This window comes from Cibotium barometz, chromosome 57 (assembly GCF_041138505.1).
Source record: "Cibotium barometz isolate CiBa-2024 chromosome 57, ASM4113850v1, whole genome shotgun sequence".
Classification (NCBI taxonomy): domain Eukaryota; kingdom Viridiplantae; phylum Streptophyta; class Polypodiopsida; order Cyatheales; family Cibotiaceae; genus Cibotium; species Cibotium barometz.
In genome coordinates, this window is record NC_141102.1 from 37,331,972 (window position 1) to 37,404,060 (window position 72,089).

Sequence of the window (72,089 nt, forward strand, 5' to 3'; positions counted from 1 at the left end):
GAATGAAAATGACACTTTTAGAATACTCTAACGATGGGGAGTACTCTTTTTGACTAATAAAAGATGAAATTTATTTCACAAATTTTAAAAAAATTTCGCCATAACCTCCTTTGTATGGCTGACCATTTTTCAATTTTTAACTCACTGAAATTAATTCGAAATTCACCAAGAGTATTTAAATCATTCTAGTGTAAACATTTTCTACTTATTTAAGAGAGCATTATGAAAAACTTGATTTTATCCAATAATCAATCATCTAGGATAAAGATTGGTTGGATTTACTAAAGAAGAGAGGGGAATGCCTTTTTTTTAATGAGGCATAACATCATTATCATTATAGAGAAGACAAAAATCATAAAAACCATAAAAAACCATAAAAATAAATAGAAAAGAGAAGAATCTCGTGTGGCCACCAATCTTTTAGAAGAGGGAAGGTCAAAAACTAATGAATTATGAGTAAAATTCACAGTTTTTGGCACTTGGGAGAGGCAGGGTAACAATGCAAAACACTATTGAGTTTCAACAAAGAGGAAGGTTTCTATTTATAGGAAAAAGTGAGCTTCTAACCAAGCCAACTGATTCTAGAATTTTCCATATCAATTTGGTCAATTTTTGACCATTTTTGGGTCATTTTTGCTTACTTTTTGGATCTAGTTAAAACAGGAGAGAGGAGAGATAAAAATATCTCATTATTTGGGATTTTAAAACTCATTCAAGCATGTGAAATAGGTGCCTCCTTCATGAGGGGAATCCCCCCATACTTTTACTCTTCTAGCTTTGACTTTCTGGCATGTTAGACATTGACGTACATGATTCGGTACATCCTTTTTCAGACTAGGCCAAAAGAAGCTTTTCTTTACAGACATGTAGGTTTTGATGAAACCTGGATGCCCTGCTATATAAGGTTGTCATGTGTGAGATCCCTGTCTTCACCGCGCAACGGATTCGGGGTACTAGCAACGGAAGTAGCACATCATGCGCGGGGCAGGGGTCCCACACTCTTCGGGGCCTCGCCCCCCACGGATATCCGGACAAGAGACTAATCCGTCGGTTTATCCAAAACCAAAACCGAAAAAACTTCCTTTACCCGGAAAGCACAGGCGATTCCACCAGGATAACTCTTTACTCTAACGTAGTCAAGATCATTACTGATCAAACTGATCCGACTGCACCTCTAACGGTACTTGATCAGATCAAGGAAGAAACTTGCACTTGGATCATTGGGATCAACGCTTTTTTCCCCATCAAGAGGCACAGCCGTTGATTCCTATCCATAGAACAATTACTATCCGGGATTTACTTCATCTATCGTAATAATAGAAATTAAATCTTGATTTACGGATCCATCAGTCCACCATCCAATCCCATGGGTTAGCCAACCATTGTAGTGATGGGATCCAATTAGGAATTTGGTTAGGTTTTGTCCCGGGTACCAAGGAAAAGAGTTCCAAGGCCCCCTAGCCGGAAGTTCATGCAAACATAAAACTAGTCACACCACTTACACACCCAATATGAAATTGCCTTTTTCTCAGTATCACAGCTAACTTTAAAACAATCCTTTAATGAAACCATTATGTCACTGATGATAATCCTCAAAGTCTCTGGTTGAATCCTTATTTCCAGTCATTCATTCATCGGTGTACTTATGGCATCATTGGCAACCAGAACGCTCACCACATGTTCATTCAGGGGGCATTTCCATAGTTCCTAGCTCATAGTAACCGACAATATATTCATATAACAGAATGGAATCTCCGTGGAAGATCAGCAAGATCAACCCACAGATCCATATAAAAGAGCCATGGACTCATCCGTTTGAGGACGAGCAAGGTCAATCAACCAGATCCATGCCCGATTTCAGAAAACAACTCTTACTCCTTGTTCCAATATCTTCCACGACACACGTGTGGGTATCTTCGCGACGACCCAGAGCCCGAGCACCGTATGGTCAGCACCCTCTAGGATCCTTCAGACGTAACCTAGCGCTTCACTCATAGGCCGCTTCCTTGGTCCCTCATCCACCGTACCGGAAGCTCACCATTTAAATCGAACCAAGGCTGGTCAAAACCTCGATCGACCTTGCTACGCGAGACGTCCTCCATTGACTCTCCGTCAGCAGTTGCAACTTTATCAGTTAGGACTCCATGACCTTAATCCATAAGACGGTCAAAATGCTTCCCCAGCATTCTTGACATAAAACAGTCATTTACAAATAGTTCACAAAATAGAGTTTCTATATCGAATTCTCGTCTTTCTACATTATCCCTCCTCAGTCCACATTACTTATTCCACTTTCCATTCATATGTGTACTCATTCTCATCCATTCACTCATGTCGACGACACATTATTTCACATACACATTCACATTCACATTCATTATTCTACATACACATCCATGTACGTACATCCACATCATACATCCAATCCATATCTGCATTCATATATACACATCCACATCCACATCCACATCCACATCCACATTCACATCCATACATCCACATCTACATGCATACATCATTTTTCACATCCTCATTTGTGAGATCCCTGTTCCCACCGAGCAACGGATTCGGGGTGCTGGCAGCGGAAGTAGCACATCTCGTGCGGGGCAGAGGTCTCACACTCGGGGCCTCGCCCATGAATATCCGGACAAGAACTAATCTGTCGGTTTATCCAAAACCAAACCCGGAAAACTTCCTTTACCCGGAAAGCACGGGCGATTCCACCAGGATAAATTTTACTCTAACGTAGTCAAACCATTTCTGATCAAGCTGATCCGACTGCATCTATAAAGATACTTGGTCAGATCAGGGAAGAAACTTGCACTTGGATCATTGGGATCAACGCTTTTCCCCATCAAGAGGCACAGCCGTTGATTCCTATCCATAGAACAATTACTATCCGGGATTTACTTTATCTATCGTAGTAACAGAATTTGAGTCTCGATTTACAGATCCATCAGTCCAGCCTAACCCCATCCGATCCCATGGGTTAGCCAACCGCCCAACCACTGTAGTGATGGGATCCAATTAAGAATTTGGTTGGGTTTTGTCCCGGGTACCAAGGAAAAGAGTTCCAAGGCCCCCTAGCCGGAAGTTCATGCAATTATAAAACTAGTCACACCACTTACACACCCAATATGAAATTGCCTTTTTACAGATTCAACCAAAAACAATCCTTTAATAAAACCATAGTATCACTGATCACAATCTTCCAATTTATCCGGTTGATTCAATTTTCCATCATTCCTTCATCAGAGTATCTATGGCATCATTGGCAACTAGAACGCTCACCACCTGTCCACACAGGGGCCGTTTCAATAGTTCCTAGCCCATAATACTCGGTAATATAATCACTTATCAAGATGGACTCTCGTTGAAGATCAGCAAGATCAACCAACAGATCCATATAAAGAGCCATGGACTCATCCGTTGAGGACCAGCAAGGTCACTCAACCAGATCCATGCCCGGTTTCAGAAAACAACTCTTACTCCTTGTTCCAATATCTTCCTCGACGCACGCGTGGGTATCTTGGGTGACCTAGAGCCCGAGCACCGTATGGTCAGCACCCTCTAGGATCCTTCGCAGGTGACCTAGCGCTTCACTCATAGGCCGCTTCCTTGGCCCCTCATCCACCGTACTACCGGAAGCTCACCATTTTAATCGCACCGAGGCTGGTCAAGACCTCGGCCGACCTTGCTGCGCGAGACGTCCTCCATTGACTCTCCGTCTCAGCAGTTGCAACTTTATCAGTTAGGTCTCCACGACCTTGATCACAAGACGGTCAAAATGCTTTCCCAGCATTCTTGACATAAAACAGTCATTTACAAACAGTCACAAAATACAGTTTCTATATCGAACTCCATCTTTCCACATTATCCCTCCTCAATCCACATTACTTATTCCACATTCCCTTCATATGTACTCATTCTCATTCATTCATTCATATCAACGACACATTATTTCCCATACACATTCACCTTCATTATTCTTCATACACATCCATGCATACATCCATTTTCATATCCTTACTCATACATCCACATCCACATACATACATCCACATGCATACATTCACATCTACATGCATACATCCATACATACACATCCATATGCATACATCCACATCCTCATTCGTACATCTACATCTACATGCACATTCACATCCATACTCCACATACATACATCTATATCTTTTTTTTCCTTCCCATTCATATAGCCCCATACGCCTTCACATCTATTCTTTTACATCACATCCATTTTCACCTTATGACAACCCATATACATCTTATCTCATCACATACACTTCTTATCTCATTCCATACACATCTTATCACATCTTAACTCGTCTTATCACATCTTAACTCATCTCATATACATCTTATCTCATCACATACACTTCTTATCTCATTCCATACACATCTTATCACATCTTAACTCATCTTATCACATCTTAACTCATCTCATATACATCTTATCTCATCTCATACACCTCTTATCACATCTCATACACCTCTTATCACATCCTAACACCTCTTATCACATCCTAACTCCTCTTATCACATCCTAACTCATCTCATATGCATCTTATCTCATCTTATCACATCTCATACACCTCTTATCACATCTCATACACCTCTTATCACATCCTAACTCCTCTTATCACATCCTAACTCATTTTTTTTATGCATACCTCTATGCAAGAATTTCAATTGTGATAAAAGTAACACTTTTACAATAAAATAATCATTTTTTTGGTAATATTTTTATAATAAAATAATAATTTATTTATTTTTTTCATTTCTATGCACGAAATTCAATATGATGAAAATAACTTTTTATAATAAAATAATCATTCTTTTTCTTTACAGTTTTATAATAAAATAATAAAATATTCATCTTTTATGCATACCTCTATGCATGAAATTCAATTATGTTAAAAGTAACACTTTTATAATAAAATATTTATCTTTTATGCATACCTCTATGCATGAAATTCAATTATGTTAAAAGTAACACTTTTATAATAAAATATTTATCTTTTATGCATATTTATCTTTTATGCATACCTCTATGCATGAAATTCAATTATGTTAAAAGTAACACTTTTATAATAAAATATTTATCTTTTATGCATACCTCTATGCATGAAATTTAATTATGTTAAAAGTAACACTTTTATAATAAAATATTTATCTTTTATGCATACCTCTATGTATAAAATAAAAATGATAAAAGTAATACTTTTGATATAAAATTTATCCTTTATGCATAATATAAAAATTTAATTTTTCCATGATTACTATGAAATTCTTTCAATTAATCTAGGATGATAATTCCTAGAATATGGTAGGAAATCCTCTTTTCATGCTTTGAATGAATTTATTTTATGTGTAAATTTTTATAAAATTTTGCTATAGCTCCGCTACTATAACTAATAAATCTCAATTATTTTAAAAGATAGGTTATCTTTAAGGGAATGATTAGAATGATCCCTAATTGGATCATTAACCCTTAATCTGAAAGAAAGTAACAGGGGTGGGTTAGTCCCTCACCAAGGGAGTGGCTCATGAAGGAGTCACCACTTAGCATCTCACGGGAGAAGCTCACCATTGATTCTTGGAACAGATAACATTATCATGAATGACCCATAATCCCATTTACATTGGTATTTATACTCCACCCAAGAGTTCACACCTACTTACTAGTTGTCCATGGCCTTGGGCCCATAATGCTTTCTTACAAACCATCCCTTCCCCAATGGTTTCGTCCTCGAAACCTCAAATGAATACCCCAAATTCGGAGAAGAATGTTCCATGTGGCTGAATTCACACCAACCCATATTGCTCTATCAATGCTTCATATCCCTCCAATGCTGAAATAGGTTGCCATGAAGCTTCTTCCTTAGGTAAACCTTTCCATTGAACAAGATACTCCACCAAGGTACGAGTGCGAAGTACCTTTTTCCTTGTACCCAAGATAGCTTCTGGAATGTATTCAATCATTCCCTCTTCATTCATTGGAGGTAACTCATCAACCATTTGATCGATCATACCCACATATCCTTTCAAGTGAGAGACATGAAACACATCATGAATCTTTGTTGTAGATGGAAGTAAGAGTTGATATGCAACCTCCCCAACTCTTCGTATCACTTGATAAGGACCATAATAGCGATGAGCTAGTTTGGTGTTGGTGCTTCCCTTCAAAGACGCATATCTTGACTTTGGTATTCTCAAAAGAACCCAATCTCCCACTTTGAATTCCAATGGTCTTCGATGAACATTGGCATATTGTCTCATTTTCTCTTGTGCAACCTTCAAATTACTTTTGCATTGTTGCAACAAAGCTTGCATCCTTTCAGCTTCCTCCTTGGCATTATGGTTAGAAGTCTCATATGTACCCACCAACATAGGCAAATTGACCTTGTAACCATATAAAGCCTCAAAGGGTGACATGCCAATGCTCACATGATATGTTGAGTTGTAAGCAAACTCAGCCAAAGGTAACCAATCATCCCATGTGCTTTGAGTATCATGACAATAGTGGCGTAGATATGTTTCCACCCATTTGTTTACTCTTTCTGTTTGACCATCGGTTTCGGGATGATAGGCGGTGCTTGGAGTAAGCTTGGTTCCCATATATTCAAACAATGTTCTCCAAAAAGTGCTCATGAATTTGACATCGCGACGATCACTCACAATTTGTGACGGCATACCATGCAACTTGAAAACCCCATCAACAAATTGCTTGGCAACATTTTGGGCTGAATATGTGACCTTGGAAGGAATGAAATGGGCCACTTTGGTCAATCTATCCACCACAACATACAAGCTGTCCCACCCTTTCTTTGTGCGCGGAAGGTTAGTAATGAAATCCATTGATATATGACTCCATTTGCCTTCGGGAATGGGCAATGGCTGAAGCAAACCTCCCAGTTTATGTGTAGGATCCTTGTTCAATTGACATGACCGGCACCCACTTACATAAGCATGAATGCTCTTCCACATCCCCTTCCAAAAGAAACTTTTCCTTATTGCATCAAAGGTTTTCTAGACACCCAAATGACCAGCCATAGGAGTACAATGCATCTCTTCCATGATCTTCTTGATAAATGATGAAGTAGGAACCAAGTAGACTTTTCCTTTGTAGTAGAGGAGACCATTTTTCAGCTCATAATGGGGTAACTCTTCACATACACCTTGCTGTAATTTCTGCACTATTTGTGAGGTTTCTTCATCAAACAAGTACTCTTCTTGTATCTCCATGATCCAATCTTTATGCACCTCAGAAATAGCATACAATGAGCAGGCCCACATACAAGACAAGGAATCGGCAACCACATTTTCTTTGCCCTTTGTGTATGTGATTTCAAAATCATAGTTTTGTAGTGTTGCTACCCACCTTCTTTGCTTAGGAGACAAATTGGGTTGTGTGAGGAAATACTTCAGCACCCTATGATCACTTCTCACATAAAAATGACTCCCATATAAGTAATGGTGCCATTTCTTGATAGCATGGAGTATAGCAATCATTTCTTGCTCATACACATGGAGTTCTCTTTCTTTGTCATTCAGCTTTCTACTTTCATAAGCAATGACTCCATGGTCTTGGTAAAGTACCGCACCAATCCCTCTTCCACTTGCATCCGCCCTTATTGTGAAAGGTTTGGTGAAGTCTGGACATACCAAAATAGGTGCTGATGTGAGCATCTTCTTCATATCTTCAAAGCTTTTGTTGGCAATGGCATCCCAAAAGAAGGTTTCCTTCTTCAATTTGTCCGTCACATTGGGGCTGCAATTTCTGCATAGTGGGCAATAAAGCGCCTATAGAATGAAGATAACCCCAAAAATCCCCTCAATTGAGTAGTGTTTGAAGGAACCGGCCAATTCCTAATACATTCCACTTTCTTTGGATCCACACAAATGCCATCCTTGCTCACAATGTGACCCAAAGGTACATTTTGTCTCCTTAACATACAACTTGTTTTGCCTCAAGACCTCCAAAACCTCTTTCACGTGCTTCAAATGCACTTCCTCATGTTTGCTATAGATAAGTATGTCGTCGAAAAAGACCAATACAAACTTGTAGAGGAAAGGTTGAAGCACTTTGTTCATCAATGCTTGAAAAGTTGCCGGTGCATTGCATAATCCAAACGGCATAACCATGAATTGGTAAAGACCCCTTTCTGTACGAAATGCTGTTTTGAACTCATCACCACTTTTCATCCTTATTTGATGGTATCCGGAATGCAAATCAATCTTTGAAAAGCATGTGGCACCCTTCAACTCATCCAAAAGATCATCCACCCTTGGTATTGGAAAACGATTTTTGATAGTGATCTTATTCAAATCACGGTAATCAATGCACATGCGGAAAGTACCATCCTTTTTCTTCACAAGTAGCACCGGAGAAGCAAAAGGAGATTGACTTGGTTCAACCCATCCCATGTCAATGAGTTCTTTGACTTGCTTTGCCACCTCTTCCTTTTCAACCTTTGACAAACGATAGGGAGGCTTGTTGATTGGTTTGGCATTTGGTTCCAAATCAATAGCGTGATCAACACTCCTCTTTGGCGGCATTGATTTTGGCATGGTAAACACATCTTCATAATCCTTGAGTAGCTTAACCATGTCCACATTTTCGATGCAATCCTTTTTGCTATTATCTTCCTCTTTGCAAAGCTATAGTACATAAACATAGCCCTCTTTCTTGAACTCTTTCTTCATTTGAGTAGCATTGATCATGAAGATCTTGGACCCTTGCATTCCATTCAATGTAATAACCCCTCCATGATGCACAAAACTCATGAAACTTTTCTATAAGTTCATGGTAAAAGAGTTCAAAGTGGACAGCCAATCACATCCAAGTACTATGTCAATTGATCCCAACTCAATCACCAAAAGATCAACTTTGCAAGAGTAGCTCTTGGACAACTCCAATTCTGTACTTTGACACTTCATATTGCAACCCATTGAATCACCATTGGCCACTTGCACCATGTGCTTGTTTGGTAAAGAAGTTGGTTGCATTTTGAGAGTGTTCAAAGACCTTTTATTGACAAAACTATGCGTGCTTCCAGTATCAATGAGTGCATATGCTGTTCTCCCATTCACCTTGATCTTCAATCTCAATGTGTTGGCACCCTTACTTCCCGCATAAGCATCATGAGAGATTGTACACAAGGTAGTATGTGCACTATTGTTTTCACATTCCACACGCATAGAGGCATCCCATCATCCATTTTGTCATGAGCAAACTTTAGTTTCCCACCCGGATCAAAAGGAAACTCGGGATTTTCTTCATCAAAACCATCATCATGAGAACCTCCACCCTCATGAGGATCTCCCCATCCTAAGGCATCATTGCATTCAAGGAATTCCTCCTCCTCATGATTAGCATTGTCCTCAGTGATAATGTAGCTTATGGAAATATCTTTGGATTTGCATACTTTGAAGTGATCCTTGTTCCATTTTTCTCCACATTTGAAACATAGACCTTTAAGCCTCATTTCATGCAAACGGTCCTCCTTGATAACCTTGCTTTTTGAACCCCCATTTGCTGGCTTGGACTCATTGTATGTAGCTTTGTTGGACATAAATGGTGGTTTAAATGGAAGTCTATTAGACCCTCTACCATACACGGTAGGAAATCTTGGAAGATTAGGTCTTGTGTTTGCATGAGAACCCATGTCAGTCCTTGTGATCACTTCCCCTTTGATATTCCCTTTGCTAGCCCACTTTGTCAAGTACTTCTCTTCATGAATTTCTGCAAGCATCATTGCCTTCTTCAAAGTGGCGGGTTCATGAGACTTGACATCACCACCAATAGGAGCTTTCAAGCCCCTTATATACTTGACAACAAGATAATGCTCATCAAAGTCGTCCAAGTATAATAGAAGCTTTAGAAACTTATGAGAATATTCCTTCACGGTAGTGATTTGCTCTAGCTTGTCCCATTCCACAATGTGATTGTCCCTTTGCATGCGAGAAGTAAACTCTTCTGCCATGTCATTCTTGAATTCTTCCCAAGTAGTGATGACATAACCATGAGATTGCTTCCTCCTCCACCAAGTGTGAGCAAAACCTTCAAGATGAAGTGAGGCGAAGTAGACTTTGGCAATCTCGCTCCTTGGGCTGATTTCGAAGTAGAGATCCATCTTGTTTGCCCACTCTTCAAAGTCTTCGATAGAATTTGATTCTCCTTTAAACTTATTAAATATGATTTTGTCCTTCACAGCATTGTCAAAATCACCATGCATTCTTGAACCCCTCTACCGTGCTCTTGGATCATCAAATCCTCTTCCTTCACCCAAGTGTCTATGCATTTGCTCATCTTCCAATTGCCAATCACCTGCATCTTTAAATCCCTTCTGTTCATACCCTCTTCTTGCATCTTGCATAAAGGATGAAGTTCTTGGAATACTGGCATTGGATCTCTCATAAGAAGAATCACCCATAGGTCTCTTGCCCTTGTCCATGTAAGAAGAATGTGGCATCATTTGAGGTGGCATCATTTGTCTTACTTTGTTCTCTTCTGGCATAGAAGGCTTTCCATCATGTTTGGCATCATAATGTACACCATCCATTGCATTCATATCGGCTTCTTGGTTGAGCTTGAGAGGAGCCAATGCACTAATGGCTTTCTCCAAGTCTTTTAACCCTCTTTGCATCACGTCATCCAGGTAGTGGTGTCGCTTGTCGAACCGTTCCATGAGGTGTTCACCAAATTGTTGTTGCCGATTTGTTTGGTTATTTTCAATCCTTTGAAACATACTCTCCATAGCCATTAACATCATGTCCACTGTTAGCGGAGTAGTTCCCAAAGATTGAGGCATTTCCACTGGCTGAGATTCATCTGGAGATGGTGCTTTTATGGTTGAACTTTCTTCATTCCTCGTTGATGAACTCATTATTGCTTTCGGTTGTCTTTGATCATTTTCATTCCGAGCTCCCTTGTTTTGACCTCCTCTAGTCATTTCCATGCGCGTAATTGATCCCTCCTTGCAAAGACCACTTACTTGATTTTTTTTTTCTCTATTCAAACGGTATCCGATTTGGGTGATCTTTATATCGATGCGAAGCTCTTGACGAGACGAATAAGAATCCCCAAAAACAGATCTAAAAAAGTCAACAGCCTTTGACCAGTCAACTATACCGACTGAAAGTCAACTCTTGATGTTAACCGCTCAATTCTTATCCGATTTGGGTGATCTTTATATCGATGCGAAGCTCTTGACGAGACGAGTAAGGATCCCCAAAAACAGATTTGAAAAAGTCAACAGCCTTTGACCAGTCAACTATTCTAGCTGAAAGTCAATTCTTAACTTTGACCGCTCAATACTACTCCGATTTGAGTGATCTTTAGCTTGTTTGAAAGAGGTTTTCGGGTAGATTGAAGAGCTTTCAGGACAGATTTGAAAAGCTTTTGAAAAACCCTAGAAATTCAAGGATTTGTCCTGGCTGCAAGTAGGCAAATTTTGTAAAAATTTTGCCATGGTCTCCCCTCTTTTTGCACCAAATCTCAATCAAATCAAAGCATCTCAATCAAGTATTAAAATCCTTATGCATTTGACCACTGTAAGCAAATCAATCCTCAATCATTTTTCCATCTGAGCATGTGACCTTATGGCATCAATTTTGTCCTTTTGCATAAGAAGTCGATGTAGAGGATTTGCTTGTTTGCTCAAGTCGAATGAAGTGGTCGATGAAGCGCGTCGATGCTTACCGATCTCTCGGCCAAGCACTTCTCACCCCTTCACCAAGTTTACATCCAAGGTGAAGGTTGAGGCCATTTCTTTACCACCAAGTACCTAATCCTCTTCCTTACCGCGTTACCCGGCACTAACGGCAAGGAAGATTCAAGACATTCTCCCCTTGGCCTCTCCTCCAAATGCCAAGGTACCCTTACTTCATTCTAGATTCTAGGAATAAAATCGTGAGTTACAAGCTCAAATGAATGAGTAGAGTTGACTTACAATTGATTTATAGCATAACTCATGCTCATTCATATCATAATACATGGTTCATAGTGCTTCCTACATCACATCCACTCATGGCAATGTCAATACATTTCCACATACATCAACAACATCCAAGTGTCACGGAGCGGTGATCTCGGGTCGTGTTCTGGGCGTGAGTTCCTGCTCGGGACTAGAAAATCCAGTACAAAAGGGAAAACAGAGAGCACTTGCTGAATCCTCCACCTCAAGACCTATAGCTCGTCTCGAAGAGGACGACGAGCCGGTCGTTTTGAGTACTAGAACTCCAAAAACGGAGTTTGTATGAGAGAGTTATGACCAAAAACGTGCAACTGGCAATGGAAAACGGTATCACCAAAAAGTGGGCTTCCAACCCAAAACATTTTATTCAATCCCCCAAATGTGCCAAAAGCTATGCTCACTTATGCCAATATGCAAGGCATAGCATTGAATGGCTATGTGTAGCATTCAAGCATTCATAATGCATAAAGAGCAGCATGAATGGCCATGATTAAAGTCCAATTTCTGAAAATTAGGGTTTTATGTGTAATAAAACCCTAATTCACTCCATAGCTTGAAAGAATGCTTCAAAATTGTAAGGAAGTGATGGAGCAACTCACCAATGTCACCCGGGAAGCCTTAATGCTTGAATTTGTTGAAGGAGATGAAGATTAGGGTCACTTTGGTGAAAAACGTGGGCAGCTTTGGTAGTGATTTTCAGCCACATTGGGAGCCCCATTGCTCATGGAAAATAGGTGAAATACTTCATAAAACATTGCTAGATACATGAGAGACTCAATGCCCTTTGCTCATGTTGAGATTCCATGGCTAGGGTTTGCAAGAAAGCTCCCAAACAAAAAAACGTTTTTGATTAACAACTGCTAATCAAGATTAGAAATTTTCCCCAATTTGGTCCACTCATTCAAAAAAAATAGGTCCATGTTCTCAGATTTGAACCACAAACTCTACCTTAGCCATATCCCCTTCCCCCATGAATCAAATGAAGCAGAAATTTCACGAAATGAGAAGAAGAAAAGAAAAATTAAAAATCATGGATCAAAAGCCAGGCTCTGATACCAATGAAAGAAAGTAACAGGGGTGGGTTAGTCCCTCACCAAGGGAGTGGCTCATGAAGGAGTCACCACTTAGCATCTCACGGGAGAAGCTCACCATTGATTCTTGGAACAGATAACATTATCATGAATGACCCATAATCCCATTTACATTGGTATTTATACTCCACCCAAGAGTTCACACCTACTTACTAGTTGTCCATGGCCTTGGGTCCATAATGCTTTCTTATATAATCAAATATCATAAACTAAAAGCATAGATTTAAAAAAAACTATTAATTTATTCTCAAGCATAGATTAATCTTGGATTAAGAAAAAGCTTTATGAAAAGCTTCATTTGGATTGAGAATGGGTCATGAGTATGACCATTTCTTAAGTGAGAGAGAAAAAACCATTAGAATTCAACATAAATGGAGATTTATGTAATTCTTTACTATCATTAATTAATTAACTTCAATAGCATTTCAAAAACCATACCAATTAAGCTTCTCAAGCTTGAGAGGGGTTGAGAAGAGAGAAACATTGAGAAATTATAGAAAAAATCAAAATTCACCATACTTACCTTACAAATTGCTTGCTTCTTTGTTCACGGTAGAGGCCCCCAACCAATCAATTGGTTTAGTATGTTGATGGAGCCACCAATGGAGATTAAAGAAAGAGAGAAGTGTCAAAAACTAGTGAATTATTAAAGAATTCACAGTTCTTGGCTTAGGTGGAGTAGAGTAACAATGCATAAGACACTATATTTTTTTCAACAAGGGGAGGCTTCTATTTATAGGAAAATTTGAGCTCCTAACCAAACAAACTGATTCTAGAATTTTCCAAACCAGTTTGTTCACTTTTTGACCATTTTTAGGTCAGTTAAGCTAACTTTTTGGAACTAGACTTGAATATCTCAATTTTTATGAGTTTAAAACTCATTCAAGCATGTGAAATATGCACCTCCTTTAAAGAATTCCCCTTCCTTACATATGTGTCAAAATGGAATCATTATATCCAAAATATCTCATATTTTTAATATTGTTCATAGTTTTTTACTAATAAACCTTGTACATTTTCAACTCTTCATCTTGTGTGAGCATTTACTCATTTTTGGATACCCAAAATATCTCATATTTTTAATATTGCTCATAGTTTTTTTACTAATAAACCTTGTACATTTTCAACTCTTCATCTTGTGTGAGCATTTACTCATTTTTGGATACCCAAAATATCTCATATTTTTAATATTGCTCATAGTTTTTTTACTAATAAACCTTGTACATTTTCAACTCTTCATCTTATGTGAGCATTTACTCCTTTTTGGATACCCAAAATATCTCATATTTTTAATATTGCTCATAGTTTTTTACTAATAAACCTTGTACATTTTCAACTCTTCATCTTATGTGAGCATTTATTCATTTTTGGATACCCAAAATATCTCATATTTTTAATATTGCTCATAGTTTTTTACTAATAAACCTTGTACATTTTCAACTCTTCATCTTATGTGAGCATTTACTCATTTTTGGGTATGTTCTTTTACAAATTGGATTTATCTCCTCCCTACACATGGATTGATGCTATTGGCCCATAGGAACCTTAATTGGACCATAATCCAAAGATTTCTGAAAATCTAGACCCTTAGACTAAGGTTCTTTATACCTATTTTCAATTAATTCCAATTGCACATTGGAAAATTCTTTTTGAATTTCTGGTTCAGGGAAACTTATTTTAATAAGATGAGATAATTTTCTATCCAAAAATATTCAAAATCTGAATATTCTCTCTCTAGGTTAAACGTTGATTCCTATCCATAGAACAATTACTATCCGGGATTTACTTTATCTATCGTAGTAACAGAATTTGAGTCTCGATTTACGAATCCATCAGTCCAGCCTAACCCCATCCGATCCCATGGGTTAGCCAACCGCCCAACCACTGTAGTGATGGGATCCAATTAAGAATTTGGTTAGGTTTTGTCCTGGGTACCAAGGAAAAGAGTTCCAAGGCCCCCTAGCCGGAAGTTCATGCAATTATAAAACTAGTCACACCACTTACACACCCAATATGAAATTGCCTTTCTATAGATTCAACCAAAAACAATCCTTTAATAAAACCATAGTATCACTGATCACAATCTTTCAATTTATCCGGTTGATTCAATTTCCCATCATTCCTTCATCAGAGTATCTATGGCATCATTGGCAACTAGAACGCTCACCACCTGTCCACATAGGGGCCGTTTCAATAGTTCCTAGCCCATAATACTCGGTAATATAATCACTTATCAAGATGGACTCTCGTTGAAGATCAGCAAGATCAACCAACAGATCCATATAAAGAGCCATGGACTCATCCGTTGTTGAGGACCAGCAAGGTCACTCAACCAGATCCATGCCCGGTTTCAGAAAACAACTCTTACTCCTTGTTCCAATATCTTCCTCGACGCACGCGTGGGTATCCTGGGTGACCCAGAGCCCGAGCACCGTATGGTCAGCACCCTCTAGGATCCTTCTCGCAGGTGACCTAGCGCTTCACTCATAGGCCGCTTCCTTGGCCCCTCATCCACCGTACCGGAAGCTCACCATTTTAATTGCACCGAGGCTGGTCAAGACCTCGGCCGACCTTGCTGCGCGAGACGTCCTCCATTGACTCTCCGTCAGTAGTTTCAACTTTATCAGTTAGGTCTCCACGACCTTGATCACAAGACGGTCAAAATGCTTTCCCAGCATTCTTGACATAAAACAGTTATTTACAAACAGTCACAAAATACAGTTTCTATATCGAACTCCATCTTTCCACATTATCCCTCCTCAATCCACATTACTTATATTCCACATTCCCTTCATATGTACTCATTCTCATCCATTCATTCTCATCCATTCATTCATATCAACGACACATTATTTCCCATACACATTCACCTTCATTATTCTTCATACACATCCATGCATACATCCATTTTCATATCCTTACTCATACATCCACATCCACATACATACATCCATACATACACATCCACATGCATACATTCACATCTACATGCATACATCCATACATACACATCCACATGCATACATTCACATCTACATGCATACATCCATACATACACATCCATATGCATACATCCACATCCTCATTCGTACATCTACATCTACATGCACATTCACATCCATACTCCACATACATACATCTATATCTTTTTTTTCCTTCCCATTCATATAGCCCCATACGCCTTCACATCTATTCTTTTACATCACATCCATTTTCACCTTATGACAACCCATATACATCTTATCTCATCACATACACTTCTTATCTCATTCCATACACATCTTATCACATCTTAACTCGTCTTATCACATCTTAACTCATCTCATATACATCTTATCTCATCACATACACTTCTTATTTCATTCCATACACATCTTATCACATCTTAACTCATCTTATCACATCTTAACTCATCTCATATACATCTTATCTCATCTCATACACCTCTTATCACATCTCATACACCTCTTATCACATCATAACACCTCTTATCACATCCTAACTCCTCTTATCATATCCTAACTCATCTCATATGCATCTTATCTCATCTTATTACATCTCATACACCTCTTATCACATCTCATACACCTCTTATCACATCCTAACTCATTTTTTTTATGCATACCTCTATGCAAGAATTTCAATTGTGAGTGATAAAAGTAACACTTTTACAATAAAATAATCATTTTTTTGGTAATATTTTTATAATAAAATAATAATTTATTTATTTTTTTCATTTCTATGCACGAAATTCAATATGATGAAAATAACTTTTTATAATAAAATAATCATTCTTTTTCTTTACAGTTTTATAATAAAATAATAAAATATTCATCTTTTATGCATACCTCTATGCATGACATTCAATTATGTTAAAAGTAACACTTTTATAATAAAATATTTATCTTTTATGCATACCTCTATGCATGAAATTTAGTTATGTTAAAAGTAACACTTTTATAATAAAATATTTATCTTTTATGCATACCTCTATGCATGAAATTCAATTATGTTAAAAGTAACACTTTTATAATAAAATATTTATCTTTTATGCATACCTCTATGTATAAAATAAAAATGATAAAAGTAATACTTTTGATATAAAATTTATCCTTTATGCATAATATAAAAATTCAATTTTCCCATGATTACTATGAAATTCTTTCAATTAATCTAGGATGATAATTCCTAGAATATGGTAGGAAATCCTCTTTTCATGCTTTGAATGAATTTATTTTATGTGTAAATTTTTATAAAATTTTGCTATAGCTCCGCTACTATAACTAATAAATCTCAATTATTTTAAAAAATAGGTTATCTTTAAGGGAATGATTAGAATGATCCCTAATTGGATCATTAACCATTAATCAAATATCATAAACTAAAAGCATAGATTTAAAAAAAAACTATTAATTTATTCTCAAGCATAGATTAATCTTGGATTAAGAAAAAGCTTCATTTGGATTGAGAATGGGTCATGAGTATGACCATTTCTTAAGTGAGAGAGAAAAAACCATTAGAATTAAACATAAATAGAGATTTATGTAATTCTTTACTATCATTAATTAATTAACTTCAATAGCATTTCAAAAACCATACCAATTAAGCTTCTCAAGCTTGAGAGGGATTGAGAAGAGAGAAACATTGAGAAATTATAGAAAAAATCAAAATTCACCATACTTACCTTACAAATTGCTTGCTTCTTTGTTCACGATAGAGGCCCCCAACCAATCAATTGGTTTAGTATGTTGATGGAGCCACCAATGGAGATTAAAGAAAGAGAGAAGTGTCAAAAACTAGTGAATTATTAAAGAATTCACAGTTCTTGGCTTAGGTGGAGTAGAGTAACAATGCATAAGACACTATATTTTTTTCAACAAGGGGAGGCTTCTATTTATAGGAAAATTTGAGCTTCTAACCAAACAAACTGATTCTAGAATTTTTCAAACCAGTTTGTTCACTTTTTGACCATTTTTAGGTCAGTTAAGCTAACTTTTTGGAACTAGACTTGAATATCTCAATTTTTATGAGTTTAAAACTCATTCAAGCATGTGAAATATGCACCTCCTTTAAAGAATTCCCCTTCCTTACATATGTGTCAAAATGGAATCATTATACCCAAAATATCTCATATTTTTAATATTGTTCATAGTTTTTTACTAATAAACCTTGTACATTTTCAACTCTTCATCTTGTGTGAGCATTTACTCATTTTTGGATACCCAAAATATCTCATATTTTTAATATTGCTCATAGTTTTTTACTAATAAACCTTGTACATTTTCAACTCTTCATCTTATGTGAGCATTTACTCCTTTTTGGATACCCAAAATATCTCATATTTTTAATATTTCTCATATTTTTAATATTTCTCATAGTTTTTTACTAATAAACCTTGTACATTTTCGACTCTTCATCTTATGTGAGCATTTACTCATTTTTGGGTATGTTCTTTTACAAATTGGATTTATCTCCTCCCTACACATGGATTGATGCTATTGGCCCATAGGAACCTTAATTGGACCATAATCCAAAGATTTCTGAAAATCTAGACCCTTAGACTAAGGTTCTTTATACCTATTTCCAATTAATTCCAATTGCACATTGGAAAATTCTTTTTGAATTTCTGGTTCAGGGGAACTTATTTTAATAAGATGAGATAATTTTCTATCCAAAAATATTCAAAATCTGAATATTCTCTCTCTAGAATATTTTCTCTCTCTAGGTTAAAACAGTTAGAAACAAGGTCTTTATATTTCAGAAGAGGGATAGATTACAGGGGAATATGCTGGACATTTTGAGAGGCTGGGGAGGAATCTTACATTCTCTCCCACTTGAAAAACGCGAGATGTCCTCATCTCGCAAACTGGGGTAATTTCGCAAGATGCGCGAATATGAGACTTAGAGAAAAAATTTTAATCAAGATTAACCACCAAGAAAAGTTTCAAAGAGAGCAAGATTCAAGATAAGAACAAGTTTTAAACTTTATTCATTCTCGGAACATATACAGTAAAGATAGAAGAACTCTTTACACTTCCATAAGCCCGTCCATCATATGGTCACAAAAGCAGCACTCACAAGCTGCACAAGTATAAGGTAACTCATCTATGGGAATAATTCTATTGGTTATTGCCGCACCTTTCTCAGTGGTATGAGGTGATCTAACAAAAGGACCTCTTAGAGGCAAGCTAAAAACGGGGTAAAGGCATATCTTCTCATGAGGAAGAAAACACGCCAGTAAGAAGACCCGCTCAGAAAACCCAAGATGCCTTGATCTCATGACGCAGTAGTATCAGGGACCCAAACCCAAGGCTTCAATAACCATGGCCAAGCGGACATTGTTACGAAAGTACTGCTGACCCCAGGGTGTTACCCTAGTTATGTCTTGATAGGTCCGCCATTTGGTCTGAGCTACAGAAGTTCCTAGGTGAGGAAAAGTGAGCGCTCATACTGTTCTATAAAATCCTTCTTCACAGACTCACTTGCGTCTTGAAGGTGAGGAATCATTATGGATAAAACTAGTTCTTGTTGCCAATCCATGAAGGAGATTAAGAAAGAAGGAGATCGATGGGAGTAAGATTACTGTGAGCGACAAGTAAAAGTTACGACTTATATAAAGGAAGGAGCTAGCGTAACTTAGAAGCCAACGGTAACTTGCCACTAAAGTTTTCCGTCTTTCCATGATTTGGGTTTGGCATAATTTTCTATAGAAGGCATTAAGAACTTTGAGATGAGGAGATAAAAGAAGCTCGTAAGCTAAGTCACTTACTTTCTTTGAATTCAGATAAGGCTCACAATATCTGGGGGATAACTTCTTAAACTCCCCAATAGATAAAGAACTTCTTTTGGGCCATACTCGAATGAAGACCAAAACCTTGGTATCCAAAACACCGATTTTTACTTCTGAACTCATTGTTCTGAATCCTTAAAACAGGTGGAACTCCTGAGAAGTATTCTAGGGAGAGGGTCTTCCTTTTTTAAACAGAATCTTTCTTTTATTTTAGAGAGGGAATAATTATAAGATCAGAAAGAGAGGTTCTTACTCCTGTATACCTCGAAGGCTGGGGGGGAAGAATCTTACATCATTCATACATCCACATCCACATATATACATCCATATCCGTATCTACACCCATACATCTACATCCACTTCCACTTTCACATGCATACATCCACATCTACATGCATACATCCATTTTCACATCCTCATTCATACAAACATCCACATACATACATCCACATCCGTATCTACACCCATACATCCACATCCACATCCACATTCACATTCATACATACACATCTACATGCATATATCCTTTTCACATCCTCATTCATACATCCACATCCACATTCACATTCATACATCCATTTCCACATTCCCTTTCATATAACCACATATGCCTTCACATCTATTCTTTTACATCACATTCATTCTTGCCCTATCACAACCCATATACATCTTATCCCATCACATACACTTCTTACCTCATCCCATACACATCTTATCACATCCTAACTCATTCTTATATGCATCTTATCACATCTCATACACCTCTTATCACATCCTATCACATCTCATACACATCTTATCACATCCTATCACATCTCATATGCATCTTATCACATCTTATCACATCCTATCACTTCCCTATCTATTTATAGAATACAAGAGAATTCTTATATTTGATATAAGATTTCTCTACACATCCTATCACTTCCCTATCTATTCTATCTATTTATAGAATACAAGAGAATTCTTATATTTGATATAAGATTTCTCTACACATTTATTTATGCATAAATTTCATTTAAGGAGACTAACACTTTCGAATTAAAAATGAATCTTTTATGCATCTTCCTATGCATAAATTCATTTTAAATGAAAATGACACTTATGAATTAAAATTCAATCTTTTATGCATCTTCCTATTATGCATAAACTCAATTTAGATGAGAATTGACACTTTTGAATTAAAAATCCATCTTTTATGCATCTTCCTATGCATAAATTCAATTTGGATGAGAATAACACTCTTGAATTGAATTTTCATTCTTTTATGCATCTTCCTATGCATAAATTCAATTTAGATGAGAATGACACTTTGAATTAAAAATCAATCTTTTATGCATAAATTCAATTTGGTAGGAATTACACCTTTAGAATAAAAGAATTTCTCTTATGCATCTAAGTTATGCATAAAATCCATTTATGATGAACATCACACTTTTAGTATAAAAAATATATATTTTATGCATACCTCTATGCATAAAATCCAATATGATAAAAGTAACACTTTTACAATGAAATAATCAATTTTTATGCATACCTCTATGCATGAAATCCAAATATGATAAAAGTAACCCTTTTACATTAAAATAATCAACTTTTATGCATACCTCTATGCATGAAATCCAATTATGATAAAAGTAACACTTTTATAATAAAATAATCAACTTTTATGCATACCTCTATGCATGAAATCCAAATATGATAAAAGTAACCCTTTTACATTAAAATAATCAACTTTTATGCATACCTCTATGCATGAAATCCAATTATGATAAAAGTAACACTTTTATAATAAAATAATCAACTTTTATGCATACCTCTATGCATGAAATCCAAATATGATAAAAGTAACACTTTTATAATAAAATAATCAACTTTTATGCATACCTCTATGCATGAAATCCAAATATGATAAAAGTAACACTTTTATAATAAAATAATCAACTTTTATGCATACCTATATGCATGAAATCCAAATATGATAAAAGTAACCCTTTTATAATAAAATAATCAACTTTTATGCATACCTCTATGCATGAAATCCAAATATGATAAAAGTAACACTTTTATAATAAAATAATCAACTTTTATGCATACCTCTATGCATGAAATCCAAATATAATAAAAGTAACTCTTTTACATAAAAATAATCAACTTTTATGCATACCTCTATGCATGAAATCCAATTATGATAAAAGTAACACTTTTATAATAAAATAATCAACTTTTATGCATACCTCTATGCATGAAATCCAAATATGATAAAAGTAACCTTTTTACATTAAAATAATCAACTTTTATGCATACCTCTATGCATGAAATCCAATTATGATAAAAGTAACACTTTTATAATAAAATAATCAACTTTTATGCATACCTATATGCATGAAATCCAAATATGATAAAAGTAACCCTTTTATAATAAAATAATCAACTTTTATGCATACCTCTATGCATGAAATCCAAATATGATAAAAGTAACACTTTTACATTAAAATAATAATCTTTTATGCATACCTCTATGCATGAAATCCAAATATGATAAAAGTAACACTTTTATTAAAATAATAATCTTTTATGCATACCTCTATGCATGAAATCCAAATATGATAAAAGTAACACTTTTACATTAAAATAATAATCTTTTATGCATACCTCTATGCATGAAATCCAAATATGATAAAAGTAACACTTTTACAATAAAATAATCATCAATTATGCATAACATAAAAATCAAATTCTCCATGATTACAATAAAATGGTAGTAAGTTCTCTTTTCATGCTTTGAATGAATTTATTCTATGTGTAATTTTTACAAAAATTTTGCCATAGCTCCGCTGCTATGAGACTGATAAATCTCAATTATTTTTAAAAAATAAAGCTTATCATAAAGAGAATGATTAGAATGATCCCTAATTGGATCATTAACCCAATAATGGATTGAATCATCAATATTCATGAATTACATAGACTAAAAGCATAGAAAAAAGCCATTAATTTGACCTCAAGCATAGATTAATCTTGGATTAAGGAAAAGCTTTATGAAAAGCTTCATTTGGATTGAGAATGGGTCATGAGTATGACCATTTCTTGAGTGAGAGAAAGAAATTACATAAAAACCATTAGAATTAAGCATAAATGGAAATTTATGTAATTCTTTACTATCATTAATCAATTAACTTCAATAGCATTCATCAAATTATGTAATTCTTCACTACCATTCATCAATTAACTTCAATAGCATTCAAAAACCATTCCAATTAAGCTTCTCAAGCTTGAGAGGGTTGAGAAGAGAGAAACATTGAGAAATTATAGAAAAGATCAAAATTCACCAATTACCTTACAAATTGCTTGATTCTTTATTCATGGTAGAGGCCCCCAACCAATCAATTGGTTTAGTATGTTGATGGAGCCACCAATGGGGTTTGAAGAAAGAGGGAAGCTCCAATTTCTTCAATTTGGAGAGAATTTTAGAGAATAGTAGAAATTAGCATTATTTCAGCATAACTCTAGTATAGTAAAATTCTCCTATTTTTTTCAAAGGATTCATGATCTATTTATAGGAGAGGGAAGATCTAACCAAAGCTAACTGATTTCTAGAATTTTCCAGATTTTAATTTGGTTGAATTTGGACCTAGTTTGGTTACTTTTTGATTCGGTTTGGTTCCATTTTGATTTGGTTTGGTTCAAGAGAGAGGAGAGATAAAAAAATCTCATTATTTTTTAGTTTAAAACTCATTCAAGCATGTGAAGTATGCACCTCCTTTAAGAGACTCCCCTTCCTTACATATGTGTCAAAATGGAATCATTATACCCAAAATATCTCATATTTTTGATATTATTCATAGTTTCTTACTGATATACCTTGTACATAGTCAACTCTTCATCTTATGTGAGCATTTACTCATTTTTGGATATTTTCTTTTACAAATTGGATTTATCTCCTCCCCACACATGGATTGATCCTATTGGCCCACAGGAACCTTAATTGGACCATAATCTAAAAATTTCTGAAAATCTAGACCCTTAGGCTAAGGTCCTTTATACCCATTTCCAATTAATTCCAATTGCACATTGGAAAGTTCTTTTTGAATTTCTGTTTCAGGGGAACTTATTTTAATAATATGAGAATTTTTTCTATCTAAAAATATTCAAAATCTGAATATTCTCTGTCTAGAATATTTTCTCTCTCTATGTCAAAATAGGCAGAGACAAGATCTTTTATATTTCTGAAGAGGGGATTGATTACAGGGGAAGATGCTGGACATCTTGAGAGGCTGGGGAGGAATCTTACATTCTCTCCCACTTGAAAAACGCGAGATGTCCTCATCTCGCAAACTGGGGGTAATTTCGCAAGATGCACGAATATGAGACTGAGAGAAAATTTAATTAAGATTAACCACCAAGAAAAGTCTCAAGAGAGTAAGACTCAAGACAAGAACAAGATTTCAACTTTATTCATTCTTGGAACATATACAGTAAAGATAGAAGAACTCTTTACACTTCCATAAGCCCGTCCATCATATGGTCACAAAAGCAGCACTCACAAGCTGCGCACGTATAAGGTAACTCATCTATGGGAATAATTCGGCTGGTTATTGTCGCACCTATCTCACTGGTATGAGCTGACCTATTAAAAGGACCTCTGAGAGGTAAGCCAAAAACGGGATAAAGGCATATCTTCTGATGAGGAAGAAAACACGCTAGTAAGAAGACCCGCTCAGAAAACCCAACATGCCTTGATCTCATCACATAGTAGTATCGGGGACCCAAACCCAAAGCTTCAGTAACCATAGCCAAGCGGACATTGTTACGAAAGTGCTGCTGACCCCACGGTGTTACCCTAGTTATGTCTTGATAGGTCCGCCATTTGGTCTGAGCTACAGAAGTTCCCAAGTGAGGGAAAAGTGAGCGCTCATACAGTTCTATAAAATCCTTCTTCACAGACTCGCTTGGGTCTTGAAGGTGAGAAATCATCATGGATAAAACCAATTCCTGTTGCCAAGCCATAAAGGTGATTAAGAAGAAAGGAGATTCGATGGAAGTAAGATTACTGCGAGCGACAAGTGAGATTTACGACTTATATAAAAGAAGGAGCTAACGTAACCTAGAAGCCAACGGGGTATCTTGCCACTGAAGTTTTTTCGTCTTTCCATGATTTGGGTTTGGCACATATTTCTATAGAAGGCTTACATGAGATACATTATGAACTTTGAGATGAGGAGATAAAAGAAGCTCGTAGGCTAAGTCACCTACTTTCTTTGAATTCAGATAAGGCCCACAATATCTGGGGGATAACTTCTTATACTCCCCCAAGAGATAAAGAACTTCTTTTGGGCCGTACTCGAATGAAGACCAAAACCTTGGTATCCAAAGCATCGATTCTCACTTCTGAACTCATTGTTCTGAATCCTTAAAACAGGTGGGACTCCTGAGAAGTATTCTAGGGAAAGGGTCTTCCTTTTTTAAACAGAATCTTTCTTTTATTTTAGAGAGGGAATAATTATAAGATCAAAAAGGGAGATTCTTACTCCGGTATACCTCGAAGGCTGGGGAGGAATCTTACATTCTATCCCACTTAAAAAAGTGCGAGATGTCCTCATCTCGCAAGGTAGAGGACAACTCTTTTTCTTAAGATCCAATTTATTTTGGGGTTCCTTATATTCTGGTCAACCCAACAGAATACTGAGATAAATATCCCTTATATAGAACTCATCATTGAATAACAATTCATTCAGATCATATCATGAAAAGATGTAGGGGGGAAGAGAGCTTGAGATCTTGCAAGCACACACACACACTCACATAACCCTAATAGAGAACACACAAGGTGAGAGGCTGAAAATCTTCTTCTTCTACACTCAACACTCAACACACCATATACAAGAATAAGAGTACACAATAATATGAAAGGTACTCAACCAATACATACACGGGTTCTCTATAGTGTGAACCCGACTAAATGAGCTGGCGCTATAACTATGCCAGTCTCTAGAATGGCTGTCACACAGCCTGTCATCCCACTGGCCGCATATCACCCAAGATCTCACCAACCATGCCAGTGGTGTAAGTGTGGGGTCTATCCCCCCAGGCGGGTCATCAGTGTCCACCGCCTCACTAGATGAGCTCGATATCTCAACACTCCCCCTCGAGCTCAACTCCATCTCATGTACACCAAGCAAAGCCCTGAATCTGCGGAGCTTCTCTGTACCCAATGCTTTGGTGAAGATGTCAGCTACCTGATCCTCTGTGCTGACATAAAGAAGGTCAAGATCTCCTGCCACCAAGACCTTCTCTCTGACGAAGTGGTAGTGGACCTCTATGTGCTTCGTACGAGCATGAAAGACTGGGTTCCTGGCCAACTGTATACTGCTAATGTTGTCACAGAAAATGACAACTTGTCTATCCACTGATAGACCCAAATCTGCAAGTAGCTTTCTCAACCAAGCTACCTCACATGGTGCCATAGCAGCTCCTCTGTGTACTGGATAGAGCAACCGTAGGCTGCTTCTTGCTGCTCCAAGTCACAGCAGCACTCCCCAAAGAAAACATGAATCCACTGGTAGATCTTCTATCTGAGATACTACCAGCCCAATCAGCATCTGTGTACCCATGTACACATATCTCTGTCCCAGTCTCATAGAATAGTCCACAATGCAAAGTAGACCTCACATACCTCAGTATGCGTCTCACTGCATCCAAATGCGGTTTTCGTGGAACCTGCATAAACTGACTCACCAACCCAACAGCATAGCTCAAATCTGGTCTGGTGATCCTCATGTAGATCAAACTTCCTACTATGCGTCTATACATAGTAGGATCCTCCAAGATCTCTCCTGAATCTGCACTCAACTTGCCATTCTGATCCAATGGCACTGAGATAGGCTTACAGCCTGTCATACCATACTTGGACAACATGTCCAAGCCATACTGTCTCTGCAGTAATCCAATACCATGTGGTGACCTAATCACCTCAATGCCCAAGAAATATCTGAGCTCCCCTAGATCCTTTATCTCGAACTTCTGTCTAAGCAAGATCTTTACATCAAAGATCTCTGCATCATGGTCCCCCGTAATGATCAAGTCATCTACATAGATGACAACAAGCACAACTCCTCTATCACCATGTCTCACATACAGCGAGAAATCTGCATTGGCTACATGAAAGCCAATAGTGACAAGATATTCAGAAATCTTGTCAGACCATGCTCTTGGTGCTTGCTTTAAGCCATACAAGGCTTTCTTCAACCTGCAAACATGCTCCGGGTGACCCACATCCTCATAACCAGGTGGCTGCAACATATACACCTCTTCTTGCAAATCCCCATGCAAGAATGCATTCTTTACATCCATCTGATGTAAAGACCATTGCTTTGACGCAGCCACTGCTATCACAACTCTCATCGTTGCCATCTTGGCAACTGGGCTGAAAGTTTCCTCATAATCAATCCCATATGTCTGCGCATATCCTTTGGCTACCAATCTAGCCTTGTACCTGTTTATGCTTCCATCACTGTTATGTTTAACTTTGTACACCCACTTGCATCCAATGGCTTTCTTGCCTTCAGGCAATTGCACTAAATCCCAAGTTTCATTTCCATATAGTGCATCCATCTCCTCGTCCATAGCTTTCTCCCAACACACATTTCCAACAGCCTCATCAATGCATGTGGGCTCAACAACCTGCACAACCTTTGCCATATATGCATAGTGATGTGCCACATAACCATCATAGGTAAATCTCTGCACATGATTTTTCACTCTCCCAGATCTTCGCAGCTTTTCATTCATGGCTTCCATAGCCTTCTTTACACCAGGTGTTCCATAGCTGGGATCCCAAGCTCCTCATCAAGGCTCATATCTGAGCCACTAGACTCTCCATCAACATGAGAATGCCTTGCAGAAATGTCAGGCATACCAAGGGGCTCAACCACTTTCTCCTTTCCTTTTCGTGATGTACTAATCACATTTGCAGGACTGGTATTATGACGCAGCCTGCCACTCCATGGTCTATCAATAGACCCACTAGATGAGGACTCTCCTGGTCCACTCAAAGACTGTGATTGCTGACCTGCATTCTGTGCAACCACACTTCCACTCACATCAGCCCCAACAGCTTCTTTTTCAGCAGCATACCAGCTGCTCATCTCATCAAAGACAACATCCCTGCTTACCCTTAACTCACGTGTAGCAGGGTTATAACACTTGTATCCCTTTTTCTCAAGGGAATATCCAATAAACACACATTTTTCAGCTTTCGGATCCAGCTTAGTTCTCATCTCATCTGGCACATGCACATATGAAATGCATCCAAAGACTTTCAGATGAGACAAATCTGGTTTTCTGCCAGTAAACCTCTCCTCTGGAGTTACATCATGTATGGCTGCAGTTGGAGTCCTGTTCATGATGTATACTGCTGTAGAAACAGCCTCAGCCCAATAGCAATGCGGCATATTCTTCTCTTCCATCAATGCTCGTGCAATCTCAGCAATGTGCCTGTTTTTCCGCTCATCAACTCCATTTTGCTGCGGAGTGTATCTGCATGTAAACTGTCTCCGAATACCATTCTTCTTCAAAAATTCAGAGAACTCATTGGAGAAGTACTCTCCCCCTCCATCTGACCTTAGGCACTTTACATATTTCCCTGTTTGCTTTTCAACCAAAACTCTGAAATTCTGAAAGTGAGTGAACACCTCACTCTTCTCCTTCATGAAATATACCCACACTTTCCTTGTGTGGTCATCAATGAAAGTCACATAATACCTGCAGCCTCCCATAGATATGGTCTTCGTAGGACCCCATACATCTGAATGCACAACATCTAGTGCATTTCTGCTCACATATCTGTTACGTGGAAACACATGCTTTGTTTGCTTCCCAAATTGGCATGCTTCACATATTTTCTGCATACCTTCCACTTTAAATTTTGGCAGCCCTGTCACAATTCCTCTTGTCTGTATAGACTTTAATCTCTGCACATTTACATGTCCAATCCTTTTATGCCAAATGTTTGTGTCTGCAACAATTCCTGAACCATTTGCAAACATCGCAGCACTCATTTCAGGCATGTCTACATTCAATGTAAACATTCTGCCCACTCTGTTGCCTTTTGCAACCAACCTCCACTTGTCTTTAAAATCTTCAACATAACAACCATCAGGGTTAAACCGAACCTGCAAACCCTGCTCAATCATCTGGCCAACTGAAACCAGATTCTTTGTTATGTTTGGAACGTGAAGTACATCTGCAAGGTACTTCACTTTGCCATCCTGCATAGACAATGGCACATCTCCAACATGGGCAATTGGATGAGCAGTGTCATCCCCTGTTTCCACAAAACTTGGTCTTTCCGGGTTTTTCATCTCCTTGAACCACTCCCCATGACTCGTCATGTGGTTCGAAGCGCCTGAATCCACATACCATACATTATCTTTTTGTGCTGCATCAACATTTTCATACATGGCATTCACGACATGCTGCATAACAAACAACCTTTCATTATCCTCATTATTTCTGCTTGAGGATGCATAGTTGTTTTGCTGCACTTTCCCATTTTGCATGTCAGCCTGCTTCTTATAACATTCTGCCTGCACATGTCTAGGCTTACCACAATAATAGCATTCACGTGCATCATTATATTGCCCTTTGCCAATTTCCACGGCCTCTTTGACTCCCCCTGCCTTTGAATTTGCCTCTTCCACCTGCGTGTTGTTGTTGTTGATGATTCTGGGACTGTTGTTGTTGTTGCTGCTGCTGGCCATAATTTTGATTACCTGTCTGGTCATAATTCTGATTACCTGTTCGGCCACCTCCTTGATCGCGTCCACGGCCTCCTCTACCTCGTCCTCTTCCTGAACTCGTGTAGAAGGCTTGTTGCTCTGAACTGTTTTTACTTTGTGAAGACTGTTGGTCTTCACCCAAGCTCTTCTCTTCGATAATCAGCATAGACACCAAATCTGTAAAGTTAGGAATGTTTTCCCGAGTCTGAATGGACGTCTTGAACGCCTTGTATTGTGGCCCGAGACCACGTAGACAGACTTCCACCTTGTCATCATCATCTACTGACACACCAATAGATGCAAGGGATTCCACAATACCCTTTATCTTCAGTGCATAGTCATTCACAGACATGCTCTTTTTCTCCACAGTATGAAGTTCATTCTTCAACTGTATCTTACGTGCCTTGGTATTTGTTTCATAGAGCTTTACCAAGGTGTCCCACGCCTCCTTGGGGGACTTGGCATCCTGAATGTGCCCAATCTTGGTGTCCTGTATACTAATGGAGAGCCAATACATAACCTTCCTGGCTCCTTGGTTCTAGTCTTTAAACTCTTTCACATCTGCAGCAGTCGGATTTATATCCGGTATCTTCGGTGCCTCTTCATGCTCACCTTCTATGTAGTCCCAATAGCCTTTTCCCATCAGGAAATTCGTCAACCTGAACCTCCAAGCATGGAAGTTATTCTTATCTAGCTTCTCAGCCACAATCTGAGTTATCCCATCATTTGACATCTTGCCAAACACACAATTTCACCAGAAATTGCACTCTGGTTTTTCTGCACAAACTGCTATATTTTCTGCACAGCGATACTGTAGTACTCTCAAATGTCACAACCAGTGACTTCAATGTGCATACATACACCCAATGGCAACTGTAGACCTCTTTGCAGGACCCACAGTGTCTGCACAGTCAATCTGCCTTCCTGCAGTTCTTAAAACAGAGTTTTGCAGAGAATCGATGACTTACCTGCAGTGCTCGAAATCGTCTGCTTTCTGAAAAACGGAGATCTAGACGCGCCCGAAACGCATTTTCGGCCCTGAAATCATTGTCCGATAGCTTTACTCCCGCGAAGAAAGCTCCTCAATCAGAGATCGTTGCCGGTGCCTCCCGTAGAGCTCCCGACAAGGGTGTAGTCACCAACACAAATAGGGAAGAGTAGTTGAAGCTCTTACCCTCGTACCGCTTCTTGTGGTTCTCTTGCTTGCAGCTCAGCCCTTAGCACGAACCAGGCTCTGATACCATGAAAAGATGCAGGGGGGAAGAGAGCTTGAGCTCTTGCAAGCACACACACACACACTCACATAACCCTAATAGAGAACACACAAGGTGAGAGGTTGAAAATCTTCTTCTTCTACACTCAACACTCAACACACCATATACAAGAATAAGAGTACACAATAATATGAAAGGTACTCAACCAATACATACACGGGTTCTCTATAGTGTGAACCCGACTAAATGAGCTGGCGCTATAACTATGCCAGTCTCTAGAATGGCTGTCACACAACCTGTCATCCCACTGGCCGCATATCACCCAAGATCTCACCAACCCGGTGCCAGTGGTGTAAGTGTGGGGCCTATCCCCCCCAGGCGGGTCATCAGTGTCCACTGCCTCACTAGATGAGCTCGATATCTCAACATATCATTCATATCTTTAACATGATAATGGTCCATTAGACCGAAAAAATTTCTTTCTGAACATTCCTCCACGGGAGTTTCAGTCAAGTAAGTTCTCAATTTGTCATCCCTTAACTTGATCTACCATGTCAAGTGTTAACAGTAGCAATTTGACAGCACAATCCACTAATCTCTTATTGATTTGCTGAAATCATTATCATCATTCTAGTTATGAATATCATCACAGGGACACGTCCCATTCATCCTCATTGCGGTTTTGCTCAGCTTATTACATTTCAACTAAATTTCAGAATTCATCATTTTTCAATCAGAATCCAAATAAATTTCATCAGTTCTCAAACAGAATTAAAAATCATATCAACCACATTCGAAATCATCATGTGGATAGCATTAATGCTTATAATTTCAAGTCTTAGATTTACTCGTATATACTGCCGGTAAAGAGCTGCAGTTATACCCTCGGTATATACGGGTAGTCATGGTACTTGGAACTATAAGGTAAATACCATCATGTCTAGGCCTCAAGCAAGTCCGGGATTCCATATAATTGCGGTACTTCCATTTGAAGACCCAATTACTAATTTACGAATTTTTAGTTTGAATATCAAATTGTATGAATTATATCACACACAATCTTTTTGTGATTCTTGATAAATTTTTGATATATTTGGCTTCTCGGTTGATCCTCATTAACCAAAAAGCTCTGATACCAACTGTGAGATCCCTGTCTCCACCGCGCAACGGATTCGGGGTACTAGCAACGGAAGTAGCACATCATGCGCGGGGCAAGGGTCCCACACTCTTCGGGGCCTCTCCCATGGATATTCGGACAAGAGACTAATCCGTCGGTTTATCCAAAACTGAAACCGAAAAACTTCCTTTACTCGGAAAGCACGGGCGATTCCACCAGGATAACTCTTTACTCTAACGTAGTCAAGATCATTACTGATCAAACTGATCCGACTGCACCTCTAACGGTACTTGATCAGATCAAGGAAGAAGCTTGCACTTGGATCATTGGGATCAACGCTTTTTTTCCCATCAAGAGGCACAGCCGTTGATTCCTATCCATAGAACAATCACTATCCGGGATTTACTTCATCTATCGTAATAATAGAAATTAAATCTTGATTTACGGATCCATCAGTCCAGCCTAACCCCATCCAATCCCATAGGTTAGCCAACCGCCCAACCACTGTAGTGATGGGATCCAATTAGGAATTTGGTTAGGTTTTGTCTCGGGTACCAAGGAAAAGAGTTCCAAGGCCCCCTAGCTAGAAGTTCATGCAAACATAAAACTAGTCACACCACTTACACACTCAATATGAAATTGCCTTTTTCTCAGTATCAGCTAACTTTAAAACAATCCTTTAATGAAACCATTATGTCACTGATGACAATCGTTAAAGTCTTTGGTTGAATCCTTATTTCCAGTCATTCATTCATCGGTGTACTTATGGCATCATTGGCAGCCAGAACGCTCACCACATGTTCATTCAGGGGCCGTTTCCATAGTTCTTAGCTCATAGTAACCGGCAATATATTCATATAACAGAATGGAATCTCCGTGGAAGATCAGCAAGATCAACCCACAAATCCATATAAAAGAGCCATGGACTCATCCGTTGACGACCAGCAAGGTCAATCAACCAGATCCATGCCCGATTTTAGAAAACAACTCTTACTCCTTGTTCCAATATCTTCCACGACACACGTGTGGGTATCTTCGGTGACCCAGAGCCCGAGCACCGTATGGTCATCACCCTCTAGGATCCTTCGCACAGGTAACCTAGCGCTTCACTCATAGGCCGCTTCCTTGGTCCCTCCTCCACCGTAGGAAGCTCACCATTTAAATCGAACCAAGGCTGGTCAAGACCTCGGTCGACCTTGCTACGCGAGACGTCCTCCATTGACTCTCCGTCACAGCAGTTGCAACTTTATCAGTTAGGCCTTCATGACCTTAATCCATAAGATGGTCAAAATGCTTCCCCAGCATTCTTGACATAAAACAGTCATTTACAAACAGTTCACAAAATACAGTTTCTATATCGAACTCTCGTCTTTCTACATTATCCCTCCTCAGTCTACATTACTTATTCCACATTCCATTCATATGTGTACTCATTCTCATCCATTCACTCATGTTGACGACACATTATTTCACATACACATTCACATTCATTATTCTACATACACATCCATGTACGTACATCCACATCATACATCCAATCCATATCTGCATTCATACATACACATCCACATACACATCCACATACACATCCATACATCCACATCCACATTCACATCCATACATCCACATCTACATGCATACATCATTTTTCACATCCTCATTCATACATCCACATCCACATACATACATCCATATCCGTATCTACACCCATACATCCACATCCACTTCCACTTTCACATGCATACACCCATACATCCACATCTACATGCATACATCCATTTTCACATCCTCATTCATACAAACATCCACATACATACATCCACATCCGTATCTACACCCATACATCCACATCCACATCCACATTCACATTCATACATACACATCTACATGCATACATCCTTTTCACATCCTCATTCATACATCCACATCCACATTCACATTCATACATCCATTTCCACATTCTAACATGAAGTACATCAGCCAAGTACTTCATTTAGAACATGAAGTACATCAGCTAATTACTTCATTTTGCCATCCTGCATAGACAATGAAGTACATCAGCCAAGTACTTCATTTTGCCATCTTGCATAGACAATGGCATTTTACCAACATGCGCAATGGGATGCACAGTATCATCACCTATTTCTACATAACCTAGCTTTTCCATTTTTTGCATATCTCTAAACCACTCAGCATGACTAGTCATGTGGTTAGAGGCGCCACAATCCACATACCATATATCTTGAGATCTTGACACATCCCCTATTATGGAACTGAGCATGTGCTGCATCACAAATAGCTTCTCACTCTTCTGTCATCACCTCCATGTTTGCTAGATGATGCAAGTTGCTTTGCTGCAACTTCCCACTTTTAATGTCATTCTACTTTTTGTAGCAGTTCTTTGCCATGTGTCCTGGTTTGCTAGAGTAATAGCACTTTATGCTATTTGCATTTTGATTTCTTTGCTTGGCCTCTTTGGCTCCCCCCTACCTCTAGACTGGCCTCTTCCTCTTGTGTATGATTACTCTCTTTGGCTCCCCCCTGCCTCTAGACTAGCCTCTTCCTCTTGTGTATGATTGCTGTTATGAATCATTGGATTGTTGTTGTTCAGAATTCTGATTTCCTTGTTGGCCACCACTTTGGCCGCCGTGACCATGGCCTCTACCTCTGCCTCTAAACAAACTAGAGTAGAAGGCTTGTTCCGATGTATTCTTGCTTTGTGAACAAGAATCCTCACCTAAAGCCTTTTCTTCTATGATCAGCATAGATATCAAGTCCCAAAATTTGGGAATATTATCCCTAATTTCAATGGAGATCTTGAATGGCTTGTACTCTTTGCCAAGCCCATTCACACAGACACTCACCAAATCATCATCCTCCACGGATACATCGATCGACCCAAGGGATTCAACAATGCCCTTGATCTTTAAGGCATATTCATTGATGGACATGATTTTCTTTTCCACAGTATGCAACTCTTGCTTTAACTGCAACTTCCTTGTCTTTGTGTTATTCTAGAACATCTGAACCAAATTATGCCATGCAACTGCTGGAGTGTTTGCATCCTGTATGTGTCCTATCATAGTGTCTGTGACACTAATTGAAATCCAGTACATGACTTTTCTTGCACCTTGATTCCAATCCTTGAATGCCTTTATATCTGCAAGAGTGGCATTCTCCTCAAATAACTCTGGAGGCTCCTCAATGTCTCCTTCTACATAATCCCAAAATCCTTTAACCATTAGGAAATTGGTCATTCTGAACTTCCAGGCATGAAAGTTATTCTTATCCATCTTCTCACTAACAATCTGATTAATTCCGTCAGACATGTTTTCCTACAGAAATTAAATAACCTACAAATAGACAACTTTTGTATGCAACCTGTAATAGAGTAGTATCTCCTATAACTGCTACAAGAGCGGTACTTTAGCACAACTTGTGTGTCACCAAATGTGACTAGAGTACATGTACATACACCCATTATCAACAATACATTTGCAAACCCTGTCTACACTTCCAAAATGCACTATTGCACTGTAATAACTAGATTTCAAGCACAAAAAGTTCTCTACAAAAACTTCTAGAAAACTACCAAAAATACCCTGCAGAGTGACAAAACGAGGCTCGTAACGTGTCCAATAGGACACTATACTTGCCATGTAGCTCCACTCCTACAAAGACAGCTTCTCAATCGAAGATGTGTAGCTCCCAGAGCTACTGAGGGGGTGTTGTACATAAACCAAGAAGAGGAAAGAGATAATGGTGCTCTTACCCGTGTAGTACCGCTTCCTTCCTTGCTTGTTCTTGCCTCTTGCTTGCCTCCTTAGCTCTCACACAAAACAGGCTCTGATACCATAAAGAGAATGTGGGGGAGAGGGAGAGCTTCAAACCCTAACAAGCAAACACACACACACAAGAGAGAGCAAGACACAAGAGAGAGATGGATAATTGAATTTTCTTCTATCTTCTTCTTCTCTATTCAACCAACATAACATAAAGATAAGAGTACACACTATATGGGTTAGTACTCAACTACTACAATATACAAGGGTCGGTCCATAATGTGAACCCAACTAAATGAGTTGGCGCTATAACTATGCCAATCTCTAGTAATCCAAAATGGTTGTCACACAACCTATCATCCCACTGGCTGCATATCGCCCATAATCTCACCAACCATACCAGTGGTGTAGATGCAAAAGCTATCACCTAGGCGGGTCATCAATGTTCGTCGTAGCACTAGTTGAGCTTGATATCTCAACAGGGTGGCGATGGTGGGGGTTGGCTGCTGGTAGGGGCGAAAGATGAGCTGGGTGGTGTTGGGGGAGGTGGGGGAGAAGAGGGTCGTGGGGGTGGGGATGGCAGACTACATTGGCCATCAACACTTGCGTTGTTATTGCCCGGGGCTGGGCAACCTTCAGTGGCATCCTGCGGGTTTGTGGTGGACATGAAAGAAAGCCACTGTGGCAGTAGCTTCGTTGGTGATGAAGTCTAGTGGGAAGGCAACATGTGTGTCATCAAACTGGAAGATGCAAATTGTTGCCATCACTTTGAGCTTCTCAAAACATCTACGTTATAAAATGAGTGAGCCTTCGATGGAGGAAGGGGGAGAGCGTCCGTTCAGGAGAGAGAGATAGGCACTGTTCATCACGATGCGCGAGCCCACATCCTACAAATAATGCAGCGTCCAAAGGAAATATGGGAGGGGTAAGGATAGGGGCATAGGCCATCAAGGACAAATAGGTCAATGAACTTGACTGGGTCAAAAGGGAAGCCAAAGCACAAAAACTGACACCATGTAGTCAATGAAGCCTGAAGTTGGGGGAGCTCATAAAAGTCATGGGGGTGGTGGAAAGCGAAAATGCCCTGAAAGAAGAAATGCAGGACAAGGGTGATGCTTGAGATGGGGATCTTAGTGAGGAGGTAGGTAAATATGTGGTGAGAAAGGAGCTCATCGAGGTAAAGATTATGCTCGAGAAGGTTAAGGCGGACGCTCCCAAAAATGGAGGTCAATGAGCTTGTAGGGTGTTTGTGGGGGGAGGGCTACGAATGGGATCTCCATGGTGGTATCCATAAGGGCATCCACTTTGTGGTCAAGGGTGCTAGAAGAGGGAGCAGAGGGAGTGGAAGGAGACTGCGCTGCCCGGGCTTTGGCCTCCGTGAGGTGCTCCTCCAGAGTTCAGATAGTGGCCTCAGAAATCTCTTGGTGCCGTAGAAAATCTCTTTGGGTGCGGGCAAGAGTGTCCTTTGCTGCCTAGGCCGATTCTGAGCATCTTGGTGTAGGCTCTTGACTATGGTGAGCTCATGATGTGCCTCTTGTGCTGCTTCATGGGCCTGAGTCAGCTATTGCTGGATATCGATGATGTAGACGAGGGCATGCCCCAACTATTGTGTCTTCTTGTCAAATATTTCTTGGAGCTACATGTACATTAGGTTGGTCTGGTATAAATCCTCAGACACTTGGCACTCTTGGGCCTTGGCCACAGCAGCATCTCTCGCTCTGCTGAGAACCTTGTGCCACCTCCTGCTGATGGTAAATACAATCCGTCATCTCAGTTATGAGCTCTCTGGCCATATGTGAGAATCCGAGTGCAAAATTGAGCATGTCTCCGTGGCCACATGAACACTTTCTGCATATGCCTAAGTGGAACGAAAACTTCCTAAGCATGCCCAATAGAGAGTGTTCATGATATTCTGTGCTGCATTGGGGGAAGAAGGGCATGCCCCTGAAAAGATGCAGGGGAGAAGAGAGCTTGAGCTCTTGCAACACACACACTCACAAAACCTAAAAGAGAACACACAAGGTGAGAGGCTAAAAATCTACTTCTTCTTCACATAACATTCCACACACCATATACAAAGATAAGAGTACACACAATATGAAAAGATACTCAACCAAATACATACTAGGGTTCCCTATAGTGTGAACCCAACTAAATGAGCTGGCGCTATAACTATGCCAGTCTCTAGAACGGCTATCACACAGCCTGTCATCCCACTAGCTGCATAACACCCATGATCTCCAAACCATGCCAGTGGTGTAAGTGTGGGGCCTATCCCCCAAGCGGGTCATGAGTGTCCACCGCCCCCCCTCATTAGATGAGCTCGATATCTCAACACTCCCCCTCGATCTCAACTCCATCTCATGTACACCAAGCGAAGCCGTGAATTTGCGAAGCTTCTCTATACCCAAGGCTTTGGTGAAGATGTCAGCGACCTGATCCTGTGTGCTCACATAAACAAGGTCAACGTCTCCTGCACCAAAACCTTCTCTCTGACAAAATGGTAGTGGACCTCTATATGCTTCGTGCGAGCATGAAAAACTGGGTTCCTGGCCAACTGTATATTGCTAATGTTGTCACAGAAAATGACAACTTGTCTATCCACTGATAGACCCAAATCTGCAAGTAGCTTTCTTAACCAAGCTACCTCACATGTTGCCACAGCAGCACCTTTGTACTCGGCCTCTGTACTGGATAGAGCAACCATAGGCTGCTTCTTGCTGCTCCAAGTCACAACAGAACTCCCCAAAGAAAACATGAAGCCACTAGTAGATCTTCTATCTGAGATACTACCAGCCCAATCAGCATCTGTGTACCCATGTACACATATCTCTGTCCCAGTTTCATAAAATAGTCCAGAATGCAAAGTAGACCTCACATACCTCAGTATGCATCTCAATGCGTCCAAATGCAGCTTCTGAGGAACCTGCATAAACTGACTCACCAACCCAACAGCATAGCTCAAATCTAGCCTGGTGAAGCTTGATCATCATATAGATCAAGCCAAAATAGGGTAAAACAAGATCTTTCTTCTATTTCAAAGAGGGGAATAATTTCAAGAACAAAAGGGGAGGTTCTTACACCTTTACACCTCAAAAGCTGGAGAGATGAATCTTACATAGATAGAGACATCTGGCATAAGAGAATTGGGCTTGTAAATGTGCAAAGAATGAAGTCTATATAGACTAAACAAATTGTGACAGGGCTGCCTAAGTTTAAAGTTGAAGGTATGCAGAAAGTTTGTGAAGCGTGTCAATTTGGAAAGCAAACAAAACATGTATTTCCACATGACAAAAATGTGAGCAGGAATGTACTAGATGTTGTGCATTCAGATGTATGGGGTCCTGCAATGAAGACTATGTCTATGGGTGGCTGCTGCTACTACATAACATTCATTGGATGACCACATGAGGAAAGTGTGGGTGTATTTTATGAAGAAGAAGAGTGGAGGGCTCACTCATTTTCAGAATTTCAGAGTGGTGGTTGAAAAACAAACAAGAAAGCATGTGAAGTGCCTAAGGTGAGATGGAGGGGAAGAATACTTCTCCAATGAGTTCTCTCAATTGTTGCGAAAGAAAGTCATTCAGAGACAATTTACATGTAGATACACTCCGCAAACAAAATGGAGTTGCTGAGCAAAAAAAATGCACATTGCAAAGATAGCACGAGCATTGATGGCATAGAAGAATATGCCACATAGCTATTGGGATAAGGATGTGTCTACAATAGTTTATCATAAAGGGGACTTCTACTACAGCCATAAATGATGACATTGTAATGCAAGAGGAGAAGTTTACTAGAAAGAAACCTGATTTGTCTCACTTGAAAGTTTTTGGATCTATTGCATATGTGCATGTAGATGAGTTGCGTACTAAGTTAGATTTAAAAGCAAAAAAATGTGTGTTTATTAGGTATTCCCTGGAGCAAAAGGGATATAGATGTTATAATCCTGCTACACATGAATTGAGGGTAAGCAGGGATGTTGTATTTGATGAGATGAGTAGCTGGTATGTTGCTGAAAAAGATGCTATTAGGGTTGATGTAAGTGGAAATGTGGTTGCATAGAATGCAAGTGAGCAATCATAGTCATTGAATGGACCAAGAGAGTCCTCATCTAGCAGTTCTATTGATAGACCATGGAGTGGCAGGCTGCATCATAAATACCAATCCTGAAAATGTAGTTGGTAAATCACATAAAGGCACAGAAAGTGGTTGAGCCCCTTGGTATGCCTCATATTTATGTAGGGCATTCTCTTGTTGATGGAGATTCTCGTAGCTTGAAGATGAGCCTTGATGAGGAGCTTGGGATTCGAGCAATGAGGACACCTGGTGTGAAGAAGGCTATGGAAGCCATGAATGCAAAGTTACAAAGATCTGGAAGAGTCAAAAACCTTGTGCAGAGGTTGACTTATGATGGTTATGTGGCACTCCCTTTTCCACTCTTTTGGTCAACACTCACACACCATACATGTTGCATTCTTATCTTACCACAATATCTTGCACCTCTAGGGTGCTTTCCCACAATATCTTGCACCTCTAGGGTGCTTTCCCACATACAAACAACATCGCAATTGCATCTCTCAACACCCCCTCTTAATCGAGGTGTTCCACAACTCACCCATCACCCATCACCCATATCAATGTAGCATTACACAACCGTAATCACTACCTCTCAACATATTCATGGGGACTATATTGTGATTGGCAAGGCTTTTGCTAGTTGTTAGAGAGATCCCTTGTACACCCGCATCCACTAGTTCTTCACATTGAAGAAGAACCTCATGAGTTGTGTGCACACAAGGAAAGGTAAGCAGGTTGCATGGGCAACTCTGACTTTATTTTGTTGAACCTCCCATTTGGAGGGAGTCTCCACTGGACCATGTTTGTTATGGCCTATCTTTGGTATGTTACTCTTTTTGATAGTGGTTGGTTGGTAGTGATGTCCTACATAGAAGGTTTGAGCTTTCTTTGAAGTTAATTTTTTGTTCGCACCAATTACTTGTTGTAGGATCCAACTTAGTCAAGATTTTTGAGTAGCATGGGGTGGATCGAGTGCTACTCATGAGTATATGACTTAGAGATTTGGCCATGGATTGTGGTCTTCCCCATCACTCGGCATATGGTTACATTGAACAAGAGGGCAACATGACAGAGGTAATGTGACTTGCACTTTTAATGCCGTGTGTCAGTTGCATTGATGGTGTTATGTAATTAGATTATGTTGCATGGTTGAGTTTATACTTGTTTTTTGATAGAAAATGCAGTTTCGAACTTCTATAATGTACTTAGCTTGCAAAAGAGGGATGTTTGCACCCACTTTCACTCTAGCAGACCATTGTTAATGGGAGCCATGGACTCATGTGTTATGCATTACCTGCCAGTGAGTGAGCATACTATCAATGGTGGAGTATTGGAGCTTTGAGGTGGGCTAGAGATGAGCCATACATTTCTTTCATGCTTCTTGGAGCTGCTATGTCATCCATGGGGTATTGTCTTGGAGTTAGGGTGTGGCACAACACCACGCTCTAAAGGCATGCCTCTATTCAGGGAGATCATGTGTTTCATTAGACATATATGATGCCATCATCTCTAGCTATGTAAATCCATACTTTGTGCAGCTGCACGAGTGCAAGCTCTTCTTCGAGGATGATAGTGGATGAGCACTTAGAGGATGAGATTGATGCTCATGCAGGGGTGAACCCCTATGATGACTAGTGAGCCTTGACAGTGCCTATCTGATTCTTTTCCTCCTCTTTCTACATTTGGTGTGGATCTTTTCTACTAGAGTGACATTACCATTGTTCCTCTTTGTGTCTTTATGTCTATCATATAGAGTGTTCCTTGTTCATTGTATGTGGCAATGGATGACTATTTTCATCTTGATGTTTTGGGTATTTGACTTGTCCTTGGCACAAGTAGTTTGGACATCGGCACTTAATTTCATATTTAAATCAAACCATGTCCTTTATATCACTCTCTTTTAGGTTGATGAGTTGAAATGGAATTTAAAAATATATCATTAACCTTTTGGGGTTCAATGCAGGCTTTGTATTAATAACACATGTGTTGTCATTGTAGTGCATTTCCCTCTTATGCGAAGGCTGCAGCTCAAAGAATGGTTGCTAATAGAGAAGTATGAAAGGATGTCATGAGCACATCATCACAATATTGCTTTTATGTGGATGATGAGTGTGAGGAGGGTTAGATAGTGTGCTAACAACCATCCTCTCAAATGATGCATTTGTTGTCTTTGATGTCATGACATGTACACTTTGAATTTGATTTGGTATTTTTTTTGTTTCATGCCAATGATGAGTGTTAGGAGGGTTAGTAAGTGTGCTAACAACCATCCTCTCAAATGATGCGTTTGTGGTCTTTGATGTCATGACATGTGTAAACTTTGCATTCCATTTGTTTATTTTTGTTCATGGCAATGATGAGTGTGAGGAGGGTTAGATAGTGTACTAACAACCATCCTCTCGAGTGATGTGTTTGTTGTCTTTGATGTTATGCCATGTACACTTTGATTTCCATTTGGTTTTTATTTGGTTAATGGCTCTCGCATGTATTGGTAGATTGTTAATATGAGTGAGTGCTTAAAAAACAAATGCTTGTAGGGTGAAAAAGGGTTGATTGCTTCTTCGTCTTGCATTGACTCTATTTTTGTGCTCCAAGTATGTTGCGTGATTTACCATTTGTTGAGATACCGAGCTCAACTAGTTCTATGATGGTGGACATTGGTGACCCATCCGGGTGATAGCTTCCACATCTACACCACTAGCTCACTCTCCTTGCTTGTTCATACGTAGCCCCTCACCATCCTCACCAGGTACACTCACCCCCTCTCTCTCTCGGTCCTCGCCACCACTCTTATACTCTCTTGCTAGCAAACCCCCTAACCAACCAACCCTCCTCACCACTCAGATACTTCCTTCCCCCTTTGAAACTCTTGGTCTTAGTATCTTTCTCCCTCTCTCTCAATCTCTAGTTCCACTCTCTCTCTCTCGATCTCTTCTCCAACTATCTCCACCTCTCTTGTTTTCCTCCTACCATATCTCTCCCTCTCGGTCATTTAAGGTCTTTCTCCATTTCTTCATTTTTCTTTAGTATGATAAAGAAAATAACAACTTGATTTTATGCCTAAGCCTAGTGGTTAAACTGAGGGATTGGAAGTGTTACCTCCAGGGGGTTCTCAATATATTCTAAATTAAGAGAGGATTTCCACTCAACTCGCAAGCCGTATAAATTACTTCCCGCCGACAACAAGCAAAGGCACAACCATGACAAAGAACAATGGCTCGTGGAGGACGTGCAAAACGCGGAAAATGTGGGCATCTAAGGCTAGTTAACCGTGGCGAGGATATCATTTAATGTCAAATAACGGTAGCTGCAAATGTTTCCCAAGGAAGTGTAGGACCAGCCCACCTCCTCGCCGTAAAAATGTAAATATGTACCTCCACCTCGCCGTGTAAGTGGGACCAACCCTAGAAGTTTTGATTAAGAAAAGAGAATTGTCTTATGCATTTAACTAGGAAAAGTTTTCTTTAAGAAAATAGAGAAAGGATATCTCTCTCATCATATGAGTATGTTTGTTGCATGATTGCTATGTGAAATATGGACGCAAGATTTCGACAAGATTCATAACATATTTTAAAGTTTTTGTAAAATTAAATCTTGTGTTGTTTAAAGTTCATACTAGTTTATGATTATATATCTATTGTTTTTAGAATGATTTATTGGCATTAAGGGATACAGGAACCTGTGAAGGGAATTAAATTAAGGAACTCTGTTATGTGATGCATCTGTGTACCAACAAATGTGCTTAGTAATTAAAAAAACCTCATAGTTGACCGTATCCCACATCTGGAAAGTGGGTGGTAGGGTGGACCCAATTAGTTGGGTACTTTCCAAAGAATAAAAATATAGATAAATATTAGGTAAAACTCCCAAGACCATGAATGTATTCGTATATCGGATAGTCAAGAATTGTCTCCTAAGTAAGAGATCTTCATAAAAAATCTTGGGTTGTTACTTACCAATGCGATTTCTCCCTAACATAAAGGATGGAAGGGTATGGGAGGTATCTTACATGTGGTATGAGAGCCATGCTAGGAGTAGAAAATAATAATTATTGAACTACATGTACGTCCCATATGGGAATTGATCGATCAACAGAAATACTCAAATTGACTTTCAACCACTTAGCAGAGTTAAAACAATTGATGAATGGAGAGCTTGGGTGTTAGAATCCATGGATCAAGATCTCCTAATGACAAGACATTGACCTAATCATTAACTAATCTTACACTAATCTCATAACTAAGTGTTAATTAATCCTACACTAATGACAACACTAATCTAAGGGGATAATAATGAACATGACTCATTGTGATGAGTGTGTGCTAATTAAGTTTAGACTCAAGTTTAGTTAGGTTACAAGATGGAAACTTGTACTCATAAAAAGACTTCAGATGTTGTGCTTGTATTCCATTTCTTGTTGAAATGTCCTCCTTTTATATGAGGAGAGTACAACTTTAGCATTTCTCTTACATGTGGGATAATTCTCACTTGGTGATGTGGCTTCTCACACTCCATATTTTCCTTTTGCTCTTTGGCACCACATTTCTCAACACCCCCCCTTGTTGCCAAATCTTTGGGCTACTCAAGGTGATTGGTTGTCGGTTATTACAAAGTCTTGTTTTGAATTTTTACTTTCTACATTCCCCTATGCGATGTGAGCAACTTTGGCCTATGTGCTACTTTGGCACTCCCCCCCCTTAATGCTACTTTGGCTCTTAGGTGGGATGAATTTCTAGCTTGGGTACATCATCGGTTCTAGAGGCTAGATACAAGCACTTTTTGTAGGAAGTAAGATTATTTTTGTTTAAGAGATAGGTAGGGAGATAAAATTTTGATGTGAGACTTTTGTGCTTATTGCTTTCATTTTTGTTGCAACTTATGCTTTGTTTGTGCATACTTATTTGGTTGCAGCATTTTTACCAAGGTTGTACTCTTCTCTTTCACACACACACTAGCGTGCTCATTTAGCCACTAATTACAAGCGTTTTTGACTCTTGGTCACTCACATTCACCTGCTCATATGGTGACTTACAAAGGTTATAATAATAGTAAAAACACTTGTTGGACACTTTGATTGATAACTCCCAATTTTGTAAAGAATATTTTATCTATGAACATCTCCTCGATGACGATCTTATAGGTGCTAGTGAACCCATAGCTTGCTTTTTTGAAGGCCCATGTGAACAGCCCTTTAAGGAAGGTCCTTTACACCAAAAGAATTTAAACCTTAGAATTATTATTAATTTTTTAAACCTTATCTTCAACTCGTTCATGGCTACATGTCTACTAGCGATGGTGAAGGCATTTTGGATTTCCTCTCTGCACACATAGTCATCGCGTAGAGAAAGTAGGTCGCGCGTGAATCTCTATGTCATCACAGCTATGCATAGCTCTATTGGGGCTACAACACTCCTTCAGCTCTTCATCTCTTCAGTCACAGCAAACAGAAACTTTGTAGGCTAGACTAGCCGATTTTTAATTCTGTTGTTTCCTTTTGTTTGATGTCGTGCACATATGAGATGGTATCATTTGCTTCGTTGGCTAGGTGCGACTAGGCCCTTTGTCCTTGCGTTTACTGCCCGGTCCTTCTTCTTGCTTTTTGCAATGGGCTTTTTATTGGCTGTTGGCACCTTCTCTTGTTTCCCTTGTGATGCCTGGCTATTCTCTTACCTTTTAGCTCCTTCTTCCCTATTTGCTCAACGGACTGCAGGTCATGCTGTGGTAGCTACTTTCTTCTTGGATTGCTACTGTTGCAAGTAAGAATGATCTTGATTTCTCTCTGGTGCACAAGGAATGGTGGACTCCCTCTTGTTTCTCCTCTATCTTCAGCTGCAATCATAAGCTCAAAGAAGCAGCTGCGACTTCTCTTCTCTCTTGTGGCTATGGCGGGCAGCAGCTCAATGCCATCTCACTCTTTTGAGCCACCCACCTTGGCTGGCTTCACATGCTTACCATACAGCAAGAAGTCATACCACACATCTTCCTCTTATTTATTTTTGAGTGCCTCTTTGTAGAGAGTGAAACTCCAATGGAATTTCAAGGCTTCGTTGAGTTTGCACTCTAGGAGTGCAGACTAGATAGGTCTATAAATGATAGAGGAGGGAAACTAGACAAAACCTAATTCCTAATAAATTTTCTAATTACCTACAAAACTAATGATGGGAAGAAAGGATTCTCAACCCTAATGAAGTCGGGAAAAAATACTTAGCTTAGAGAGAAACACCTAGTAAGCTCTAATACAATGTTAGAATCCATGGATCAAGCTCTCCTAATGACAAGAAATTGACCTAATCATTAACCAATCTCACGCTAATCTCATAACTAAGTATTAACTAATCCTACACTTATGACAACACTAATCTAAGGTGGATAATAATGGATAAGACTCATTGTGATGAGTGTGTTCAGTTAGGTTACAAGATGGAAACTTGTACTCATAAAAAGACGTGAGATATTGTGCTTGTATTCCATTGCTTGAAATTTCCTCCTTTTATATGAGGAGAGTACAACTTTAGCATTTCTCTTGCATGTGGGATAATTCTCACTTGGTGATGGGGCTTCTCACACTCACTCCATATTTTCCTTGTGCTCTTTGTGGCACCACATTTCTCAACATTGGGCAAGTCGCTTTTTAGACTTCTATTGATCGAAAGCATCGAGGATGAAGTTTCTACAATTTCCCTCTACCCACCGTGTATATTCGCTAGTAGATTCGAACTTATGGATGCCGAGCTGTGCATCCTTCAGATTTTAGAGAAACTTAGAGTACAAAAATACTTTGTATTATATGGGACTCTTTTCCTTGATCAAATTATCGTTGCAAATGGAGATCCTCGTTACGCATCCCAATATATTTTTACTATCTAATCACTAAATTCATCCCTAAGAGTAGAGTTCATTGTTGTGGTAGATTTCACCTAGGCTTCTCAGGGATCACTGACTCCACAAAAATCTATGCATTGGATCTTAATAAACAACCTCACAAGTTTGTCCTAGGGATAAAAAATCTTCAAGAAACTATTGTAAATCAACATGTAACCTTATTCACAAAATGTAATAAAAAGTGAATATTATCTTTTTTCCCTCCTTGGGCTTCCTTAAATTGGCACTAAAGCGTTTTCTATCTTTTCACGCTAATAGGATGACGAAGATGAAAGCAAATTCCTACTTTAGTAGATGCAACCCTCTTCCTTTCCCAGGAGAAGTAAAAGATGTGGCTAAAGATGTAGAGGCATGGATAGAGTCCATGACTAACTATTTCTTTCTTGTTGGTACTAATGAAGCCAACCAATCTATGTTAGCTTGTTTTTGACTAACTGGGGATGCTAAGCTATGGTGGAAAGAGTGGTTAGGGAAAAGGATGTCCAAGAAAGCACTATCACTTGGGAACAAATCAAGGGAGCTATCAAGGAAAGGTACTTGCCCTTAGACTTTGAAACCCTAAAGATGAATGAGTTCTATAATTTGACCCAAAAGAATTCTTTAGTGGATGCCTACTACTCCCAGTTTATTAAACTCAAGAAGTATGCTCCAAAGTTATGACCTTGGCTCAATTCATTAGTCAATTTGTGCAAGGTCTTAGCCCTCCCCTCAACCATCGGCTAGAATCCATGTGGCTGACCAGCCTCAAGGATACAATTTTTTGAGCGAATCCTTTAGAAGAAGAAATAAAGGATAAAAATAGCAACAACTTCAGGAAGAGACCTTACCTCGAATCACCTAATTCAAGAATACCTTCTGGTTTATCCTTTAACTGTATGATCAGTGAGGTCAAAACTCACGACCAATCTTGCCTTGCTTAGAGACCCTCAGAGACCCTACAGAATGACCTAGCATGACGAAGTGGAGTATGCTACAATTGCCATCAACCAGGTCATCGCCATGCTAAATGCCCTCATTCACCCAAGACTCTTAACCTTTCAAAATTGCCTCCCCCAAACTTTCCCAGGAACCCTCAAGTTAATCCTAGGGGAAGAGCTGTGTAAGATTCCTCCTCAGTTTTGAATAATGAATAAGCTTTTACCTCAATCCCCTGTAATCATTCCCTATTTTAGAATGCAAGAAAATATTATTTTTCCTTGTTTTTGCCTTGAGAGAAGAAAAATTCTAGAGAGAGGTAATTCAATATTGAGATATTTTTGGATATAGAAAATTCTCCTAATATCTAAAATATATTTCCTTGGCTGAAACAGAAGTTCAAAATAAATTCTCTAATATGCATTAGAAATCAATTAAAAATGATATAAGGGACCTTAGCCTAAGGGTCTAGATTTTCAAAAAAATGATATAAGGGACCTTAGCCTAAGGATCTAGATTTTCAAAAAAATTTGGATTATGGTCCAATTAACATTCCTATGGGCCAATAGGAATAATCCAAGTGTTGGGATGAAGATAAATCCAAAGAATAAAAGAAAATACCCAAAATTGAGTAAATGCTCACATAAGATGAAGAGTTGACTGAGTACATAAGATGAAGAGTTGACTGAGTACAAGGTTTATTACTTAAAAATTAAGAGATATTACTAAAAAACTGAGATATTTTAGAGTAATGATGCTTTTTTGATACCTTGGTAAGGAGAGGGAGACCTTTGAGGTAGGCACCTTTTTCACATGTGTGGAAGGGTTTTTTAATTCAACAAATTGTGATATTTTTATCTCTCCTCTCTCCTAGATCAAACTGAATCAAAAAGGGAGACAAACTGGTGTCCAAATCTTGTCCAAATTGAGTCAAACTGAAGCTGGAAAATTCTAGAACCTAGTTGGATTTAGTTAGTGGCCTCACCTATAAATAGACCCTCATTCCTTTGTATTCTCATCTTTGAGCTATACCATGCCAGTATCACATTAAAAAAATCATATTTTCTATTATCCCTTAATTTTCCTCTACTTTTGGGGAGCTTGGAGCTTCTCTCTCTCTTTAACAACTCTTGGACTTCTCTTCTCCTCTTACTAACCACTTGATTGGTTGAGGGCTTCACTTCTAGAGAAAGAAACAAGCTAATCCTTGAGGTAAGAATGGATTTTTATGGTTTTTTGTTAATTTTCTCAAATAACCTTGTCTCAACCCCTCTCAAGCTTGAGAAGCTTTCTAAATGATTGTTTTAAATTCAAATCAAGCTTTCCCTAAGAATCTTAATGTTTAATTAAGAGAAAATTATTCATTATGCTTATTTAGAATACTTTCTTAAGTAAATCTCTCTCTCAAAAAGAATAGTCATCTCTATGGCTAATTCTTTAGCAAAAGAATGCTTCTCATTGATAATTTCTTATTTCAAAACCAAACTCTAGGCTCGATAAGCTAGAGATTAAGAAATTGATATTTTCATGATTTTGTGTTAATAAAATAATGGTTTTTTCTTTTAGATTATTTATAAGTAGTTAAAAACTACTTTAATTGATTCTAAATGAGAAATAGATTATCCTATCAAATTGGGAAAAGAGAAATAATAGAACTAGCTTAATTTAGTGGGATAATCTTAATTAAGTTTATGATTATGATTAGAATTATGATTTAAATTCATAGTTTAGATTTAAGCTTAAAAGTAGATCTTCTATCATATTGTTATTACAAGGTTTTATTCTTTTAGAAAAATTCAAAATTATCAGTAATAGCAGAGCGAAGCTATGGCAATTTTTTTCGAAAAAAATACATATCTTATTTTTATACATAATACTAAAAGATGAACTCCTACTATATTGTAGGTTTAGAAATTTAAAGCAAAAGAGTTATTTTGACCATATTTAGGAAAGAATACTTATTGTTGTATTTATGCATAATTATTTAATTTTAAAAAAGAGGAATTATAAGTGGTATGACTACCTTGAATTTTGCTTGAAGCGCTGGTTAGAGGGCCTAGGAACTCTTTTCCTCGGTACCCGGGAAAAACACAACCTATTTTTAATAAAGGAAACCCCCCAATCTACAGTGGATGGGCGGTTGGCAAACCCATGGGCCGGTTGGGGTTAGGTTGGATCGGGGGATTCTTGCGATACAAATAGTTACGATTAAGTTACGTTAGTTAGATTAAGTCCTAGGAAGACCCTTGTTCTATGGGAGGGAATCAACCGGTTGTGCCTCGCTACAAAAGGGGAAAAACGGTGATTCTATGGACCAAGTGCAAGTCTTCCTCGATCTGACCATGTGACTTTCGGGTTTGGTCGAATCAGTTTGGTTAGTTAAGACTTTGACTCGTTAGATCAATTCTCTCGTTAGATGATTTTTTTGGTGGAATCGCCCGTGCCCTCCAACGTTCGCAAGGCCCTTCACATAACTCAGCCACCAGGACCCTTCAAGGGTCAAGGGGAGAACTTGGGCGAGGCTGTGCAGAAGTGGGTCGAGGTCATGGAGGAATATCCACACCAGATACAATGAGAGGAGCAAAATGGCTCTCACCAGACTGCTGAAGATTGTGGAAACAGCTAGGGTGGCATGGAGAAACCATTGCGATACCAACCATTTGGATAGGAACACCCAGTCCTAGAATGATCTCAAAGCTTATCTAAGGAAGAGATTTTGTCCCCCGAATTTTTAGAAACCAAGATGAATGAATTCTTAGAGCTAAAACAGGGGAGCAAAACTATTAAAGAATATCACCAGGCATTCTCTCTTCTCGTCAAGTACTCACCACCGCTAGACGAAGAGAAAATTATGGCTAAGTTTATTCGGGGAATGAACAAACCTTTAAACACCCTGGTCAAGAATGCCAAGCTAGTTTCCATGGCTAAAGCTGTGAGGATGGCGAAGGACTTCGCCAAAGCCTTTATAGTCCCGCCAAAGCCAACTCCCCTATCCTTCAAGAGATTCCAAACACCAGGAAGTTCCTCCAACCTTCCGCCTCCAAAGAGACACCAAGGTTCCAATCAGAATCTGGAGATAAGAAGTTTCACGAATGAAGGAAGACCTTTTTCCTCGAAGCTCTTTCTCAGGAACTCCAACTCTTTCAAGAATGCAAAGGGAAGATCTTCAAAGTGAAAACAGGTGTTTTGGTTGTCAAGGGTTTGGGGGGACCAGCTCAAAGATTTCCCATCTCCTTCTGTGGGCCAAGGAAGCTAGGGTCCCAAAGTTCAGAGATAGACTCCTTCGTATTAGTCCAATCAAGGTCTCCCGCGCCAAAATCAGGGTAACCCCAGAAGAGTGCCAGCTCAGCCTCCGAACTCCCTCCCAGAATTGGGGTAACCAAAGAGAGAGAGTTCCACCTCAGATTGCAGCAGCTAGAGCCGTCACTACTATCGATGAGGAAGTGGAGGAAGAAAAAGGATAGATCTATGCGACAATTGAGCATCAGGGGAAGAATCGTCAATTTTCAGTCCTCCAGACTCCAACAGAGTACCAGGGTAAGCAAATCAAGCTTTTGATTGATTCAAGTAGTACTCATTCTTTTATTTCCCCAACATATCTGCGTAAGTTAGTCCTAAATCAAAAAACCAGGGAAACCTATGCAAGTGGAATTGGCCAATGGAAAGATTCTTTTCACACACCTTGAGACATACCTTATTTAATTTAGTCTAGATGGGAACGTAACAGATTGCCAGTTCAGAGTCCTACCCTTGGGAATCTATGATGGAATCCTTGGAATGGATTGGCTCCATAAGAATCACGCTGACATTCATTGTCACAATGGAACCATCTCTTTCCTTGACCTTCAAGAGAATAAAGTTCAAGGAAATGGAATTTTCGGATCCCCAGTACTGCAATTACTCAAAGCTTCTAAATTGTCAAAAGGGCTTAGAAAGAGACAAGTTGTTTATGTCATTAAAAGATGAATCAGGTAGACATAAAATGCAAGACTAAAGAACCATAGTGGTTAAGTGAGTATGCAGATGTGTTCCCTTAAGAGTTGAATGAGATACCTCCGAATCGCGAAGTAGATCATGAGATCGAGTTTACCCCCGCCGAGCTTAGCCAATGGCCCAACGTGCATACAAAATGCTAGTCCCTGAAGCCATAGAACTTAAGGAGCAATTAAGACAACTGTTAGAATAGGGATTCGTCAGACCCAGTGTCTCACCTTGGGGTGCGCCCGTTCTCTTTCAGAAGAAGAAAGATGGAACGTTAAGACTCTATATTGACTACAGAGGATTGAATCAATTAATATATAAAAATAAGTATCTTATCCCTAGGATCGATGAACTTCTAGATTGATTAAGTGAAACCCAAATGTTCACAAAGATAGATCTCAAATCCAGGTACTACCAGATCAGAATCAAGGAACACGATAGCCCGAAGATATCATTCAATACTTGCTATGGGCATTATGAGTTCACAGTCATGCTGTTTGGATTGACTAATGCCCCGGCAATGTTTAATCGTCTTATGCAGGATATTCGCAAATTTATAATACTTGGATGATTTTGTTCTTGTCTTCTTAATGACATCTTGGTATACTCAAAGAATGCGATGTAGATCATGAAGATCATTTTCATAAGGTCCTGGAAATCCTAAGGAAGCACCAACTCTTTGCAAAAAAGGAGCAAGTGTTCGTTCTCTGTTGACCAGGTGGAATACTTGGGATTCATAGTGTCTAAAGATGGGATTTCTCCTCCTAACCCTGCAAAGATCCAAGCAGTTGTAGATTGGCCGGTTGGCCGGAACCCAAGACGGTAAAGGAAGTCAGAGGATTTCTAGGAGTAACCAAATGGTATAGAATTTTTATACCCAGGTATGCTCAAAAAGCATCCCCTTTAACTAACCTTCTCAAGAAGAGTACCCTATCAGTGGATTGCTAAGTGTCAGAGTGCCTTTGATAACCTGAAGACAGCCTTAGTAACCAACCTTGTCCTTAAATTGTCAGATTTTACCAAACCTTTTGAGGTAGTTACTGATGCGAGTGGTTTTGCCTTAGGCGGTGCTCTTATGCAGAGGAAGGTCATGCAGTGGCCTATGAATCTAGCAAGCTCAGAACACATGAGAGAAATTATGCCATCGATGACTTGGAGTTACTCTTAGTAGTTTATGCTTTGAAGTTGTGGAGACATTATCTTTTGGGATAGAGATTCACCTTGATGACAGATCGTCAAATTTTGAAGTGGATCTTTACCCCCAAAGGGATCTCAACATGCGTCAAAGGAGATGGATGCAGCACTTGCACAGCAGGAATTAGATTTTGAAATCAAGTATCGATCAGGGAAAGAAAATGTGGTGGCAGATGCACTCAGCAGAAAAGCCTCCTTACTTTGCAATTACATTGATCAGTGAAGCAAGGGAGAGAATCATGCAGGACAAATTCTTTGCTCCTATTGCTACCCTTATGATGCAGGAAAGTAAGACTCCTCAGAAAATTAGTTGAGTTCTTGGGTACAAATTGGATGAAGGATGCATGTATTATAATAATCGGCTATGCATTCCCAATGATGAGGGAATAAAGGGAAGGATTCTGAGAGAAGCCCATGATAGCATGATAGCTGGACATCTAGGGTTTATAAAAACCTATATGTCTGTGAAGAAAGCTTCTTCTACTTGATCATGTGCGGCAATGCTTAATGTGTCAGAGAGTCAAGGCACAGAGAGTCAAGATGCCAGGAAAACTACAACCCCTACAAATGAAGTGGGAATGTATCAGTATGGATTTTGTCACTGGACTACCTTCAGTGCAATCAGGTTATAACTCCATTTTTGTGGTAGTTGACATACTAACCAAAGTTTCTCATTTGATTCTAGTGAAAGAAACATACACTACAGTGGATGTTGCCAAAGTTTTCCTTAAAGAGATCTTCACATTGCATGGCTTACCCCAGGAGGATAGTAAGTGACAGAGATCCCAAGTTCACATCAAAATTCTGGACTGCATTCTTTGAAGTAGTAGGAACTTTCTTGGATTTTAATACAACAATTCACCTGAAACAGATGGCCAGACTCAAAGAGTGAATCAGGTAATAGAAGATATCCTTCAATCATGCTCTGGTAGGGAACCCAAGAAGTGGTTAAGACATTTGAACCTGGTTGAATTTGCTTACAATGCTTCTTATCATCATCGAAGCATTGGGATGAGCCCTTTCAAAGCTCTGTATGGACAAGATTGCCTTACACCATTGACTTGATCCGATCCATTGATCGGAGTCGAAATGTCCAGAAAGATGCTTGATGACATGGACTAGCAAATGCAATCAATTCGTAAAGATATTAAGGCATCCCAAGACAGGCAAAAGCAATATGCAAATAAAATGAGATCAAAGAGAGTGTTTGAAGAATTAGATATGGTCTTCATTTGAGTACAGCCAAAAAGAAGTTCCTTATCTTAAGGGAAGTACAAGAAGCTCTCTCCCATATCCTGTGGACTGTATGGTGTTATAAAGAAAGTAGGTGATTTAGCTTATAAACTTCTTTTGCCTCCCCATCTCAAGGTACATAATGTATTCCATGTTAGTTTGCTTAAGAAATATGTACCCACAGCCCGAGTCACGTGCTTGTGATGAATAATTGATTTCTTCGACTTAAGGCCAGATGGTACTCCAACATGAAGAAATCCTTGACATTCGGAAGAAGGTTCTCAGGAGCAAAGTCCTCACAGAGTTTTTAGTCAAGTGGAAGTTCTTCCCTCTAGAAGATGCCACCTGGAGAAAGAAGAAGAGTTGGTAAAAGATTACCCCCACTTTGCGAGATGAGGACATCTTACATTTTTTTAGTGGGAGAGGATGTAAGATTCCTCCTCAGCCTAAGTAATAAATAATCTTTTACCTCAATTCCTCGTAATCATTCCCTATTTCAGAATGCAAGAAAATATTGTTTTTCCTTGTTTTTGCCTAGAGAGAAGAAAAATTATAGAGAGAGACAATTCAATATTGAGATATTTTTGGATATAAAAATTCTCCTAATATCTAAAATATATTTCTTTGAAACAAAAGTTCAAATTAAATTCTCCAATTAATGTGCATTCCTGTGGGCCAATAGGATTAATCCAAGTGTTGGGATGAGATAAATCCCAAAGAATAAAAGAAAATACACAAAAATGAGTAAATGCTCACATAAGATGAAGAGTTGACTGAGAACAAGGTTTATTAGTTAAAAATTAAGAGATATTACTAAAAAAAAAGATATTTTGGAGAAATGATGCATTTTTGATACCTTGGTTAACGAGAGGGGGACCTTTGAGGTAGGCGCCTTTTTCACATGTGTGGAAGGGTTTTTTCATTCAAAAAATTGTGATATTTTTATCTCTCCTCTCTCTTGGATCAAACTGGATCAAAAAGGGAGCCAAACTGGTCCAAATCTTGTCCAAATTGAGTGAAACTGAAGCTGAAAAATTCTAGAACCCAGTTAGACTTAGTTAGTGGCCTCCCTCACCTATGAATAGACCCTCATTCCTTTGTATTCTCATCTTTGAGCTATACCATGCCAGTATTACATTTAAATAATCATATTTTCTATTATCCCTTAGTTTTCCTCTACTTTTGGGGAGCTTGGAGCTTCTCTCTCTCTCTTCAAAAACTCTTGGACTTCTCTTCTCCTCTAACCAATTGATTGGTTGGGGGCTTCACTTCTAAAGAAAGAAACAAGCTAATCCTTGGGGTAAGAATGGATTTTTATGGTTTTTTGTTAATTTCCTCAACTGACTTCTCTTCTCAACCCCTCTCAAGCTTGAGAAGCTTTCTAAATATTTGTTTTAAATTCAAATCAAGATTTCCCTAATAATATTAATGTTTAATTAAGAGAAAATTAATCATTATGCTTATTTAGAATGCTTTCTTAAGTAAATCTCTCTCTCAAAAAGAATAGTCATCTCTATGGCTAATTCTTTAGCAAAAGAATGCTTCTCATTGATAATTTCTTATTTCAAAACCAAACTCTAGGCTTGATAAGCTAGAGATTAAGAAAATGGTATTTTCTTGATTTTGTGTTAACAAAATAATGGTTATTTCTTTTAGATTATTTATAAGTAGTTAAAAACTACTTTAACTGGTTCTAAATGAGAAATAGATTATCCTATCAAATTGGAAAAAAAGGAATAATGGAATTAGCTTAATCTAGTGGGATAATCATATTAAGTTTATGATTATGGTTTAAATTATGATTTAAATTCATAGTTTAGATTTAAGCTTAAAAGTATTTTTTCTATCATATTTTCATTACAACGTTTTATTCTTTTAGGAAAATTAAAAATTATCAGTAATAGCAGCGAAGCTATGGTAATTTTTTCTGAAAAAATTACATATGTTATTTTTATGCATAATACTAAAAGGGGAACTCCCACCATATTGTAGGTTTAGAAATTTAAAGCAAAAGAATGATTTTGACCATATTTAGGAAAGAATACTTTTTGTTGTATTTATGCATAATTATTTAATTAAGAAAAAGAGGAATTGTAAGTGGTATGACTACCTTGAAGTTTTCTTGAAGTGCTGGCTAGGGGGCCTGGGAACTCTTTTCCTAGATACCCGGGCAAAACATAACCAATTTTTTATATACAGGAATCTCCCGATTACAGTGGTTGGACGGTTGGCTTGTGTAGTTGGCTAACCCATGGATAGGCTAGATTGGGGGATTCCTGCGATACAATTAAGTTACGTTAGTTAGATTAAGTCCTAGGAAAACCCTTGTTCTGTGGGAGGGAATCAACAGCTGTGCCTCAAAAAAGGGAAAAAAAAGCGATGATTCTATGGACCAAGTGCAAGTCTTTTCCTCGATCTGATCATGTGACTTTCGGGTTCGGTCGGATCAGTTTGGTTAGTTAAGACTTTGACTCGTTAGATCAATTCTCCCGTTAGATGATTTTTCTGGTGGAATCGCTCGTGCCTTCCGGGCGAGGGAAGTTTTTCCAAGTTCAGTTTCAGAGGAACCGTCCGGCTAGTCTCTTGTCCGGATATCCGTGGGCGAGGCCCCGAGTGTGGATACCTGCCCCCTGCACGAGAGGGTGACACTCGGAGGGGGCATCACAGAGGGGGCGCGGGTCTCACAAGCTACTTCCATTCAACAACCCAATCAAGTAAGAAATGGAGTTCAAAGCCCTAGAGGTGGATATCATGGGCGAGGTCATGGAAGAGGAAGAGTTGTTATGATGCAAATGGAAGAAGAAACCCTTGAAGATGAAGAGGAAGTTAGAACCCAAGTTCATGCTGGGATATAGCACCAAGGTGAAAATCGACAATTTTCAGTGATCCAAACACCACCATCTCATCGTGGTAAACATTTCAAATTGCTGATTGATTCTTGAAGTACTCATTTATTTCTTTCACCAAAGTGAATTAGACAATTAGGTCTTAATCAAAAACCATCGAGGAAAATGGTCATTGAGCTAGCTAGTGGCAAGAAAGTAATTTCTTGGCACACCATAGGGGATCTATAGTTTGATCTTGATGGTAAACCAACCAACTGCTACTTCCATGTGATGGCCCTGGGAACTTATGATGGTATTCTTGGAATGGATTGGCTAAAAGAAAAAAAGGTTGCTATCCATTGTGAGACCGGATAGATCTCATTCAAGGATGCCAAAAAAAAAGAAGTCATGGCTTCAGGGAGGACTGGTAGACCCAAATTACAACTTGTAAAGGGTAGTAAGTTACTAAAGGGTCTCATGAAAAATCCAAAGGTGTTTGTTAGTGAAGCTCAAGAAGGTAGAGAAAGATGCTATTGGGAATGAACCTGATTGGCTATAGGATTACAAAGATCTTTTTCTAGAGGAACTTACCCAGATGCCTCCACAAAGGGAAATCGACCAAGAGATTGAGCTTATTCATGGAGCTCAATTGGTGGCAAAAAGAGCATATAAAATGTCAGTCCTAGAATCAATAGAACTAAAGGGAGAACTCCGACTGATGTTAGAACAAGGATTCTAGGTGGAGTGTATTTCCTTGGGGAGCCCCAGTCCTATTTCAAAAGAAAAATGATGGAACCTTATGGTTATGCATTGACTATAGGGGCCTAAATCAACTCATAGTGAAGAATAAATACCAAATTCCTAGGATCGATGTACTTCTAGATCAACTTCATGGAGCCCAAGTATTCACAAAGATTGATTTAAATCTGGTACTATCAGATTAGAGTCAAGGAGAAAGACATCCCAACAAAGACAACACTGAACTCCAGATATGGGCATTACGAATAAACCGTGATGCCGTTTGGATTGACTAATGCCCCAACAACATTTAACAGGCTCATGCAAGATATATTTAGGAAGCAGCTTCACAATCATGTATTAGTGTTCTTTGATGATATTCTGATCTACTCTAAGGATGAGAAAGAGCATGAAGCCCAAGTTAAAGAAGTTCTAGAAATTCTAAGAGAACACCAACTCTTTGCTAAAAAGAGTAAGTGTACCTTCCTTAAAGAATATTTGTGATTCATTGTCTCCAAGGATGGAATTTCAGTAGATCCAACAAAGGTACAAGATATAGTGGAATGGCCTTAACCATCCAACATCAAGGAGATTCAAGGATTTCTTAGGATTATAGGGTGGTACCGTATCTTTATTCAGGATTATGCAAAGATAGCTATACCTTTAAGAAAACTACTTAAAAAGAATACAAAAATATTTTGGACCAAGGAGAACCAACAAAGTTTTGATAAACTCAAGGTGGCTCTCACAAATGCACCCACCCTTCAACTACCAAATTTTGATGCAAATTTTGAAGTAATCATGGATGCTAGTGGTTTGTCTATTGGTGGGAGTACTCATCCAAGAATGAAAACCAATAGCTTACACTTAGGGAAGGATTATGAGAGAAACTATGCTACTCATGATCTAGAACTTTTGGTTGTAATTTATGCTCTTAAATATTGGTGACACTACTTACTAGGTAGAAGGTTCATGCTTGCCACCATAGATCATAAGATCTTAAAGTGGATTTTTAGTCAATCAGATCTCAACCTGAGACAAAGGTGTTGGATAAAGATTATATTAGAATTGAACTTTGAAATCAAATAGAAAACGGGAAAAGATAATGTAGTTGCATATGCATTGAGTAGGAAGTCCTTTGTGGCTGCAATCTCCATGCCATGAAATCCTTTACTTATGGAAGTAAAGGAAAAACTAGCTTTGGATGAGAAATTTGGAAACATTTTATAACTCATGGCCCATACAAATCAATCCAAGAAAGAGAATAGGATAATCAAGGATTACACTCTTAGTGATGGATGCTTATTCTATCAAAGGATGTGTATACCAAACAATAGAGAGTTAAAAGATCGAATACTACATGAAGCTCATGATGTACCATTTGCCGGACATCCAAGATATGTAAAGATGCTGAATGTTCTACTACAAAGAAGTTTTTTCTTGTTAGGATTAAAGAAGGATGTACTCAGGTATGTCACACAATGCTTAGCTTGTCAGAGAAACAAGGCTGAAAGGGTAAAAATGCCAGGCAGATTGCATCCGCTGGCAGTGGGAATGTATTAGTATTGATTTCCTCAAGTCTTCCTTCTGTTTAAGGGGGTTATGATTCTATCATGGTGGTGGTGGATGAAAAAAAAAAAGTAGCCCATTTAGTTCATGTCAAAAAGACCTTTAGGGCAATTGACATTGCAAGAATATTCATCAAGGAGATATTTAAATTGCAAGAATATTCATCAAGGAGATATTTAAATTGCATGGGTTGCCAAAAAGAATTGTCAGTGTGATAGGGATACAAAGTTTACTTCTTGGTTTTGGACTGCTCTTTTTGAGGGGATTGGAACTCAGTTAAACTTCAGCACAACCATCACCAAGAATCAGATGGTCAGAATAAAAGGGTAAATCAAGTCATTGAAGACTTAGTCAGGCTCCGTCTGAAGTAGAGCTGAAGAATCTGGATAGCTTTGAGGAAGTTGTTAGAGTTGCTTGAGAGAAAGAGTGGAAGGTGAAGCGTCTGAGGCAGTTGGAAATACATGAAGAGCCAAAGAAGTTTGTGAAGATGCTAGAGATTGAGAGTGTGCATCCTGAAAGAGAAGCTGCTGTTGTTCCTGAACAGGAGGATACTTTGAAGAGAGACATTCATGATGCAGTGGAACTCATGAAGTCTTTAAGTTTGAACTGGATGGAAGTAGGTGGAAAGGGAAGAAGCTTAGGTGCTCCAAATAATAGAAGGGATATTATGCCAACTGTCAGGCTAAAATCTGAGAGATATTTTGGGCCAGTGTACATGTGGTGCGTGTGGTGTGTGAATAAAATTTGCCCTGAATGCCCTGGCAAGTGTACAGGCCGAGTGGTTTGCTTGTGAGCCGGTATTTGCACGTGTTTTTTTTGGGAGAAGATGCTGGAGTTTGGAAGTTTTTATGGCAATTGTGTGATGTGCGGGTGGTTACTAAAAAGAGGGCACCGACTGGAAATTGATGGTCGTGTTTGGAGATAATGATGCTGATGAAGACGGCGGGCAACTCTCGCATTTATTTGGAAATATGGGCGCCGCACGTGAATCAAATGATGCTGAAGGAGGCATTGGTAGCCATCATTTTGTGGTTTTTGAGGCTTTTAAAAATAAAAAAATATTTATATTATGTGGCCACTCTATCTCCACTCTATAGAGAGCCAAATGGAGTTTGTTGTGGCGGCCACCTCGACATCTAGAAGGTGGCGGAAACGTGAAGAGACTAGGGGGCCGTTTTGTTCCAGAGAGAGGCGCAGAGAGAAAAAAGGCCAGCGGAGAGTCGTCGCCTTTGCTGAGGGCTGTAGCTGTGGAAGAGCAGAGACGGGCTCGTGTGGGCCTGGAGAGGCGATGGGTAATGGCTTCTGTGATGACTGTGGAAAAGCTGACGGGCTGGCGAGTTGAGGCCTCGAAGGCAGACATGAAGCGTGGATGGCCTCCTCAAAGGAATAGTGGCCGAGTAGAAGAGGAGCGGATAAGAAAAAACAGAAAGAGGGGCTAGGTAGGTCGCCGAAGAGGTGCTGTTGCCTGGGTATGCGTGGCTACTGGCGGCGATTGGAAGACACCGACTGGGGTAGAGATAGCGGAAAGGATTGCAGCAAAAGAGAGAGTGTGAGAGGCCTTGTTGGGTAGCTGTGCAAAGCCAGAGGCAAAGAGAGAGAGAGCCTGGTGATTGGCGGAGCAAAGAACAACAGAAAGAGGAGCTGCAGACAGGCACTTGGAGACGAGCGTGGAACTGTTAGAAGTGGGCTGCCAGGTGTCAAAAGGCTGGTGTGGGCCTTTTGTGTTGGTTATAGACAGGCTGGTGACTGTACAAAAGAGGCTGCAGGTCTCTTGGGTGATGGTCTAGTATGGGCTGGTGATTGGAGCAGCATAGAGGGCTGCTGTTAGGAAGGGACTGAGAAGATCTGGCTTGGCCGAGATGTCTGAAAAAGCTGTGTTGAGCAGTGGTTCGTGGTGCTGAGGATTGTGCAAGGCTTTGGTGGTTGGTGAAGCTGCTGGTCACGACATACAGAGAGTGGGAGCTGCTGAGTGAAGGTTAGCTGGTGTGGGCGCCTTCTGGTGATTGTAGAGACTGGGAGACAGAGGCTTGGTCGTCAGACGCAAGGGTGTATTCCCTTGGCAGTAAATCCTGGCCAGAGTCCTGGTCTTTGGTGTATTTGCTGAGTTTGTACATGGTTGATGCTGTATATGTTTTTTGCTAAATATCATCTATTCATTGTGGTTTTGAGCTGTCTTATGGTGTGGGTGGGTGGTGAATTGTGAGAGAGTGTTCCAGCCGGTGGCTGGTGGTGCCCCGTTCGTGGTAGTGTTTCCAAGTTTGGGAGGTGGAAGGGCTATAGAGGCAGGTTCTTTCTTCTTTTTTTCACCTCCCATCCTTCTGGTGCCCCCACTGAGGATTGCTCAGGGATTTCTCTTACGAGGGTGTATGCCCCAGAGTGAGAGATTGAAGGAAGGTGTTTCTGGTTTTTTTGGGTTTGAAAGTGAAGTTTGGGGATCAAGATGATATCTTATCCAGAGTTTTATGGTGGTCCGAATGAGGATGTGGCATACTTCTTGGAAAGAATGGAGGTTGCAGGCATAAGCAACCACATCAGTGAGCAGGTACAGGTGTTGCGGCTACTGGGCATCTGTTTGAAAGGGGATGCAAGGACCTGGTACAGGGCTTATGAGGAGTCATTGAGGGTTGCTGCTCCACTCATTGAGATGACTGAGGATGGATTAAAGACAGCACTCAGCAAACAGGTTCAAGAAAGTAGAAGACCCCGACAAGGTTTGGCATGAGGTGCAAGCTTTGACACAAGGTGAGTTTGAATCAATAGATGATTATATGAAGAAATTTTCTTTGCTATGGGAAACTCTATGCAGGGCTTTAGGGGAAGATCAGGTGCCGCCTGATATGATGAAGAAAAACAAGTTTGTAGCCGGGCTTAAGAGGAGTATTCGCTGGAAAGTGGAATTGAAGAAGCCCAGGTCTTTTGAGGATGCGGTAGAAATTGCTAAGTCAAAAGATTGGAAATTTCAGCGGATGAATCAGCTGGGGATGATTCCAATTGTAGCACAGCCGGAGATTCGTAGAGTGGAGGCTACACCCATGAATGTAGTGATTGAGAGGATGAAGCCCACTGAAGCCCAGGCTATGCAGATGGTGCCACAAGCTAGTCAAGGAGTACCTATGGTTCCTGCAGGTTCTGATGAGGGATTGCGGCAGGATATGAAACAGATGGTTGATCTTATGAAGAATTTGAGCTTAAATTTAATGGGAAGTACAGGTGGTGGACGTGGTAGAAGCAGAGGCAATAATCTTGAAGGGGGGGATGGACAAACAGGATATGGACGTGGTCGCGATAGGGGCCGTCATTTCATTCCTACATGCTGGAACTGTGGTGAGCTTGGTCATCTGAGTACAGATTGTGATAAGCCTCAGCGAATGGGTGGTGATATGTACCCATTACCTTCACAGTTACCTGACAGGTCAAATGATTATGGTATTGATATCAGGGATCAAGCAAGTCCCAGTGGAATCACAGCTGAAGAGAAAGGAAAAACTAAGGTGATAGATGTGGTCACCCTTGAGAAAACGAAGGAAGCAGAAGCTGATGTGATGCCTTTGGGGAAACGGATGCCACAGGAAAGGGAAAGCAAGGATGCTGCAGGGCCCAGCAAGAAGAAAGGTAAAATGAAGGAAGGAGAGGATGTGAAGCAGAAGCGGAAGTCTCGTAGGAAGTTTCAAGTAACTGATTTTCCACTAGGGGGTGGGCAGGATAGCTACAGTTTGCAGGAGGACATGGCTGGAAGGAAAGCTAACATTACTTTTGGGCAATTGATAGAGTTAGCTCCCAATTTGAAGCGTCAGTGGAAAAGACTTGTGAACCCGAGAGAGAAGGAGCCTACCAAAGGGATAGTGACTGTTCTATCTGTTCAAGAGTTACCTGACATATGTCCTGTGGTGAATGTGTGGTATAAAGGGAAGAATCTGGGAGAAGCATACATAGATGGTGGAGCACAGATTTGTGTGATCACATTAGCAGCTGTGGAGAGGCTTGGTCTTAATTTTACTAAAGCGTCTGGATTTCGAATTCGGTTGGCCAATCATCAGAAGGTCAAATGCTTAGGTATGATCAAGGAATTGGAATTGCAAGCTTTTGATGTAAAGGTGCTTGTGGATTGTCATGTTATGCCTGCAAGAATGGGTGCATTCCCCATCATTTTGGGAAGACCATGGCTAAGAGCAGTGAAGGCTGTGCAGGATTGGAGGAAAGGGGTCATTACTCTGTATGACAGGAGAGGGGATAAGAAGCAGTTTAATATGGATAACCAAAAGCCTGTTAATGATGAAGAGGAGAGTGAAGATGATTTGAGTGATGATACGACCAATAGCACCACTACTAGTGAGGGAACAGAGGATACTTCATCCAGTGAGGAGGATGCAGAGATGGATGCCCTGGTTATTGATGAGGAAGTGCTTGGTGACGAGGTTGCTGAACAGGAAGAGGCCATACATGAAGAATGCGAGGAGGTACAAGTGAATCACGAGCAAAGGTATGCATGCGATGTGAAAGAGCTTGCTTTTAAGTCTTTGGATGATGAACCTGTGTGGGATGAGTGGGAAATAGACAGTCTAATGGATGATGAGCCTGAGTTGGAGCTGGATGACCAGATGTGTATTAATGTTAAGAAAGCCATGATCAGAATTGAGGCTATGAAGGAAGAGAAACACTAGAAGACTTTGAATAATGCTGCTGTTATAGATGAGACTATGGATGCTGTAATGGATGAATTTCTTGGTGGTTTTGATGAAGATGAGCATACAGGGACTGAGGCGGATGCTTTGGGAATGATGCCTTTTGAAGAGGAGTTTGTTTTGCCTGTAGTGGCTGGTTTTGATGGTGATGTTTCTCATGCTGATGGACAGGAAAGTGTTATGGTACAGCAGGTTTTCTTTTATGAAGCTTTCATCAGCTATTACCCCAAGCAGGAGTTGCTGCACTGGTTCTCCGATATTGGTGCTGATCGTATCAGGGATTTTGGGCTTGAGATGAGACGGGATGGTGTGTATGTCAGGAGTTTTGTCTCCAGAAGCTCTTATGATATGTGGTGGGAAGTAAGATGGAAAATTATGCCTGTGGGAGGATGACAGAGTTTATTGGATCACCTGGAACAGAGATGTGTTGGTTACACTGTACGGTGCTCAAAGGATTGATGGAGGGAACCGTGGTCATATGCTTTCTGCTGATCATAAATGATTCAGCAGGCTAGGGGTTGGGCAAAGTATGTCAGGCTAAAATCTGAGAGGTATTTTGGGTACATGTGGTGCGTGTGGTGTGTGAATAAAATTTGCCCTGAATGCCCTGGCAAGTGTACAGGCCGAGTGGTTTGGTTGTGAGCCGGTATTTGCACGTTTTTTTTTGGGAGAAGATGCTGGAGTTTGGAAGTTTTTATGGCAATTGTGTGATTTGCGGGTGGTTACTAAAAAGAGGGCACCGACTGGAAATTGATGGTCGTGTTTGGAGATAATGATGCTGATGAAGATGGCGGGTAACTCTCGCATTTATTTGGAAATATGGGCACCGCACGTGAATCAAATGATGCTGAAGGAGGCATTGGTAGACATCATTTTGTGGTTTTTGAGGCTTTTAAAAATAAAAAAACATTTATATTATGTGGCCACTCTATAGAGAGCCAAATGGAGTTTGTTGTGGCGGCCACCTCGACATCTAGAAGGTGGCGGAAACGTGAAGAGACTAGGGGGCCGTTTTGTTCCAGAGAGAGGCGCAGAGAGAAAAAAGACCAGCGGAGAGTCGTCGCCTTTGCTGAGGGCTGTAGCTGTGGAAGAGCAGAGACGGGCTCGTGTGGGCCTGCAGAGGCGATGGGTAATGGCTTCTGTGACTGTGGAAAAGCTGACGGGCTGGCGAGTTGAGGCCTCGAAGGCAGACGTGAAGCGTGGATGGCCGCCTCAAAGGAATAGTGGCCGAGTAGAAGAGGAGCGGATAAGAAAAAACAGAAAGAGGGGCTAGGTAGGTCGCCGAAGAGGTGCTGTTGCCTGGGCATGCGTGGCTACTGGCGGCGATTGGAAGACATCGACTGGGGTAGAGATAGCGGAAAGGATTGCAGCAAAAGAGAGAGTGTGAGAGGCCTTGTTGGGTAGCTGTGCAAAGCCAGAGGCAAAGAGAGAGAGTAACTTGAAAATGAAAAAATTTGAAAAATGGTCAGCCATACAAAGGAGGTTATGGCAAAATTTTCTTAAATTTTGTGAAATAAGTTAGAAAAATGCATATTAGAAATATTTTTATAATAAAATTGTTATTTTCATTAGAATTAATTTCTATGCATAGAAAGATGCATATTGGGAATATTTTGATTATAAAAGTGTTACTTTCATCAAAATTGATTTTTATGCATAAATAGATGCATAAAAGATTTTTTTTAATTATAAAATAGTTACTTTCATTAAAATTGAATTTATGCATAAATAGATGGCATTACTTTCATCAAATTTTGATTTTATGCATAGAAAGATGCATAAAGAAATTTATTTTTATTTCAAAAGAGCTTTTCTCATCAATTTTGATTTTATGCATAGAAAGATGCATAAAGAAATTTATTTTTATTTCAAAACAGTTATTCTCATCAATTTTGATTTTATGCCTAGGAAGATGCATAAAGAAATTTATTTTTATTTCAGAAGAGGTATTCTCATCAATTTTGATTTTTTGCATAGAAAGATGCATAAAAAAATTTATTTTTAATTCAAAGGAGTTATTCTCATCAATTTTGAATTTATGCATAGAAAGATGCATAAAAGATTTATTTTTATTTTGAAAGTGTTATTCTCCTTAGAATTGAATTTATGCATAAATAGATGCATAAACGGATTTTTATAAAAGTGTTATTTCCCACTGAAGTTGTTCTTATGCATAAATAGATGCGTAAAGAATCTTTATATAAAAAATAAGAGTTCTCTTACATTCTATAAATAGATGTGATAAGATGTGATATGAATCAGATAGATGAGAATGAATAGAGGATGGATGTGATGAGAATAGAAGTGATGAGAATGAGAGGTAAATAGATGTGATGAGATGGGATGCGAATTAGATAGATGGGAAAGAATGGATGGATGGATGTGATGAGAATAGAAGTGATGAGAATGAGAGGTAAATAGATGTGATGATATGTGATGCAAATCAAATAGATGGAAATGAATGGATGAATGGATGCGATGAGAATAGGAGTGACCAGATTGTGATGTGAATAGATTGTGATGTGAATAGATGTGATGAGATGTAATGCAAATCAGATAGATGGGAAAGAATGGATGGATGGATGTGATGAGAATGAAAGGTAAATAGATGTGATGATATGTGATGCAAATCAGATAAATGTGAATGAATAGATGAGACGTGATGTCATGTGAATCAGGATGTAAATGAATGATATAGGATGTGAATGAATGTGATAACATGTGAATCGGGATATGAATAAACGATAAGGGACGTGAATGAATGTGATAACATGTGAATTGGGATGTGAATGAACAATAAGGGACGTGAATGAATGTGTTAGCATGTGAATCAGGATGTGAATGAATGAGATGTGATGTGAAATGGATGTGATAAGATATGATGTAAACTGGATAGATGTTAATGTATGTGAAGTGATGAGATGTATGGGTAGATGCAAGTAGATGTGATGTGATGAGGATAAATGAGGAGATAAGTGATAAGTTAGAAAAAGATGTGATTAGATGAGTTAGAAAAAGATGTGATTAGATGAGAATGAGAATACTTATGAAACGAATGTGGATTGATGTGGATTGACATGTGGATTGATGTGGATGGATGAGTGGATAATGTGGATTGATGTGGATGGATGTATGGATGATGTGGATTGATGTGTGGGTAATGTGGATTGACATGCGGATTGATGTGAATGGATGAGTGGATAATGTGGATTGATGTGGATGATGTGGATGGATGTATGGATGATATGGATGATGTGGATTGATGTGGATGGATGTATGGATGATGTGGATTGATGTGTGGGTAATGTGGATTGACATGCGGATTGATGTGAATGGATGAGTGGATAACGTGGATTGATGTGCGGATTGATGTGAATGGATGAGTGGATAATGTGGATTGATGTGGATGATGTGGATGGATGTATGGATGATATGGATTGATGTGTGGGTAATGTGGATTGACGTGAATGGATGTATGGATGATGTGGATTGATGTGTGGGTAATGTGGATTGACGTATGGATTGATGTGGATGGATGAGTGGATAATGTGGATTGATGTGGATGATGTGGATAGATATATGGATGTGGATGATGTGGATAGATATATGGATGATGTGGATTGATGTTTGGGTAATGTGGATTGATGTGGATGGATGAGTGGATAATGTGGATTGATGTGGATGATGTGGATGGATGTATGGATGATATGGATTGATGTGTGGGTAATGTGGATTGACATGAATGGATGTATGGATGATGTGGATTGATGTGTGGATAATGTGGATTGATGTGGATAGATGTATGGATGATGTGGATTGACGTGTGGATTGATGGGGATGGATGTATGGAAGATGTGGATGGATGTGTGGATAATGTGGATTGATGTGGATGGATGTATGGATGATGTGGAAAGGTGTGGATGGATGTGGATGGATGTATGGATGATGTGGATTGATGTGTGGATGATGTGATTGTGTGTGATTTGATGTGGGAATGATATGATGTGATAGGGATCGATAAGGAAAAGAAAAGATTGTGGGAAGATGAGAAAAGATGGGGACTAATGTGAAAGGATGTGAAGTGATGTAAAAAAATGGAAATATTGTTGGAACTGTATTTGTATGTGAAATCTGTTTTTAAATGATTATTTTATGTCAAGAATGCTGGGGAAGCATTTTGACTGTCTTGTGAATGAGGTCGTGGAGACCTATCTGTTAAAGTTGCAATTGCTGACGGAGAGTCAACGGAGGACGTCTCGCGTAGCAAGCCTCGGTTTGATTTAAATGGTGAGCTTCCGGTACAGTGGATGAGGGACCAAGGAAGCGGCCTATGAGTGAAGCGCTAGGTGAAGGATCCTAGAGGGTGCTGACCATACGGTTCTCGAGATCTACGTCACTGAAGATACCCACACGTACGTCGGGGAAGATATTGGAACAAGGAGTAAGAGTTGTTTTCTAAATTCGGGCATGGATCTGGTTGGTTGACCTTATTCTTCAATGGTTTTGCTCCCCTGATTTAGCTCTAAGAATGCATTCATTTTGATTTGTGGACAAAATCTCTTCCTTAGATAGGCTTTAACATCATTCCAGGACTTGGTATTCCTATCTAGATGGTTGGTGTCACAACGGTTTCTCCATGCTACCGTGGCTGTTTCCATAATTTTCAATCTAGCGAGAGCCATTTTGCTCCTCTCATTGTATCCGGTGACATCAAAATATTCCTCCATTACCTCAACCCACTTCTCCATAGCCTCACCCAAGTTCTCCCCTTCACCTTTGTTGAAGGGTCTTGGCTGAGTTTTGTGAAGAACCTTATGAACGTTGGGGTCAAGCTCTTCTTCATCGATGAGAGGATCTGACTGACATGGTTTCCTCGCCTCATGATTCTGCCAAAAATGATACATTATTAAATTTTTATTTTTATTTTTTCCACGAGATCCTAAGACTTAAGAGGTTTGGAAAATAATTTCTTAAACAAGATAAATGATCTTATTGAGATCTATGCCATATGTCCGGTAACAGATTTTGCTTCATCAATTCGTCACATAATTAATCACTTATACAACAGGGAATTTTTCCACAAAACATTTCTTTATTTATATAAAGGTTGCAATATGTACATAGAGCATCTCAGCTCCAGAAGTTAAAACCTCCTCGGGAGACATATGACGGCGATACTGGGCTATAGACATGCTTCGATACAAATGTTCCCTTACTGCCAAGGGAGGTACTATCTTCTCCTTAGGAATAAAGCGACTAAGGAGTCTGTAGATATGGTAGGAAAGTGTGAAATCTCAAGGCATAGGGTGATATAAAATAACACCATGTATCACTTTCAGCCTTATCAGAATCATAGTCAAAGAGATATTCTGCCTCAACATCGCACACGCTGGTCACAAGAGGCGTGGATATACTACCCTGCAAACCACTTGTGCTGCTGTCTCTCCGCGAGGTCAAGGAAATATAGATCCTAAAAATGGCCGGAGTCTCGCTCGGCTTGTTTGAGTTGTAGTGGAAGAGATGAGATGTTCGAAAGGCGAACGCAGTCATGTCTTGTAACTGGGTGAGGTCAGGAACACTAGATAAGTGTGGAACTTCTATCTATAAAACCGAATTCTTTGATTAAAAATCTTTATTAATGAAGTTTAAGGAATGAAAATACAACACATAAATTCTTTTTCTGAGTTTTTATTATAAACTTCTGATAAGAATTTATTTTTTCTTATTAGCTTTCAACAAGGCTCAAATACCAGCTGTGAGACCCCCGCCCCCTGTGCGGTGCCCCCTCCGAGGGCACTGGCGGGCGGAAGCAGCGTCAACAGGGATCCACACTCGGGGGCCTCACCCACGGATATCCGGACAAGAGACTAGTCCTCCGAAACCGAACCCAGAAAGACTTCCCTCGCTCGGAAGGCACGGACGATTCTGCTAGGGAAAATCATCTAAATGGGAGAAATTAATCTAACAAGTCAAAGTCTTAACTATCCAAACTGATCCAACCGAACCCGAAAGTCACATGGTCAGATCAAAAAAGAGACTTGCACTTGGTCCGTAGAATCACCGCTTTTTTTCTCCTTTAATGAGGCACAACCCCGCTGATTCCCTCCCACAAAACACGGGTCTTCCTAGGACTTAAACTAGCTAACGTAACTTATTTGTATCACAGGAATCCCCCGATCCAGCCTACTAACCCCAACCGGCAAATGGGTTAGCCAACCACCCAACCACTGTATTGGTGGGGTTCCTTTATAAAAATTTTGGTTATGTTTTGCCCGAATACCAAGGAAAAGAGTTCCCAGGCCCCCTAGCCGACGTTTCATGATGCAAAATTTAAGGTAGGCATACCATGTACACACCTAATATGAAATTGCCATTATAACAGATTCGGCTATCTTTAAAATAATCCTTCAATGAAAATCATAGTATTACTGATCATAATCCTCCAAAATATTGAGTCCATTGTATTACAAAATATATCATCTGGACTCTCCACGTTGAAGACCAGCTGGCCAACCAACGAGATCCAATATCAAAATTTGATTCACAAAAGTCATTCTTTTTAGTCCATCCGAATCTTCCTCGAGGCATGCATGGGTGTCCTAGCAAATATGAGCCCGTGCATCACCTGGTCAGAACCCTCTAGGATCCTACTTAGGTGTCCTAGCACTTCACTTAGGGACCGCTTCATCGGTCCTCGCCCATCGTACCGAAAGCGCACCATTTTAACCATACCGCGGCCCGGCTGGTCAAGACCTCGGCACGCTTTGCCGCACGAAGCGACGTCCCTGGACGACTCCCCGCTAGCTGTTGTAACTAGCCTCCTCTTAGTAAAAACACATACCAAATGCTTCCTCCAGCATTCTCGCATAAAACAATCCTTTAAAAGAAAACAAAGGTTCTATGCAAGTAAAATTCCCAGTTTGAGATTGGTTTCACAAAACCCTTTTTCCTTAATCCATTTTTTCCAGAATGAGAATCATTGATCTCTCATCAGGGTAATCTATCCATCATTTGACTTAATGTCTAACTAGATTCTTGGTGATTTCAGTCAAGAGAAAACTAGGTTAATTCAACGGCAGTCTATTCTTTGTATTTAGGAACTGGAATTGGTCTCACGAAGTTTTTGCTTGATTCAGAGAGATGGACAAGTAGTTTACTGGCCGTCCCTCTTACAGTCATGGTCCAACCAAAATCATTCCGTTTGCTTCTAACAGGATTTTCTTCAGATAAACATCTATTGAACTTCTAACCGTAAGAAAATTCCACCTTTATGAATTTCATTCCTTCTTAACCATAATAGATTAAGAAATGGTTTTATACGAGAATATCGGATTTTTATGAAAACACTCTTCTTCCATTTAATCTAATTCTGGGAAAATATCAATTTAGTGAATTATCCACATAAATATCTAAAGATTCTTTCTACCGATTTAATTTATCAGCTCTAATTCTCTAAGTGAAATTATGGTAAAAATTCATCTTTTGTCACCAAAATTTAATTCAAACCTTTCTCTACTTAAATACCATAAAAATTCTTCTTTTTAATTAAATACAATTATCCTTTTTGTTGAATATGCTTAAAATTCCTCTTTTTCTCATTTAATGATTGAATTCTAAATGTCACGGGAATTCCTCTTTTATCATAAAATAAATTTATCTATAATTCTTCTTTAAAATAAAAATATTCATTATTTCAAATATACCAAGAATTCCACTTTTACAATTTAAATGATTGAATTCCAAATGTCATGGGAATTCCTCTTTTATCATTTAAATTTTCTCATGCATAAATGAAATTTATCTAAATTTTCTTTTTAAATTAAATAAAAATATCCATCAACTCAAATATGCCAAGAATTCCACTTTTACCATTTAAATGACTAAATTCCAAATGTCATGGGAATTCCTCTTTTATCATTAAAATTTTTTCATGCATAAAATAAATTTATCTAAAATTTCTTTTTAAATTAAATGAAAATATCCTTTAATTCAAATATGCCAAGAATTTCACTTTTACCATTTAAATGATTGAATTCCAAATGTCATGGGAATTCCTCTTTTATCATTTAAATTTTCTCATGCATAAAATAAATTTATCTAAAATTTCTCTTAATAAAAATATCCATTATTTTAATATACCAAAATTTATCTTTTTCTATTTAATTACATGGATCTCCATTATCATGAGAATTCCTCTTTTTGCATAAAAATTAAATTA